Genomic DNA, 72,089 nt, shown 5'->3' on the forward strand with positions numbered 1-72,089 from the left:
GGGAAGCTCCGAGCCCGACAGCTCGGGATTCGGGGTATCGCCCAATTTCTTCGGCCCGATGCCCGATTCTAAGACCGAGACCTGGGTCATGTCTCCCTCTGAGAAAATTTTCGGCTCAAAGAGTTCGGTGATCCGAACATGATTCGTCCTCAAAGTCGAAGGACGATCCGTGTGAGGTCCCTCCACTATCGCTATCTCATGGGTGGCCGGCGGGGATCTAATGTCCCTCTGGTCGGGTTTAAGCCAGATCCGCTCATAGTATGTAGCGACTCCCAGAGCGGCGATGTGATCCAAGAGCTCATTGAGGGAGGAGAGCTCCATCGGATCCATCTGTTCGGCGAGTTCTGAACTAACGCGAAGGTTATGATTGATGACCCGAGAGGCCATCGTCGGCGCTACCACCGATGGGGAGGCCATGATAAAGCCGTCGAGGCGGAGAGTTTGGCCTACAACCAGAGCTCCTTCCGAGGAGATGTCGTCCTTGGTGACGAGACAAGCCATCGAGCCTTGCGGCGATGTCATAGAGGAACTCTCAATGAAAGCACCAATGTCGGTGTCAAAACCGGCGGATCTCGGGTAGGGGGTCCCGATCTGTGCGTCAAGGCTGATGGTAACAGGAAGCATGGGACACAGATGTTTACCTAGGTTCAGACCCTCTCGATGGAGGTAAAATCCTACTTCCTTCTTGATTAATATTGAAGATATGGGTAGTACAAGAGTAGATCTACCACGAGATCGTAGAGGCTAAACCCTAGAAGCTAGCCTATGATGGTATGATTGTAATTGTGATCAGCTTCTAAGGACCAACCTCTCCGGTTTATATAGACACCGGAGAGGGATAGGGTTTACATGGAGTCGGTTACACGGAAGGAAACACAATATCCAGATCACCAAGCTTGTCTTCCACGCAAAGGAGAGTCCCATCTGGACACGGGCCGAAGTCTTGAGTCTTGTATCTTCACGCTTCGATAGTCTGGACGTTGTATATAGTCGGGCTGTCCGGATACCCCCTAATCCAGGACTCCCTCACCCGCACATACCTCAACTGCCGTTGGGGCGTTCGGATCTCCAGGACGAGACCAAGGGGTGAGGGGCTACGTGACTAGTGAGGCCCCTGAGTCGCGATGCTTAGGGGTCCCCCTTGACGTACCCTCATGAAGGAAATGTGAGCAGCGTCTAAGCTAATCCGGAGACCTTCATACCTTTCCTCGCTAGCTTTTGCCTGGGAGGGACGCGAGAATACCAAGTGCCAGGGACCTGGTAAGGTGGGATGCGCCAGGCCTGGCCTGACCATAGCCCTCGTATCCAGCACCCTCGCGTGTGCCTCCTATGGGGGAAGCTGCGCGATAGGGCTGTTCAAAGAGCCGATAGGCTATCCTGAGGTTAGTGCGGCCAATAGGGCTCCCTCAGTTGTTTATTCACCAGCACGGAGGATGGTGCTTCCACTTTGGCATGGGCATAGTGTCGGTGGGAAACGACACCTATGGGATCACAAGAATCCCAGTTGCGGGGCTCGGGGTCGTGAGAAGAGAGGGATCAGCAGTCAGCACAAGCACACATGTCGTTTACCCAGGTTCAGGTCGCGAGGATGCATAATACCCTAGTCCTGATTTGATGTGTATATCTGTGTTCTTGGAGTTCTTGAGCTAGCTACAATGGGTGTAACTTGTCCAAGGGTCCGAATCCTTCTCCTGGATGCCTCGGGCCTCCTTTTATAGTCAAGAGGATCGCCACAGTGGCATACATGAGGTGGCATCGATGTACTATGGCTAAACTTATCGCTTAGCCATTACGGGACAAGACACATTTAATGCGCCTCTAATGTGTCCCCTTGCTTTACCGCTGCCTCGCCCTGCTTCGACACGCGCCCGGGCTAGAGCGGCGGTCAGCGCCATGTAGGCTGGCAGGCTGCTGAGGTGGCGCGGTGGTAGGGCCTTCATGAATATTTGCATGCCACCATGTAGGCACGCGCTGAGTTGGCTTGGAAGCCTCACGTCGACACGCAGGTGCCTGCATAGCTGGTGGGCTGGCAGCTGCATGGGAGCGGCGGTGGAAACTTGGCGGCGCGGGCCTGGCTGTGGCCCCATGGATGTCTTCGGCAAGGGCCTTGCCGGGGCCCCGGCAAGGGTCTTGCCGTGATCCTTGCCGGGGTCTTGTGGATTTCCTCGGCAAGGATCTCGCCGAGGTTCCTCGTCTTCTAATCCCGTTCTGATTTGGAGTGTTTTGTTGTCTTCACAAAGATCTGCATGCCATCATGGAGGCGCCTCTCGGGCCTTGGTCCCAACGTTGTTGGTGGTGTTGGAAAACCTGGGGCTCAAGGGTGGCGCGCTCTGCTGGTGTTGGGTAAGCTGCCCTGACAAGGTCCTTCCCGGGGCTGTGGAGGTCGCCCCGGCAAGGGTCTTGCCGGGGGAACCCACCTCGCCTTCTTGCTCTTTATGTCTCTGTCTTGGTGTTGCTTTGACCATGTTGCGGTTTTGATTCCCTATCCCTGCTCTGCTTAAGCGTGGCCACTGGCGCGACTCTGACTGCCCGTGCATAGGTAAAGGGGTACAAAGTAGCGCCCTTACTTCTTTACACCAACAGGAGCCCCCGGGTCTGGGCCACACATAAGCACAATGCGTTGTTGGGCCAGGCCCAGAACTGTGCGCGGGCAGGCGGGGTTGATTTTATTAAGGTGATTTTTCCGCCCGCTGCGCTTCCCCACGACCCGCGTCGAACGCGTGACGTGGGGATCGTGCGCGGGGGTGATTGAAGCATGCTTGCGTCATCTTGCGGTGAATAGTAAAGAGGCGGCTTGCATGTCCCTTCGAGATCGCAGGGCCGCTGCTCATTTACTCTCCATGCCTGGGAACCTTCGTTCCACGCATCCCATTACGCCCGCCCCTTGTGCCACATACGCCGCATGCATGACGCAGGGGGAATGACAGGTGCGCGGAATACAGGAAGACGTGTGTACGTGGGTCGATACCCATCTGCCTTCAATTGGACAGGGAGGGCGGTCGAAAGCCTCGCCCTCCGTCACCTCAATGTGCTGGATTGGCTGAGAGGGGCGGCCGGACCTTGGCCCCGCCCCTTTATAAGGAGGGGAGTAGGAGGGACGACACCTCTCAGTCCTTCGCCATCCGTGTCACGCCCAATATGCGACCCTATCCAAAAGGAACTCAAAGGTCCCACCAAGGATAGACCTGCATATTGAAACACTTATGCAAGGTGGATATCATTACATCAACATTACATAATAGATGGGGATACATACGGAAGGCATACAATGCCACACGAATACAACATCACAATACATCAGAGCATCATCCGACTATGGATGAAACACAAACAGAAACTCGAACGACATCCACCCTGCTAGCCCAGGCTGCCGACCTGGAACCTATCCCCTGATTGAAGAAGCAGAAGAAGAACTCAACGCAAGAAAGCATCGCTCTCGCGTCATGATCATCGCATAACCTGTACCTGCAACTGTTGTTGTAGTAATCTGTGAGCCACGAGGACTCAGCAATCCCATTACCATGGGTATCAAGACTAGCAAAGCTTAAAGGGTAAGGAAAGGATAAGTGGTGAGGCTGCAGCAGCGACTAAGCATGATATGGTGGCTAACATACGCAAATAAGAGCGAGAAGAGAGCAAAAGGAACGGTCGTGAAGCTAGCAATGATCAAGAAGTGATCCTGAACTCCTACTTACGTCAAACATAACCCAAAAACCGTGTTCACTTCCCGGACTCCGCCGAGAAGAGACCATCACGGCTACACACGCGGTTGATGCGTTTTAATTTGGATCTGGTGTCAAGTTAACTACAACCGGACAGTAACAAATTCCCATCTTCCTATAACCGTAGGCATGGCTTTCGAAAGATTATACCCTGCAGGAGTGTCCCAACTTAGCCCATGATAAGCTCTCGCAATCAACGAAGGATATACCTTCTCCCAGGAAGACCCGATCAGACTCGGAATCCCGGTTTACAAGACATTTCGGCAATGGTAAAACAAGACCAGCAAAGCCTCCCGCTGTGCCGACAATCCCGATAGGAGCTGCACATATCTCGTTCTCAAGGCACACCGGATAAGCTAGACGTCGGGTTGGCATAGACCCTGATTGCCCAGGGGGCACCGGACATCACTCAGTTTGGACCAACACTTAGACAAGCACTAGCCCGGGGGGGGGGGGAGGTAAAATAAAGATGACCCTCGAGAGCGCGACTCCCAAGGGAAAAAGGGCTAGGTGAGGAAAATGGTAAAACCAGTGTTGGGCCTTGCTGGAGGAGTTTTATTCAAAGCGAACTGTCAAGGGGGTCCCATAAATCACCCGACCGCGTAAGGAATGAAAAATCCGGGAACATAACACCGGTATGACGGAAACTAGGGCGGCAAGAGTGGAACAAAACACCAGGCAAAAGGCCGAGTCTTCCACCCTTTACCAAGTATATAGATGCATTAATAAAATAAGAGATATTGTGATATCCCAACCAAAATCCTGTCCACCATGGAGAAATCTTGAACTTCACCTGCAACTAACAACGCTATAAGAGGGGCTGAGCAAAAGCGGTAACATATCCAAGCAATGGTTTGCTAGGAAGGGTGTCAAAGGTTAGAGGTTCATGGCAATTTGGGAGGCTTGAGGAGCGAAAGATAGGTAACGCAGCAAAGCGATAGAACAAAGCAACTAGCATAGCAATGATAGTAGTGAGATCCAGGGTAGCGGTCATCTTTCCTGAAATCCCGCAAGGAAGAAGAACGAGTCCATGAAGAAGACGAAGCCACGAAGACGAACCAAGCGTAGACGAACGGATCCTCACGATCGCAACGACACGGGAACTATCGAGAAGAAGCACACAACATAGTAAACACACCACACATGAACAAGGCATGATGGACAACAAGCATGATGCATGACAAATCTAGATGAGGCTACTCATGGCAAGAGATGATGCAAACAAGAGCAACACATCAAGGCAAGTTTAAATGAGGCCGGGAACAACATATAACAATTCCGGTAAGTCCTCATATGCATATTGCGAAGTTGGTACAGATCTGAATAAAACTTATGTTGAAGTTGTTAAACAACAAGTTAAGATGCACAAAGATGATCTACACGAGATTCTAGTCAAGTTACATATAAAGTTCAATTAGTTCGGAGCTATGACCTAGAAGATATGAGCAAAACAAGTTAAACATGGCATTGATGCAAAATGCACCCAAACATCAAGCAAACACCTCAAAACAAGGATGCAACATGATAATATTAAGCTACATGCAAAATCAAGCAAGTTTCATATAGAGCACACTCAAAACGGAGCAACGGTTCAACACGCACACATGAAACAAGTTATAGCAACAATCTGTCCAAAACAGCAACTAGGCATATTGCAAGCATAAAAAACATGCTACAGCACCACAATATAATAACAAAAGGCATGGGCATGATGTACAGGTAAAGCATAACAAAACATGAACACTGAGCTATCTCTAGAAATCACTAGAACATGCTCAAACACACATGGTAAGATTGTAAATAATAACAGTTCAGACTTTGCAGAGAATAACATCAGGATGCAATGTTTAGAGCTATCAAACAACATGTTAAAGGAACTTATCATGGCAAACAAAGGCATGGCATGAATCTACTAAACCCATAGATCAAAAGTCTCTTACTAACCATGAGTCAAAAAGGATCAGAAGATATGATGGCACCCATGTAAACATGGCAAGTTATATTACAGATTCAAACATGGCAGGAACAATGATACGAAGGCATGTAGATGAGCTTGGACCACTCACCACAGAGAAATACATGGCATGGCAAGGCAACCAACAGTAAGAAGACATGTTTATGAAGCTAAGCATGGCAATAGCAAGTTCATAGGGTGCATGGAACACTAGGAAAACACATGGCAACAACTGAACTTAAAGTTAACAGGCTGACAGCAACATTATGAAGCAACTTTGGAGCAAGGAAACAACAAGCTACAGCAAGCTATAAATGCAACCAGGGGCATGGATGGATAGCGGATGACATGTAGAACAAAACATATTTAGTGAACATCTCCAGATTATGCATAGAATGACTTGTAGAAGCCGGTTTACATAGTATCACGAAATAACAGATTCAGCCTAGCAAAACAGTAACAGCAAGTACACTACTTAACAAGCTCGATTCACTCACCACAAGTCATTGCATGACAAGATAAGCATAGCATCATAAAGAAGACATGTTTTTGAAACAAACCAAGGCAAGAACAAGTTCATAGCATGCACGGATCAACTACAACAACCTTGGCAAAATTGAATAACATGTAAACAATCTGCCAAGAAACATTTTGAAGCAAACGTAGAGCACGAAAATGACATGCTAGACTACTCCATAATTGCAACCAGGGGCATGTATGGATAGACAATAACCATATGTTCAAAACATCCTTATTGAAGTATCTCAAAATATGCATGGATCTCTCTGTAGCAACATGTTTACATGGCATCAATATAACAGCAGCACAGGGACTAAAATCAGTAACATCACGATACCTAGTTTGCATGCTTGTGCTAGTCACCACATTGATCACAAAAATACATGGAAAGCACCTATGTAAAGAAGACATGGCATAGATCAAAACACATGTAGACATCAACCTCATAGGATGCACACATCAATCATGGCAAAAATGACAAAAGAGCATGTTCTGTTAACAAAGAGCAGATAACATTATGGAGCACTCTTGCAACGATGATTCAGGCATCAAGATGAGCTCAAATGAAAATGATGCAATGGAGTGAAATGAAGTACTCGTTGAGACGAACAATTTGACATATTACACGCACAAAATGGAGCTACATGCAAGAAGTTACATGTACCACAATATGCACACATAAAATGGGTTTTTAGGGACTTAGTAGAAAACGACCTCGCAGGGGGTGGACATGTCCGGGCCAAACCGGACACGTCCGACATGGGAGGCTGACAAGCGGGACCCACGTGGTCGCTGCAGTGGAGGCGGATGGGCGCGGTGTGTCGGCGCCATGGCGTCGGGCGGTGCGGGGAGGCGGGCGGCGAGGGGACACCAGGCGGAGGCGGGGTCGACGAGGCCGGGAACGGGGCGGATCCGGTCTGGGGTGACCGGATCTGGCCAGAGGGAGGCCGCCGGCGAGGTGCGGACTCCGGCGAGCTCTGAGCTCCGGCGGGGATCTGCGGGGGAGAGAGAGCGTGAGGTAGGGTGAGGGAAGAGGGAGAGAGATGGCGAGGGGCGGCGCGACCTGGCCTTGGGGGGTCGGCGACGGCGAAGCCCGGCAGGGTTCCGGTGGCGCGCGCCGGCACGAGGCAGCGGCGAGGCGGCGGAGGCGCTGGGCGGCGGGGCTGGCGAACGGGAGGAGGTGCGGGGCACATGGGCGGCGGTGATGCGGGCCTCGCGGGGCCCAGATCGGCCCGGGGCGGGCCGGTTGCGGGTTTCCGCGGGCTGCGGCGGCGGGGAGACGCGGAGTGTGGTGGCGATGCCACATGGCGGCGGGAGAGTGGCTGGCGGGCGCGAGGTGGCGAGGTGGCGCGCGCGGATTGGTCCGGGCGCGCCGGCGGCGGCGCCAAGTGGCGGGCGCGGGCTAGCGGCGCTGAAAGCGAGGAGACATGGGGGAGGTGGCGGCTGCGGGAGGTTAGGGGAGGCTAGGGGCTAGGGTTGCCCAAATTAGGAAGGAGGGGTGTTTAAATAGGGTAAGTGCTAGGGTTAGAGGGTGCTAAGGGTTTTTTTGGAGCCTCCGATCTTGATCGGACGGTTCCGGACGCGAGGGGGGGGGGGTAGGCTAGGCCTAGGAGGGTTTAGTGGGATGTGCTAGAAAGGCCAGGGGCTGAAGCAGAGAAGAGAGAGAGGCCCGACAACAGTTTTGGAGAACGAAACGTCCCACGAATGTACCGGCTATATCGCGGTTATATATTTAACGGTTGGGCTATCAAACGAGCTCCGAATGCGACAAAACTTGACAGGCGCTCTGTCTACACTATAGTAAGACCGCACGCCAAGTTGCATCGCATTCCGAGAACATTTTTCGGCCACTTATAAAATAATATTTCGGAGGTGCTGCGGGCGCGTGCGAGTGTGGTCGAGCTCAGAACGGACAACTGAGAGAACCAGGAGGACCTGAACAGATGCAAGTTTTGAAAAACATGCAGATGAAATGCAGATGATGACATGGCAAAATGCAACACGCAATCAAATGACATGGCAACGAAGGCGAATAACTGGCAGACACCTGGCGTATCGAATCCGGGGCGTTACAATCCGCCTCTCCCTATCCTTGCTCCTTCCACCCTTCTGCCATGGCAAGAGGGCGCGCTGACGCTTCGGCGGTGGCAGCGAGGGTCTCTACTCGACAACGCGCCGCTCCTCCCCAAGAGCCCGTGGCGGAGGAGCCGGCCGCGAGGGGAAGGGAAGGGGGCGAGGCCGAGGCCGCCGTGGTGCTGGGGGAAGAGGAGGACGGGGCGGCGAATTGGCCTCACCTCCGCCAGCGGTTCTTCCCCCAATGGAGGGCCATGTTGGGGACCAGCCCCATGAGTTCTTCATCAGGCTGCGTCGACCGGCGTGCCATCGTCTCCGTCTCCCTACTCCATTCTCTCGGGAGATGGAGCTCGACTTGCCGCAGGCGCTGAAGCTGCACATGAGGGGATGCGGGAACATCGACACATGGGCCGACGTTGATTTCCCAGCCCCTCACGTCATGTTCCTTTGCCGCGGATGGAAGACCTTCGCTCGCATCCATAGCCTGACGGCGGGTGTCACATCCCCAGCTGCTGGTAGTGCTCTAGGCTAGCTTCATGTGTGCTTCATGTCTATATTTTCGAAACTTGAACTGAGGAATTTTGGAAGCCTCAAAAACTTAAATAAAAGAGGGGCAAAAACCCTAGAAATCTCATTCATTGCTCCAAAAATGCCCTTTTAAATGTTTGATAATTTTTGGTAAGGGTTCTGGTCCCAACCAAAATATTGAACATTTTTAAGGATTTATTTTTGGGACTTTGGATTTAATTCATTAGCTATTTGAATTTGAATTATATTCATATAATTAGAATATAATTTCAAATACCCCCTGAAATATTTTATAAGCTTTTGGAAAAGTCCATCTAGCAATATAAAATATTCAGAGGAGCTTTGGCATTGTTTGAATTATTATTTTAATTCAAAACAGTGGCAAAAGAATTAAATAAAAGAAAAACAGAACAGAAATAAAAGAGAGAAGGACTTACTTGTGAAGCCCACCTGGTGGCCCAACAGGACCGGCCCAGCGCGGCCCAGCCCGCCACCGCTACTCCCCCCCTGTCGTCTTCCTCTTGCCAGTGGGAGCAGCTGCGTGCTCGCACGCGCGCGGCCGAGGAGGCCACCTCCTCCCTACCTGGCTGCCTCCCCCTCGCTCCTCTGTTTCCCTCCCGCGACGCCACGCAGCCCCGACCCCCTCTCACTTCTCCCTCGCTCTCTGGACCTCCCTTCCCCTCGCTCCTCTGTTTCCCCTCCCGCGACCGAACGGAGCCGCCGCCACCGACGAGAGCCACCGTGGCTACCGGCCACCCCACGGCTCACCGACGCCCCAGGAAGCTCCGCCGGTCCTCCCTCTACCTCCTCAACGAGCCACGAGGCCCCGGACGTGCCACAACACCGCCCTCGATGCCTTCTTCAACCTCGGGACCGCCGGCCATCTTCGCCAAATTCGCCGGCTCCGGACCGTCCCCGACCTCGCCGAGCGTCCCCTCGTCATCGCCGTGAGTCACTGACCCTCTCCCCTAACTCAGCATGCTCCCCTCCGTGCCGTAGCGCCGTTCCCCACGAGCACCGAAGCCACCGTCCGCCATTGCTGCTGCACGCATAGCCTCCGTGCTCCCCTGGCCTCATTGTGCTGCTCTTAGTGCTCCCCATGACTAGCAGGTGCTGCCCAGCCTCTCCATTTGCTCACTGATGCACCGTAGCGACGCGCCCGAGCACCACCGAACACCATCGCCGCCAAAGCTCGTCGCCGGCATGAGTTCCGGCGACCCCACGACCTCCCACTTGGTCCTCTGGATGCGCGAGAGCAAGGGCCATCCCCTGGTGCCCTCAGCGTGCCAAGCTGACGCCTCTAGCGCAAGTCCGGCGTGCCCCCGCCGTGTCCTGTGGTCGCCGCCGGCTGGTCTCCGGTGACGCCGACGTGGCGCACTTATTAGTCGCTAATGACCCTGCTAACAGCCCTATCTCTCACTGACATATGGGCCCCACGCCCTTAACTAACCACGGTTAACCCCTGTTTAGTTTAAGTTAACCACAGTGGCCCCACGCGTCAGTTTTGACCGCGCTGACGTGGCCGTTGACTGGGCCCACATGTCAGCGACACAAACCAGTCTGAGACACTGACGTGTGGACCCCACTGGCCAGGTTTGACCTGGACTAGCCACGTTGACCTACTGACGTCACTAATACGTCATGCTGACGCAATATTTGTTTCTGGAATTAAAATAAATCAAAAATGATTTATAAATTTCAGATAATAACCAAAACCTCTAAAATTCATAGAAAATTAACCATAACTCCAAATTAAATAAATTATATATGAAAAATTATCAGAAAAATTCAAGGAATCCATCTGTACCATTTTCATGCATGTTAGAACAACTTATAGCTGCTGTTTAGCACAAATCAATTAAATGGCATTTGAATAATCACATATGGAGTTTGAATTTGAATCTTGTATTCAAACCAACTTCATTTAATCTGTTGCTAGTTGCATTAGCTCAAAACACATTCATTTTGCCATGTCATGATCATGCATCATATTGTGCATTGCATTGATTGTGTTCCCTTCTGTGTTGCCGGTGTTGTTCCCCCTCGGTAGACGTTGTACCGATGATGTGATCGTTGACACTGATGAAGACTCAGTGTTATCTTCAGAAGTGCCAGGCAAGCAAAACCCCCTTATTCATTCCGATACAATCCTACTCTCTCACTCCTGCTCTCTTTTACTGCATTAGGACAACATCGATTCATCTGTTACTTGCTGCGGTAGCTGAACCCCTTTATCCTTTGCATGACCTGTCATTGCCACAGTAAATAGATGAAACCCACTAGCATGAGTAGGAGTTGTTTGAGCCCTGATGTGCCTACTCATTCATGCTTGTTTGTCATGCCTGCTACTGCTTAGAGTTGAGTCAGGTCTGATTCATCGAGGATGAATCAGAGGTGTGTGAACATGTCCTACTATGTGTGAGCTAAGTGTGTGAACACGATTTGGTAAAGGTGCGGTGAGAGGCCATGTAGGAGTACATGGTGGGTTGTCTCATTGAAGCCGTCCTCAGGAACTGAGTTCTGTGTTTGTGATCCATGATTCAGCTACTACCATGCATTGGGCCCTGAAATATGACCCCGCTCGACTTCTTATTCACCCTAGTCCTCTGTCCAGGAGTTGCAAGTAGTTTCTGGTGTTTGTAGCTTACTGGAGGCCGTGGACAGCGCTGACCGTAGGGGTGGGCTGTGATGCGGTAGGTACGTGGCACGGTGTACCGGATGCCCGTTTGGTATCTCGGGAACCCTGTTCACATTGTTTGGGGCTGTGAGCGAAACTCCGGCCGGATCTCCTCATGGATGGAACCCGAATAGGCGATAAACCTGGACTAGAGACTTGAGTGTTTAGGTAGGTCGTGGTCTACACCCACGTCGGCTTTCGCTTGAAGTCTGCCGAGCACATGTCGTGTGCAGACGCTAAGTGGTGGAAACATGTATGAAGAAGTACACCCCTGCAGGGTTAACATCATCTATTCGAATAGCCGTGTCCGCGGTAAAGGACTTCTGGGTTGCTTATATCAGTTCATAGACAAGTGAAAGTGGATACTCTAAAATACGCAAGATAAGCGTGAGTGCTATGGATGGCGTTCTCGTAGGGAGACGAGAGCGGATCCATAGTGGTGTATTGATATGGTGAATATGTGGACTCGTGTGCGCCACCTCAAAAGAGTTACTTGCAGTCGTAGTTTAGGATAGCCACCGAGTCAAAGCTGGCTTGCTGCAGTTAAACCCCACCATCCCCTTTGTTGATAATGATGCATATGTAGTTAGTTCTGATGTAAGTCTTGCTGGGTACATTTGTACTCACGTTGCCTATTTTATGTTTTTGCAGAGAGACTTCAGTCTCACTAGTAATTTCACGTGGACTTCGACGTTTAGCTTGTTACCTCAGCTACGATCTTGTGCCCTCAGCAGGATCTGGTAGATAGTCAGGCTTCTCAGCCTTTTTCATTTATAGATGTCTGTACCCAGACATGATAGCTTCCGCTTGTGCTTTGACTTGTATGCTCTGAGTGTTGGGTCATGAGACCCATGTTTGTAATATCTTGCTCCTCGGAGCCTATTGAATAAATACTTGAGTCGTAGAGTCATTTTGTGATGCCATGTTGTATTGCACATATCGAGCATATTGTGTGTATGTTATTGAAATGCTTGGTATGTGTGGGATCTGACTATCTAGTTGTTTATCTTTAGTAGCCTCTCTTACCGGGAAATGTCTCCTAGTGTTTCCATTGAGCCTTGGTAGCTTGCTACTGCTCCGGAACACTTAGGCTGGCCGGCATGTGTCCTTCTTCGTTCCTGTGTCTGTCCCTTCGGGGAAATGTCACGCGATGAATACCGGAGTCCTGTTAGCCCGCTACAGCCCGGTTCACCGGAGTCCTGCTAGCCCAGTGCTACAGCCTGGATTCACTCGCTGATGACCGACACGTTCGATGCTGGGTCATGGATGCCTGTCCCTGTAAGTCTGTGCCACTTTGGGTTTACGACTAGCCATGTCAGCCCGGGCTCCTTATCATATGGATGCTAGCGACACTGTCATATACGTGTGCCAAAAGGCGCAAACGGTCCCGGGCAAAGGTAAGGCGACACCCGTGGAAATACCGAGCGTGAGGCCGCAAAGTGATATGAGGTGTTACATGCTAGATCGATGTGGCATTGAGTCGGGGTCCTGACAGCGTTGGTATCAGAGCTTGACTGCCTGTAGGATTACCAAGCCAAACTGGTCGAAGTTGAGTCTAGAAATTCTTTAGTTATATAAGGGAATTGATTGTGGGATGGAACGTAAGGCTCTTTTTACTCCTTATACCTTATGCCTTCTGATCTGAGTCATCTTATCTTTCCTGCGGGGATTAAGAACTAGGCTATCTTTTCTTTCTATCAGGATCACGTGTTACTAATCCGTAGACTTATAGATTGTTGGACTTAAGCCTCGTTTCAGTTCCTAGTACTTCTGTATGTTAATTATTGTTCTCGAGACCTTGATATTGTGCTTCTGAGTGGTTATGCCACCATTTTTGTGAATGTCTCAAATCTTTTCTGAGCATTTACAGCCGTTATGCTGTCCGAGTCATTCCAGGTTTCTAAATAGTCTGATGCATTTGCAAAATCCTTTCCCTCTGGTTTCGATGTTCCTTTATGCCAGCTCAATCACACTAATTGTTGAGTTGAGGTATTCTATTGCCTTGACCTTATGTTGGAGTTACTATTATGACCCTAGGTGTCTCAGGGGATCATCTAGTAGTCTAGCCATGATTTATGTTCCAGTGTGATGACTCTGGCCGTCATTATCGAAAGCATCCCGTGATTCCATTTAGTAGTAGGTATTCTATCCCTGGGTTTTGAACCCGAGATTCACCCTACTTGCTTCATGTTGATAGCTTTGCTCGTTCCTTTAGGTTATTAGTAACCTTTGCATTAGTCCTCGATGTTCGTGGTATTCCTTTCTTCCAAATACTATGAACCGCTTATGGCAGATGTTCCTCGCTGATCGAAAGATCACAATCAGAGTGCTCTTGATGGGTTCTCGATTCTACATTGTGACTCTGCCAGTTCTACCTTTCTGCATGGGTTATCCGGAAGAGATATGTTGAACTTGGTTCGACATACTAATCTATGCATCCACAACTCAGAAAATTATATGTTCCTTTGAGTTGTTCTCTTTAGTTGCATTCCGACCCTCGTCTATCAATTGATAGTCAAGAGTATGCGTGCGTTCGTTTATCGATGCCTATTACTCTTGTGGTCCGTCAAGCCATTCTATCGCAGAATGACTAGGAGAAACAAACTCCAGTACCTCTTCCATATCTAGGATTGGGTCAAAGCAATTGTGCTCCGCAGATCAAAATGCCAGCCCAGCTTTTGATTCTGTTCTACCCTGAAGTATTACCGTCTTTATGACAGGATTTTCATGAGGATTGCACCGGCTCTTGTGAATTCTTGATGTAGTGATACTTCTCGCCATCATTATTCATCCCTCGGTTCCGTGTTGTCGCAACCGGAATGCCGACAAGTGAATCGTGATGTGTGAATTCAATACTCCTAGCAACCTTGTTGCTTGGTAGTTAATGGACAATAATTTCATTCTTAGCGTGTTGGTTTTGAATCATCATTCTAAGGTTGATCATGCTACCTAGTCCTTGTTCTTGGTGCACTCCTTGATCGATGAGTTAGGGTTATTTCAAATCTTCGCTCTATTGATCATATCGTCTTGCCCTGGAAATCAAGATTGTTCTCAAGCTTAGTAACATACCGGTGGTTTGTGATTTTCCGAAGATCTTCTCGGAAGTATTACCAGGTTGTCACCTGACCGCTGTGTTGAGCTTGTGATCAAGTTGGGTTCTTGTGAACCACCCTCTCTCCAAGATCGGTGTTAGATATCCCTGAGCTAGTTGGTTAAGCTAGACAACAACTTGGAGAATTGGAAGATAAAAGCTTGCCTGACTTAGTTCGTTCCAAAGGGATATTCTTGTGTAGTGTGTGTTGAAGAAAGATGATATCTTCATCGATTGGTCCTTGTGATCAGTTGCTGGACCTATTGTCTTATCAATCCTTTGATTTGAGTGTGGGCTATCGTCAAATCAAATCAGTACCAACGATGCTCGTAATGTTGTCTTATTTGTGGTTGATCCCTCGAGCATACACCATTACATCTTTGGTCTGACCAATGTTATCACCGTGTTCACTTAACTATGGAATTCCTTTTAAAAGGAAACCTAGATGAATTGTTGTTGAGCCCATTGACAACATCCTTATCTCCTCCATGATTTTGTTGAGCATTAAGTTAGTGTTGGAAACTTTTGAAGGCATTTGTTCATGCTAGCTCATGAAGCATATGTTTGGATGAAGGTAGTGACTTCCTCTAGTTCATGTGCATTTGATGCAAGTTGCCGCCGTGATTTTGAGAAAGTTAGTTTTGCTTCCTCTGGAATCATCCCAAGTCAGTCATGCATATGTGCGAAGTATTCTATGGTTTGGAGACTTGCAACCTTCATTCCATATGTGTTCCGAGCACACCAAGCCACTGATTGATTTGTTCAAGGAGAAGAAGTTCCTTCATAAGAGCTAATCCGGACTTATGTAAGGACTTCGATACCCTCGTTGATGGTTCCCCCTCCTGAACTCGGTAGTGTTTTATTATAAGACTACTTTGTGGTCATGCTTGTCTTGGACATCGTGTTCACAGGTTGTAGCAGAACCAACTCATGTTTTGGAGCTTACTATCGTAGTTCATTTCCTGAGAATCTCGCAACGTCATCTCGTCGATTTGTGTTGCAAACTTTCATTTTTCTTCCTAGACTCGATGAGTCTGGAATATCCTGACACCAACCAGATCTGAATCTCAGGCAGATATGATGGTTTGGAACATTTCCCAAGAACTATAATATTGGTCCCTCGATAACCGGTAAAGTGGATGTCGTGGCCAACACACCCAGCCGGAAGACCTATTATTGTAGTATCTTGTTTGAGGAAGTTGGCCACCTCCCCATAAGGACTTCATAGGATTTACCCCCTAGCTATGCCTTATGATTTTAGTGTTTCCGAAGTACGACCTTTACCTGATGTTCTAGATACTAGACCATTTCAAGGAATGGGATACGCTAGTACATCAAGGAGAACATTAGAAGCGGAGTGCTAAATGTCTCTCGGTCGATCATCCAGATTTTGTTTCCTTGGCCTCGCTAAGGTGAAATCTGAGAAGGTGTTATCTTCCTTTGCATCTGCATCATCCATCATTAGCCGTCATGGTAGTATGTTGTGTTGCCAGGATCCTTGACACGGATGTTGGTAAAACCTTGATGATTGTGGAAATGCTCAAGTTCTTGAGAGCACGCACAAGCGCTAGGTGTTATCATCGACACTAATTGGGATGCTCTCAGTTCCCTCGTCAATGCTATGACCTTTTCAAACAGTGAATTCACTCTCTATTGTTGGGTTCTTCCCCAGTTACCAGAATCATTCCCATCATTTGCATTCTGTTCCCAGCTTGCACCGCCATTGTGCCATTCTACCATGGGTCTCTTCCATTTCCGGTGGTAAGCAAATTCATCCATTACGTTGTCTTCAACAAGGTAATCCACATCATCCAAGTCCGAGTATGCCATTCTACCGACCCCCCCTCCAAACGATCGCTCGAGAATTGCCTTAGGCTGGTATAAAGAGTTTCAATGATCTTTGAATCATAGGTAATTCTTTTTGCCACTTAAGGAAATAATCTACGAATCACCCTCCTCCAGGATGTTTCGTCGTGGTATCATAGCAACTCAACTCCTCGCTACGTGGACAATCGTTTACCACCTTTTTAAGTGTGGAATTGTTGTCTACCTAGTGAACCTTCGTCATCCGTTTATTTCCACCCCTCTTGACGTGTATCTCGTGTCTCAACCCGAGAGATGGTACTATGTCTCATTCCGTGAGTTGTTCGATCTTCGAGAAGATCGACCCTTCTAGAGTCTCCTTCTTCCCTCCATGTCATGTTGACAGGATTTCTCAGAGCAGGACTTCAAGACAATAATGGTGTTCAAATCAACGTTCATTTGAAGTGCACCCTGGATCGTGAAGATTATACTAGTCTGCGTTACCCTTCACTTTACCCTACGCTTGAATCTTGAGACGAGATTCTTGTTTAGTGGGGGTGAGTTGTCACATCCCCAGCTGCTGGTAGTTCTCTAGGCTAGCTTCATGTGTGCTTCATGTCTATATTTTCGAAACTTGAACTGAGGAATTTTGGAAGCCTCAAAAACTTAAATAAAAGAGGGGCAAAAACCCTAGAAATCTCATTCATTGCTCCAAAAATGCCCTTTTAAATGTTTGATAATTTTTGGTAAGGATTCTGGTCCCAACCAAAATATTGAACATTTTTAAGGATTTATTTTTGGGACTTTGGATTTAATTCATTAGCTATTTGAATTTGAATTATATTCATATAATTAGAATATAATTTCAAATACCCCCTGAAATATTTTATAAGCTTTTGGAAAAGTCCATCTAGCAATATAAAATATTCAAAGGAGCTTTGGCATTGTTTGAATTATTATTTTAATTCAAAACAGTGGCAAAAGAATTAAATAAAAGAAAAACAGAACAGAAATAAAAGAGAGAAGGACTTACCTGTGAAGCCCACCTGGTGGCCCAACAGGACCGGCCCAGCGCGGCCCAGCCCGCCACCGCTACTCCCCCCCTGTCGTCTTCCTCTTGCCAGTGGGAGCAGCTGCGTGCTCGCACGCGCGCGGCCGAGGAGGCCACCTCCTCCCTGCCTGGCTGCCTCCCCCTCGCTCCTCTGTTTCCCTCCCGCGACGCCACGCAGCCCCGACCCCCTCTCACTTCTCCCTCGCTCTCTGGACCTCCCTTCCCCTCGCTCCTCTGTTTCCCCTCCCGCGACCGAACGAAGCCGCCGCCACCGACGAGAGCCACCGTGGCTACCGGCCACCCCACGGCTCACCGACGCCCCAGGAAGCTCCGCCGGTCCTCCCTCTACCTCCTCAACGAGCCACGAGGCCCCGGACGTGCCACAACACCGCCCTCGATGCCTTCTTCAACCTCGGGACCGCCGGCCATCTTCGCCAAATTCGCCGGCTCCGGACCGTCCCCGACCTCGCCGAGCGTCCCCTCGTCATCGCCGTGAGTCACTGACCCTCTCCCCTAACTCAGCATGCTCCCCTCCGTGCCGTAGCGCCGTTCCCCACGAGCACCGAAGCCACCGTCCGCCATTGCTGCTGCACGCATAGCCTCCGTGCTCCCCTGGCCTCATTGTGCTGCTCTTAGTGCTCCCCATGACTAGCAGGTGCTGCCCAGCCTCTCCATTTGCTCACTGATGCACCGTAGCGACGCGCCCGAGCACCACCGAACACCATCGCCGCCAAAGCTCGTCGCCGGCATGAGTTCCGGCGACCCCACGACCTCCCACTTGGTCCTCTGGATGCGCGAGAGCAAGGGCCATCCCCTGGTGCCCTCAGCGCGCCAAGCTGACGCCTCTAGCGCAAGTCCGGCGTGCCCCCGCCGTGTCCTGTGGTCGCCGCCGGCTGGTCTCCGGTGACGCCGACGTGGCGCACTTATTTAGTCGCTAATGACCCTGCTAACAGCCCTATCTCTCACTGACATATGGGCCCCACGCCCTTAACTAACCACGGTTAACCCCTGTTTAGTTTAAGTTAACCACAGTGGCCCCACGCGTCAGTTTTGACCGCGCTGACGTGGCCGTTGACTGGGCCCACATGTCAGCGACACAAACCAGTCTGAGACACTGACGTGTGGACCCCACTGGCCAGGTTTGACCTGGACCAGCAACGTTGACCTGCTGACGTCACTAATACGTCATGCTGACGCAGTATTTGTTTCTGGAATTAAAATAAATCAAAAATGATTTATAAATTTCAGATAATAACCAAAACTTCTAAAATTCATAGAAAATTAACCGTAACTCCAAATTAAATAAATTATATATGAAAAATTATCAGGAAAATTCAAGGAATCCATCTGTACCATTTTCATGCATGTTAGAACAACTTATAGCTGCTGTTTAGCACAAATCAATTAAATGGCATTTGAATAATCACATATGGAGTTTGAATTTGAATCTTGTATTCAAACTAACTTCATTTAATCTGTTGCTAGTTGCATAGCTCAAAACACATTCATTTTGCCATGTCATGATCATGCATCATATTGTGCATTGCATTGATTGTGTTCCCTTCTGTGTTGCCGGTGTTGTTCCCCCTCGGTAGACGTTGTACCGATGATGTGATCGTTGACACTGATGAAGACTCAGTGTTATCTTCAGAAGTGCCAGGCAAGCAAAACCCCCTTGTTCATTCCGATACAATCCTACTCTCTCGCTCCTGCTCTCTTTTACTGCATTAGGACAACATCGATTCATCTGTTACTTGCTGCGGTAGCTGAACCCCTTTATCCTTTGCATGACCTGTCATTGCCACAGTAAATAGATGAAACCCACTAGCATGAGTAGGAGTTGTTTGAGCCCTGATGTGCCTACTCATTCATGCTTGTTTGTCATGCCTGCTACTGCTTAGAGTTGAGTCAGGTCTGATTCATCGAGGATGAATCAGAGGTGTGTGAACATGTCCTACTATGTGTGACCTAAGTGTGTGAACATGATTTGGTAAAAGGTGTCGCTGAGAGGCCATGTAGGAGTACATGGTGGGTTGTCTCATTGAAGCCGTCCTTAGGAACTGAGTTCTGTGTTTGTGATCCATGATTCAGCTACTACCATGCATTGGGCCCTGAAATATGACCCCGCTCGACTTCTTATTCACCCTAGTCCTCTGTCCAGGAGTTGCAAGTAGTTTCTGGTGTTTGTAGCTTACTGGAGGCCGTGGACAGCGCTGACCGTAGGGGTGGGCTGTGATGCGGTAGGTACGTGGCACGGTGTACCGGATGCCCGTTTGGTATCTCGGGAACCCTGTTCACATCGTTTGGGGCTGTGAGCGAAACTCCGGCCGGATCTCCTCATCGATGGAACCCGAATAGGCGATAAACCTGGACTAGAGACTTGAGTGTTTAGGTAGGTCGTGGTCTACACCCACGTCGGCTTTCGCTTGAAGTCTGCCGAGCACATGTCGTGTGCAGACGCTAAGTGGTGGAAACATGTATGAAGAAGTACACCCCTGCAGGGTTAACATCATCTATTCGAATAGCCGTGTCCGCGGTAAAGGACTTCTGGGTTGCTTATATCAGTTCATAGACAAGTGAAAGTGGATACTCTAAAATACGCAAGATAAGCGTGAGTGCTATGGATGGCGTTCTCGTAGGGAGACGAGAGCGGATCCATAGTGGTGTATTGATATGGTGAATATGTGGACTCGTGTGCGCCACCTCAAAAGAGTTACTTGCAGTCGTAGTTTAGGATAGCCACCGAGTCAAAGCTAGCTTGCTGCAGTTAAACCCCACCATCCCCTTTGTTGATAATGATGCATATGTAGTTAGTTCTGATGTAAGTCTTGCTGGGTACATTTGTACTCACGTTGCCTATTTTATGTTTTTGCAGAGAGACTTCAGTCTCACTAGTAATTCCGCGTGGACTTCGACGTTTAGCTTGTTACCTCAGCTACGATCTTGTGCCCTCGGCAGGATCTGGTAGATAGTCAGGCTTCTCAGCCTTTTTCATTTATAGATGTCTGTACCCAGACATGATAGCTTCCGCTTGTGCTTTGACTTGTATGCTCTGAGTGTTGGGTCATGAGACCCATGTTTGTAATATCTTGCTCCTCGGAGCCTATTGAATAAATACTTGAGTCGTAGAGTCATTTTGTGATGCCATGTTGTATTGCACATATCGAGCATATTGTGTGTATGTTATTGAAATGCTTGGTATGTGTGGGATCTGACTATCTAGTTGTTTATCTTTAGTAGCCTCTCTTACCGGGAAATGTCTCCTAGTGTTTCCATTGAGCCTTGGTAGCTTGCTACTGCTCCGGAACACTTAGGCTGGCCGGCATGTGTCCTTCTTCGTTCCTGTGTCTGTCCCTTCGGGGAAATGTCACGCGATGAATACCGGAGTCCTGTTAGCCCGCTACAGCCCGGTTCACCGGAGTCCTGCTAGCCCAGTGCTACAGCCTGGATTCACTCGCTGATGACCGACACGTTCGATGCTGGGTCATGGATGCCTGTCCCTGTAAGTCTGTGCCACTTTGGGTTTACGACTAGCCATGTCAGCCCGGGCTCCTTATCATATGGATGCTAGCGACACTGTCATATACGTGTGCCTAAAGGCGCAAACGGTCCCGGGCAAAGGTAAGGCGACACCCGTGGAAATACCGAGCGTGAGGCCGCAAAGTGATATGAGGTGTTACATGCTAGATCGATGTGGCATTGAGTCGGGGTCCTGACAGCGGGACTCATTCTCTACTTCAAGTTAATGGAGAATGGCCTCCTCTCCGTCAAGGTCTTTGGCGATTTTGGAACTCGCTTGAAGTGCTGCGTGGAGAGCTCCTCGGGTGACGAAGACTCGTCCTCAAGCGAGAGCAACGAGGAGGACAGCGGCAGCGACGACAAGGGTAGTAGGCAAGAGGATGACGGGTCCGACTAGGTGTCGAACCCGCCGCTCTGGGGCGGTGCCGGCAGCAACATCATCTGCACCAGGCCCCTTCCCCCGATGGAGCCGTCACCTTGAACTTCTTGGGGTCGCCTCCTTGGGCGGCTGGCGTGGGAAGGCCGGAGAAGGTGAAGAAGGTGGGTGGCGGGCCATCAAGTCGGAGTACGATGGCACCAACGCCTTCGTAGTGTATTGATGGACCGCTGCGTCATCTTCCAGCTCTTCCTCCGGCACCAGCACCACCAGCCCTCTCCTAGGCGGCCGTCGACATGTTCTCTTGGTACCTTCTTCTGCTCGTACCTCGCTTAGGCGCTCCTTCTGCCGTTTTGCCTTCTTGTTCCATTCCTCGAGGAGAGGGACAAGAAAGGGATTACAGGCACCTTATCTTTTTTTCAGCTTGCAAGCCTACGGGCCTTAGTTAGATTTAAAACTTGTAATCTTCCTGTTCGTGTTTGCATTCCATACAAACTTGTACCTATATGGAACATATTAATGAAAAAGGGGCTTGCCAGGTCTTGTGTGTGTGAGCAAAGCCCATACCAAGGAAAGAATCCTTGTTATTTTTAACATAAACACCATTGCCCAGCAACAGGCCTTGCCGCTCCCCTATTCCGTTCGACCATACTCACGCCTTTGGCGGAGGCAGGGGTGAAGTAGGGGAAGGCCCTACGCTTGCTTCCTTGCCGCCGCGGCTACAACCAGATTCCAAACCAAGAAGAAGTTCTTGGGTGGTAGGAATGAAGGGAGCACGGTGGTCTTGCCGCCGCGGCTACAAACAAGGTTCATACGTCCCAATCTTTATACGAAAATGCATAACAGGGGATAAGAAAACTTATCTGGATCTGCAACCCCCGGCAACCCTAGATTTCCGTGGGTGGACCTTTGTGTCTTCAGCCCCCGGCAAGCTTGGCTTGTTCTCTTCCTTCCACTTAGCTTGGCGGAAACATTTATGTACCCTGCGAACCAAAGAGGATGGACAGGAACAAAGAGACGCAAAGTCGACCTCTATGCTAGGGGTTAGTCGCCGCTAAGCACTATCAACCCTAGCCGAGGGAGAGACTCAATCTAGCATGCATGCTATGACTTAGGGCGCTAGCTGATACGTCCATTTTGCATCATGCTTTTATATCAATATTTATTGCATTATGGGCTGTTATTACACTTTATATCTCAATACTTATGGCTATTCTCTCTTATTTTACAAGGTTTACCATGAAGTGGGGGAATGCCGACAGCTGGAATTCTGGCTGGAAAAGGAGCAAACGTTGGAAACCTATTCTGCACAGCTCCAAAAGTCCTGAAACTCCACGAAACAACCTTTTGGATTTAATAAGAATTTTTGAGCGAAAGAAATACACCAGGGGGCCCACACCCTGACCAGGAGACAGCAGGGCGCCCCCCCTATAGGGCGCGCCCCTATCTCCTGGGCCCCCTGGTGGGCCTCCGGTGTCCATCTTCTGCTATATCTTCGCTTTTACCCTGGAAAAAAAATCATGGGAAAGCTTACGGGACAAAACTCCGCCGCCACGAGGCGGAACCTTGGCGGAATCAATCTAGGGCTCCGGCGGAGCTGTTCTGCCGGGGACACTTCCCTCCGGGAGGGGGAAATCATCACCAACGTCATCACCAACGATCCTCTCATCGGGAGGGGGTCAATCTCCATCAACATCTTCACGAGCACCATCTCCTCTCAAAACCCTAGTTCATCTCTTGTATCCAATCTTGTATCAAATCCACAAATTGGTACCTGTGGGTTGCTAGTAGTGTTGATTACTCCTTGTAGTTGATGCTAATTGGTTTACTTGGTGGAAGATCATATGTTCAGATCCTTTATGCATATTATTACCCCTCTGATTATGAACATGAATATTCTTTGTGAGTAGTTACGTTTGTTCCTGAGGACATGGGTGAAGTCTTGCTATTAGTAGTCATGTGAATTTGGTATTCGTTCAATATTTTGATGAGATGTATGTTGTCTTTTCCTCTAGTGGTGTTATGTGAACGTCGACTACATGACACTTCACCATTATGTGGGCCTAGAGGAAGGCACGGGGAAGTAATAAGTAGATGATGGGTTGCTAGAGTGACAGAAGCTTAAACCCTAGTTTATGCGTTGCTTCGTTAGGGGCTGATATGGATCCATATGTTTAATGCTGTGGTTAGGTTTACCTTAATACTTCTTTTGTAGTTGCGGATGCTTGCAATAGGGGTTAATCATAAGTGGGATGCTTGTCCAAGTAAGGGCAGTACCCAAGTATCGGTCCACCCACATATCAAATTATCAAAGTACCGAACGCGAATCATATGAACGTGATGAAAACTAGCTTGACGATAATTCCCATGTGTCCTCGGGAGCTCCTTTATCATTATTAGAAATTGTCCATGCTTATCCTTTGCTACATAAAGGATTGGGCCAACTTGCTGCACTTTATTTAGTTTATTTACTTGTTACTCGTTACTATTTATCTTATCACAAAACTATCTATCACCTACAATTTCAGTGCTTGCAGAGAAAACCTTACTGAAAACCGCTTATCATTTCCTTCTGCTCCTTGTTGGGTTCGACACTCTTACTTATCGAAAGGACTACGATTGATCCCCTACACTTGTGGGTCATCACTAGCGCGTCATTTATTTATGCTCAGGGTCTGCGCCTGGCTTTGTACAAAGAGTTACATGCCTTCCCGGCAAGGCTTGTACAAAAGGTGGCTTGCCGGGGGGCCCGGCAGCAGCTCCTTATGGGTAAAACTTGCAAAGATGCTTGATGTTCCAGGAGTTGCTCGCTGGAATGGCATCTTCAGTCTCCAGGTGGACTGCACCAGGCCTGGTGACTCGTGTTACCCGATAAGGGCCTTCCCACTTCGGCATCAACTTGTTGGAATTCTTGGCCGACTGAACGCGCCGAAGAACAAGGTCGCCTTCCTCAAAGCTTCGGGCATGAACCTTGCGGATATGGTAGCGGTGCAAGGCTTGCTGATAGCATGCTGCTCTCACAGCCGCCCGAAGACGATTTTCCTCGAGGAGCATCGCGTCATCTTGCCGCAATCGCTCTTGCTCAAGCTCATCATAAGCGAGCAGTCGAGGTGACCCATATATGAGTTCCATGGGGATAACTGCTTCGGCTCTGTATACCATGGCAAAGGGTGTCTGGCCGGTGGCTCGATTTGGCGTTGTTCTGATCGACCAAAGAACCGCCGGCAACTCATCAATCTAGCGACTTCTGCTCTTGTGCAGCCTGTCAAAAGTCTTCATCCTCAGGCCACGCAACACTTTAGCATTTGCCCTCTCCGCTTGGCCGTTGCTCCGTGGGTGTGCCACGGAAGCAAAACAAACCTTGCTGCCAAGGTCTTCAATATACTGCATGAAGGTGTGGCTTGTAAACTACGTGCCATTGTCGGTGATGACTCTGTTCGGCACACCAAAACGACAAACTAGGCCCTTAAAGAATTTGATGGCTGACTGTGTGGTCAACTTCCTCACTGCTTCCACTTCCGGCCACTTTGTGAACTTGTCGACTGCAACGTACAAGTACTCAAAGCCCCCGACGGCGCGGGGAAAAGGGCCCAGTATGTCGAGCCCCCAGACCAAGAATGGCCAGGAGAGAGGGATTGTCTGCAAGGCTTGGGCTGGCTGATGATGCTTCTTCAAATGGAACTGGCACGCTTCACACTTGGTTACTAGTGCCGTCGCATCCTGGAGGGCAGTGGGCCAGACGAAACCTTGCCGGAAAGCCTTGCCGGCAAGGGCCCTCGACCCTATGTGGGAACCACATATGCCTCCATGTATCTCCGCCAATAGCTCTAGTCTTTCCTCTCGGGGGATGCACTTCAGCTTCACTTCATTTGGTCTTTTTCTGTACAGTACGTTGTCAACAAACTGGTATAGGTCAGACCGACGAGAAACTTTCTCTGCTTCTTCCTGCTCCTCAGGAAGCTCCCCTGTTTGGAGGAATCAGATGGTATGCTGCGCCCACGCTGGAGCCTGTGGCTCGACGGCGAGGACCAAAGGCATTTCCTCCACCGTGGGAACGGTTGCCTCCACGGCAAGGGCTTGGCGCCACGCCGGAGCCGGTTGTCCCATGGCAGGCTCGGCATCCATGGCAGCATCTTTGTCGGCGGCTCCAGGGAGCTCGGTGGGGAAGTACTTGCCGGGGCCTGACTTTCTCCGCTTGTTCTGTTCTGTTGATGGTTCAATGAATGGTTGAGTTAACCAAAGCTAAAAAGTACCTGGTTCCACAGGTAGCTTGAGGGCAGCACGCTTGGACAAGTAGTCGGCAATGTCGTTCTCCACTCGGGGGACATGTTCTGCCTGTATACCGTCAAAGCGCTCCTACAGTTTCCTCATTTCATCTACGTAGGCCTCCATCAATGGGCTTTGATAATACTTGTTGATTTACCGGATGACAAGCTGTGAATCGCCCCTGACAATGAGCTTCTTAACCCCGAGGTCTGCCACGATCCTGAGACCGGCAAAGCAGCCCCTCGTATTCAGCAGTGTTGTTCTTGGACATCTCCCTAGGAAAGTGCATCTAGATCACGTACTTGAGGTGCTCTCCGGTGGGTGTGACGAGCAGCACACCAGCACCGGCACCTTGTAGCGAAAAAGCCCCGTCAAAGTACATCATCCAGTTGTGACTCGTTTCCTTGTCGGGGAGAGTGGTCTCCTGGATCTCTTCATTGGGCGTCGAGGTTCATACGGCAACGAACTCCGCCAAGACTCTGCTCTGAATCGTCGAGGTGCTTTCAAACTTCAAACCGAAACTTGATAGTTCCAAGGCCCATTCTACAATCCTCCCCGTTGTGTCTGGCTTGTGCAGTATCCGTTGCAACAGCAGGCGGGTGATGACGATGATCTCGTGTGCTTGGAAGTAATGATGCAGCTTCCTCGAGGCCATAAGGAGGCCGAAGAGAAATTTCTGCACACCGGAGTACCTCGACCTAGCCCCCTGCAAGAGGGAGCTGATGAAGTAAATCGGGTGCTGCATCATCTTCTTCTTTTGCACCACTTCACCTAGTAGCGTGGGCCCTGCCGCACCAGTGTCAGACCTTGCCGGGGGCCGGGCCTTGCTGGGACCAGGCCCTGCTGGGGAGAGTTCTGGTTTGCCATCCGTCGACTCTGCTGTTGCTGTTGCCTCTTCATCGACCTCCCTCTGCGCCACCAGTGCGGCGCTAACCACTTGATTCATTGCCGCTAGGTACAACAGCAACGGTTCTTGTGGTTTGGGTGTAACCATCACTAGGGTAGAGGAGAGGTATTTCTTCAAATCTTGCAGCGTTGCCTCAGCCTCCGGGGTCCATTCCATTTGGCCCGCCTTCTTCAAGATCTTGAAAAAGGGAAGGGCACGCTCAGCGGACTTGGAGATGAATCTGCTCATGGCCACAACGCAGCCAATGAGGCGACGCACATCCTTGATCCGCTTAGGTGCCTCAATCTGCTCGATGGCCTTGATCTTGTTTGGGTTTGCTTCAACCCCACGCTGCGGCACAAAAACCCGAGAATCTTGCCGGACGGGACACCGAAGACACACTTCTCAGGGTTCAGCTTGAGGTTGATCTTGCACAAGTTTGCAAACGTCTCCTCCAGATCTTGCACAAGTGTTGCTTTGTCCTTGGTTTTGACCACTATGTCATCCATATAAGCTTCCATATTTCTATGTAGCTGAGGCTCAAAACCAATTTGGCTGCTCTTGCAAAGGTCGAGCCAGCACTCTTCAACCCGAAAGGCATCCGTAAAAAGCAATACGTACCACATGCGGTGATGAATGCTGTTTTCTCTTCATCTTCTTTCGTCATGAAAATTTGGTGGTAGCTTGAGTAGGCGTCAAGGAATGATAACAGGTCGCACCCGGACGTGGATTCAACAATCTGTTCGATGCGTGGCAACAGGAAAGGATCTTTTGGACAAGCCTTATTGATATCTGTGTAATCAATACACATCCTCCACTTCCCATTTGCCTTGCGCACCACTACCGGATTGGCCACCCACGTCGGATGGAGCACCCTTCTCACCAGGCCTGCCACTTCCAGCTTTCTGATCTCCTCTGCGATGAACTCTTGTCTCTCCAAAGCATGCTTTCTGACCTTCTGCTTGACGGGCTGCGCATGAGGACAGACAACAAGATGGTGTTCAATCACCACCCTGGGAACGCCGGGGATGTCAGATGCTTGCCATGCAAACACATCGACATTCGCCCACAGGAAAGTGACGAGCTCGCTTTCCTATTGGCCATCGAGGGTGGAGCTTATGGTAAAAGCTCCACCCGTACCGTCCTCCTAGACAGACACCTTCTTGGTCTTTGGTGGTGCAGCTCTAGATCTCTTGCTCTTGCCGGTGGAGCTCTCTGGCACGTCCTCGATGGGAGCGCAACACCCCGAAGAGGTGCGCTTGCCAGAGTGGGTGCGAGAGGTCTCGCCGGTCTTCTTCCCTCCTGGGTCTTCAATGGGAGGAGCAAGTGCCTTGGCGACAGCTGCTGCAACTGCTTCCCGGTAGAGTTGGTCAGCGCAAATCAGCTCATCGTTCTTGTCGGAAGGGACGGTGATGATGTTCATCGACGCGGGCATCTTCAGCATGTTGTAGGCAAAATGGGAAGCTGCCATAAACTTGGCCAGTGCCAGGCGGCTGAGGATCTCGTTGTAGGGCAAGGGGATCTCGGCCACATTGAAGACAATTCTCTCCGTCCTGTAGTTCAACTTGCCTCCAAACATCACGGGCAGCATGTCCGTTCCGTTCGGCTGACTCCTCCCCGGGTTGACCCCTTGAAACGTGCCCGTATCCTTGAGGTCTCCATCAGGGATCTGCAGCCTCTTGATCACAACAGGTGAGATCAAGTTTAGACCGGCCCCGCCGTCAACTAGCATCTTTGTCACCTTGACGTCGCGGATTGTTGGTGAAACCAGCAACGGCAAGCACCCAACCATAGTAGTGCGGTCAGGGTGGTCCTCGGTGTCAAAGATGATAGGTGTGCTGGACCACTTTAGTGGCTTCCGTGCGTCGAGTGATGGCTCCACTGCTGGGATCTCATGCGCCCACTACTTGAGCTGGCGCTGAGATGCCTGCAGTGAGGTGCCACCGTCGATGCACATGGCCTCTGTAGCTTTCTGTAACTTGTGGTCGCCAAACTCATCGTCCTTGTCATGATCATCATCTTCCTACTTCTTGTCGCGGCCCCGGGCGGGCCTCTCTTGCTGGTTGTCTTTGCCGCGGCGGCCTCCCTGGCCGCTACGCTTCTTGCCGGACCCTTCAGCACTGTCTTGACCCTTCTCCTAGTCCCGCCTCTCATATTCAGCTTTCTGTTTCTCAGCGAGCAGCTCAACTTGTCGGCAGTTCTGGAGGTCGTGGCCTTTGGTGCGGTGGATCTTGCAGTACTACTTGTCGGAGCCTCCTGGCTTGTCGGCAGCCGCCAAGGCCCGACAAGCGGCACACCTGGCAACCTCCTTGCCGGAGTCGCTTGCCTTGGCCTTTTTGGCAGTGCCGGTGTCGTCGGTTCCCTCGATGGCAAGCACAGTCTTTCCCTTGCACTTTGTATTACGGCCCCGACCCTTCCTTGCCGGGGCGGCGCTGTCATCTATGGAGTCGGTTTCTGCGCCGGCGTCCTCACCGGGGTACTTCCTCCCCTCTTCAGCCCGAGCACACCGATCGTCCAGAACATAAAGCTCGGCCACATCCTTGACCTTGTTCATTGCCAGTTCCTCACGCATCTTGCGGTTGCGCACATTCTGATGGAATGCACTAATCACAACGGCGGGATGAACGTCTGGGATGTTGTACTGTACTCGGCTGAACCTTTGGATGTACTTGCGTAGATTTTCTCCTTCCTTCTGGGGGATGATATGCAGATCGCTTGCCTGGCCATGAGCTTGATGGCCTCCAGTGAAGGCGCTAACAAACTCATAACACAGATCTGACCAAGAAGAAATGGAGTCCACCGGCAAGTGCATCAACCATGACATAACATTGGGCTTGAGCGCCAATGGGAAGTAATTGGCAAGCACCTTATCATCGCGGGCTCCAGTAGCTTGCATCACGATGGTGTAGAAGCTGAGGAACTCCGACGAGTGAGTCTTGCCGTTGTACTTCTCGCCAATGTCGGGCTTGAACGTGCGGTGGGAGGGCCACTGGAACTGCCGTAGCTCATGGGTGAAAGCCGGACAACCCACCTCGTAGGGTAGGCCACCGTAACCTCCCGGTGCTGGGTGGTCCATAGTGGGCCCTGCCCGCCTGTCTGATTGATGGCGTGCATCACGCCGGCGCTCTATGGTGGTTTGAGCGTCTTCAAGGGCTCACTCCCAAAGAACGTGACGCTGGTCGCGGTGGGTCCGCGGATCGGATGACGCTATGGAAATATCATCACGAGCGTCATCATGATGGATCGCTACCCATGGTGGCTGGCGTGGGGGAAGAGAATGCACCGTGGCTGCATCGCCCCCGGCCCTTCCACCGCCGGCATGCGGTAGCTCGACGGAGCAACGGCCTATGAGCCCCGCTGGTCGCGGATCATCTTTGTTGGCGATGCCGACGAGACTCTGGATAGTGGCTCTCCATTCGTCGAGCCTCTCCACAGCAGGAGGAAAGTCGAGGAGCAGCTGCGCGCGCGCCAGAGCTTCTGCTGGTGTGGGCGGCGACGGAAGCTGCATGGACCGTGATGCACTTCGACTTCTAAGTACGTTAGAAGGAGCTCTATCACGGCCCTGCGGCTGTCCGCCATTTCCACCAACACCTCGGCATGCATGCTGGCCTTCTTCGTCCCGTGAAGGACGCGTGACACTCTTCCCGGGGCGGCGCTCAGGGTCACCAGTGGGGTGGCGCTGCTCATCGTGCACAACTTGGGAGGAGCGCGCCGTGGGTGCCGGTATTGGTGTCTTGGAGGCCGTGGCGCCTCCTTCGAGCGGCATGGCGACGCCCCTGGACGGCCCCGCGCCGCCTGCGGGGGCCTGACTCCGTCTCTGTAGTTTATGACGTGCGACCCATCGCCTGACGCACGAACGACGCCGCTCGCCCGGTCCGGACTGCCAGGGTGATGTGGGTGTTTGCGGATCGCGCCACAGGTTCTATCCGCGACCGACCCGCTACCAGTCCGCACCGGTACAGGCAGCCCGGTTCCAGATGAACCGATCATCGTGGTTGTCTTCCTCTTGGGAACCATGGCGACAAAGAACTGTTCGACTAGCTGCTAAACCAGATTCTCACTACTGTGCCCCCGACCTGGCACGCCAAAGATGTCGATGGGAAACGGCACCTATGGGATCACAAGAATCCCTACTACGATTGCGGGGCGCGGGGTCGTGAGAAGAGCGGGATTAGCAGTCAGCACAAGCACACGGGTCGTTTACCCAGGTTCGGGCCGCAAGGATGTGTAGTACCCTAGTCCTGCTTTGATGTGTATATCTGTGTTCTTGGAGTTCTTGAGCTAGCTACAATGGGTGTAACTTGTCCAAGGGTCCGAATCCTTCTCCTGGATGCCTCGGGCCTCCTTTTGTAGTCAAGGGGATCGCCACAGTGGCATACAGGAGGTGGCATCGGTGTACTGTGGCTAAGCTTATCGCTTAGCCATTACGGGACAAGACGCATTTAATGCGCCTCTGATGTGTCCCCTTGCTTTACCGCCGCCTCACCCTGCTTCGACACGCACCCGGGCTAGCGAGGCGGTTAGCGCCATGTAGGCTGGCAGGCTGCTGAGGTGGCGCGGTGGTAGGGCCTTCAGAAAGATTTGCATGCCACCACATAGGCACGCGCTGAGTTGTCTTGGAAGCCTCACGTGGACATGCAGGTGCCTGCCTAGCTGGTGGGCTGGCAGCTGCATGGGAGCGGCGGTGGAAACTTGGCGGGCGCGGGCCTGGCTGTGGCCCCGTGGATGTCTTTGGCAAGGGCCTTGGCGGGGCCCCGACAAGGTTCTTGCCATGTCGTTGCGGTCGTCCCCGGCAAGGATCTTGCCTGGGGTCTTGTGGATTTCCTCGGCAAGGATCTCGCCGAGGTTCATCATCTTCTAATCCCCTTCTGATTTGGAGTGTTTTCTTGTCTTCACAAAGATCTGCATGCCATCATGGAGGCGCCTCCCGGGCCTTGGTCCCAGCGTGGTTGGTGGTGTTGGAAAACCTGGGGCTCAAGGGTGGCGCACTCTGCTGGCGTTGGGTAAGCTGCCCCGGCAAGGTCCTTGCCGGGGCCGTGGAGGTCGCCCCGGCAAAGGTCTTGCCGGGGGAACCCACCTCGCCTTCTTGCTCTTTATGTCTCTATCTTGGCGTTGCTTTGACCACCCTGTGGTTTTGATTCCCTGTCCCTACTCCGCTTAAGCGTGGCCACTGGCGCGGCTCTGACTGCCCGTGCACAGGTAAAGGGGTACAAAGTAGCGCCCTTACTTCTGTACACCAACACATAGTCGCTCCTCGACCGTGTTGTCTGCCAGCGTGGAGCATGGGGCTTCCGCTGGTGCATGGGCATAGTCCCTCCTCGACTGTGTCGTCGTCCAGCGCAGAGCATGGGGCTTCCACTGGTGCGTGGGCGGGAGTTCCCTCGGGGAGAGACTCTGGGGCTTGTACATCCCCGTTCATACGCGTGGCTAGCACGACAGAACTGGAGGAGCTGTATCTGGGCACGCGTGAGCCAGCACGGGACTCACGAGGCCCTACCTCAAGGTGGGTTGCACCTGATTTTTATGGCGTAGGGTGCGCTTATGACACCTGTGGGGCGATGGCGGGGGGGGGGGGGGGTCCCGTGCCGAATGCCCCTCCATGGGTTATCGCTTGAGGAGGCCGGTACCAATGACCCTAGGAGGTGACGTGAATGGGGACGGCCTACCAGACAAAGCTCAACCATTGGTTTTATCGACGCTGCAGGGACGGACCCGAGCATAGATGCCGTGCCAAGTCTTCTGATGCAACGATCCCACGGGAAAACACCCGACGCGCGATTCCCGCTACGACGAAGTGCCGAACTGCGGTCGTATGAAACATTCCGTGCACCCATACTCGCCCACACACGATTAGCTCATGAGAGAAAAAGGCACCAAGGACCCCGAGAGGTGATGCGCACGGGAGCTGGCCCACGGGACAGAGCTCGGAAGCTTGGATATGACAACACTTCAGGGACGGACCCGAGCATAGATGTCGTGCCAGTCCTTAATCACGAGGCGGTCGTGGGCGAGTTTGCGAGGGCATAGCGACATCATGGTGACGAAGCACCGGGCATGCAGTTGAAATAGTTGGAAAATTCATAAAGGCAAGGCCAGTTTTGATACATGCGCAAAAAAGATACAGCTGCGGGACTGGGCCCTAGCAGCTTGAGGATGATGCAGCCCGAGGGGCGCCCTCTGTTGAACTAACCAAAAAGTCACCTAGCACCATTGTTGTAGTTGCGTCGGGGTAGCTGAAGAAACATGTCGCAGAAGCTGCTCCTCATGAGCTGGGCGGCTCTTGAGGCTCTTGGAGCTTGCGAGGTCCGGCGGGACCGCGAGGGTCCGGAACCTCCTCAGACAGGACCGCCTGGCGCCTGGCCTCTTGAGCTGCCATAGCACTTTGCATGAGGCCTTGGTACGAGGCGACCACATTCAGCAGGCCGAACATCATGCAGACGTAGCTATAGGGGTAGCCCCCACTCCGGCCGACACGGAACGACCAAAAGAGGTCCTACGAAGTGGCCCTATTAAGGCCTGGTATGGTGACGCAGACACGTAGCCCACTACCCATGTCAGGGGCCGTGGCTGTACTGGGAGGCTGTGCGGGGCGATGCTCGCCGCGAATGGCCCTCCCCTCCTGAAGCTCCTAGATCGCCTTGGTGATGAACTCTCACACACCTGGAGCCTCGCGCCGTGTGCCTTGCTCGCGATGGCGCGTATCGAAACACACCTCCAAATGTTGCCTGAGCACCTCCCTCGTCGCCTTGGTCAGGTCAGAGGCTCTCCAGACAGGAGCCCCCAAGCCCGTCCCGAGGGTGGCGCCGGACGCACCTTCCTATATGGGAGGACGGGGCGCCCCGGTAGCAGTCACGGGGCCCAAAGTATCTACAGGTGTACCAGCCCCCTGGTGACTCTTGAGGAGGAGTTGCTTCTTCTCCTTGGGGGTGGTCTTAGGAGGCAGGATGGTGCCCTCATCGTTTGGGTTGTCAGCTACCGCAGCTTGGTAGGCGCGCTCGAGGGAGCACACCGCATCCTTCTCATTGCAGGCAATCGTGATGATACCACTGCTCCCTGACGTCTTGAGGACATTGTAGCCATGGTGAGTTGCTGCCATGAACTTGGCGAGGGACGGATACCCTACGATGGCGTTGTATGGGTGGCTCATGTGGGTGCCGTCAAAGTCGATGAGCTGGATGTGGTAGTTGTTGCGGTTGCCTAAGGTGACTGGGAGGCGTATCTATCCCATGGGGATGGTGGAGCTGTCGGTCACCCCTGAGAAAGGCTTGTTTGGAAGGAGCTGATCATAGGGCACTTGGAGTGTCTCGAACGTCTCGACAGAGAGAACATTGAGCCTCGCGCCACCATTGATGAGGGTCTTGGTGACGAGGACGTTGCTGATGGTGGGCGTGCAAAGCTTGGGGAGCGGGCCTAGATAGGTCTCCAACGTATCTATACTTTTTGATTGTTCCATGCTATTATACTATCTATTTTGGATGTTTTATATGCATCAATATGCTATTTTATATTATTTTTGGGACTAACATGTTAACCTAGAGCCCAGTGCTAGTTCCCGTTTTTTCCCTGTTTTTGAGTTTTGCAGAGAAGGAATACCAAGAAGAATGAAACCTTCGCGATGATTTTTCTTGGGCCAGAAGACAACCAATAGACTTGGAGATGAAGTCGCAGGATCCATGAGGCGGCCATAAGGATGGAGGGCGCGCCTAGGGGGTAGGGCGCGCCCCCACCCTTATGGGCCCCCATGACCGTCCGACCAAATTCTTTCGCCTATATATTCCCATATATCGCCAAACCAACAGAGGCATCCACGAAAACACTTTTTCGCCGCCGCAACCTTCTGTACCCGTGAGATCCCATCTAGGGGCCTTTTCTGGCATCATGCCGGAGGGGGAGCTATAACGGAGGGTTTCTACATCAACTCTATTGCCCTTCTGATGAAGCGTGAGTAGTTTACCACAGACCTTCGGGTCCATAGCTAGTAGCTAGATGGATTCTTCTCTCTCTTTGATTCTCAATACCATGTTCTCCTCGATGTTCTTGGAGATCTATTTGATGTAATAATTTTTTGCGGTGTGTTTGCCGACATCCGATGAATTGTGGATTTATGATAAGCTTATCTATGAATATTATTGTATCTTCTCTGAATTCTTATATGCATGATTTGATATCTTTGTAATTCTGTTCGAACTATTGGTTTGGTTTGGCCAACTAGATTGGTTTTTCTTGCAATGGAAGAAGTGCTTAGCTTTGGTTTCAATCTCGCGATGTCCTTTCCCAATGACAGTAGGGGTAGCAAGTCACATATTGTATTTGTTGCCATCGAGGATAAAAAGATGGGGTTTTAATCATATTGCTTGATTTAATTCCTCTACATCATGTCATCTTACTTAATGCATTACTTCGTTCTTTATGAACTTAATACTCTAGATGTATGCTGGATAGCCGTCGATGTGTGGAGTAATAGTAGTAGATGCAAAATTGTTTCGGTCTAGTTGACACGGACATGATGCCTATATTCATGATCATTGCCTTAGATATCGTCATAACTTCGTACTTTTCTATCAATTGCTCGGTAGTAATTTGTTCACCCACCATATTATTTGCTATCTTGAGGGAAGCCTTTAGTGAAACCTATGGCCCCTGGATCTATTTTCCATCATACAAGTTTCCGATCTACTACTCTTGCAATCTTTTACTTCCCGATCTATAAACCAAAAATACCAAAAATATTTACTTTATCATTTATCTATCTCTATCACATCTCACTTTTGCAAGTAACCAAGAAGGGATTGACAACCCCTTTATCGCGTTGGGTGCAAGTTTGTTTGATTGTTTGTGCAGGTATTCTGTGATTTTTGCATTGTCTCCTACTAGATTGATACCTTGGTCCTCAAAATGAGGGAAATACTTATCTCTACTTTGCTGCATCACCCTTTCATCTTCAAGGGAAAAATGAACGCAAGCTAAAGAAGTAGCACGCCTCCGACGGCCGAACACTTGAGGTGATCGTTGGAGTCAAAGGTGATAGCGTACTGCAACCACTTGAGGGGATGCACAACTTCGAGCCCCGGGAGGGTTGCGTTCACCTAACGAGTGAACTGCTTGAAGATGTGCTGCGAGGCTGGGGCCTACGCACCACCCGGGATGCAGGCGATATCACGAGGTTCATGCAAGCCCTCAGCCCCATCGTCCTGCAGGTTGTCGCCGTTCCTCCTTGGTGGCGGCGGAAGCGAAGGGAGGCAAGCATTGCCCTGGGGATGGGCCTCACGAGGCTGATCACACCAAAACCCGTCGCGAGGTTCGTCGCGCCAACGGTCCTCATGAGGCTGATCGCGCCAGTCCTGATGGGGGTCACGGTTGTTGTCACGCCCAATATGCGACCCTATCCTAAAGGAACTCGAAGGTCCCACCAAGGATAGAAGCGCATATTGGAGACGCTTTTGCAAGGTGGATATCATTACATCGTACCATTACATAATAGTTGGGGATAGATACAAGAGGCATACAATGCCACACAAATACAACATCATCATACATAGGAGCAACATCTGACTACGGATGAAACACAAACAAAAACTCAAACGACATCCACCCTGCTAGCCCAGGCTGCCGACCTAGAACCTATCCCCTGAACGACGAAGCAGAAGAACTCAAGACAAGCAAGCAACACTCTCACGTCATGATCATCGCATAACCTCTACCTGCAACTGTTGTTGTAGTAATCTATGAGCCACGAGGACTCAGCAATCCCATTACCATGGGTATAAAGACTAGCAAAGCTTAACTGGGTAAGGAATGGATAGTGGTGAGGTTGCAACAGCGACTAAGCATATATGGTGGCTAACATACGCAAATAAGAGCGAGAAGAGAAGCAAACGGAATGGTCAAGAAGCTAGAAGTGATCAAGAAGTGATCCTGAAACTACTTACGTTCAAACATAACACAAACCGTGTTCAGTTCTCGACCCACTCGAAAAGAGACCATCACGGTTACATACACGGTTGGGTATTTTAATCCGAATCTAGTGTCAAGTTCTCCACAACCATACATTGACAAATTCCCATTTGCCACATAACCGCGGGCACGGCTTTCGAAAGATCAAACCTGCAGGGGTGTCCCAACTTAGCCCATCACAAGCTCTCACGACAAATGAAGGATATTCCTTCTCCCAGGAAGACCCGATCAGTCTCGGAATCCCGGTTACAAGACATTTCGACAATGGTAAAACAAGACCAACAAGACCGCCCGAATGTGCCGACAAATCCCGATAGGAGCTTCACATATCTCGTTCTCAGGGCACACTAGATGAGTCAAGCTACGAGTAAAACCAACCCTCAAGTTTCCCCGAGGTGGCCCCATAGGTTGCTCGGTTCGAACCAACACTCAGAGGAGCACTGGCCCGGGGGGGGGTTTAAAATAAAGATGACCCTTGGGTTTGCAACCCCAAGGGAAAGTTATAGTTTGTTAGGCAAATGGAAAAATCAATGTTGGGCCTTGCTGGAGGAGTTTTATTCAAAGTGAACTATCAAGGGGTTCCCATACACCCGACCGCATAAGGAACACAAAATCAAGGAACATAACACCGGTATGACGGAAACTAAGGCGGCAAGAGTGGAACAAAACACCAGGCATAAGGCCGAGCCTTCCACCCTTTACCAAGTATATAGATACATTAATTAAATAAGAGATATTGTGATATCTCAACATAATCCTGTCCATCATGGAGAAATATTCGACTTCACCTGCAACTAACAACGCTATAAGAGGGGCTGAGCAAAGTGGTAACATAGCCAAGCAACAGTTTGCTAGTAAGGGTGAAAAAGGTTAGAGGACGACATGACAATTTGGAAGGCTTGATGAATAAAAGATAGGTAGCGCAGCATAGCGATAGAACGAAGCAACTAGCATAGCAATGATAGTAGTGAGATCTAGGGTGACGGTCATCTTGCCTGAAATCCCGCTAGGAAGAAGAACGAGTCCATGAAGAACACGAACGGGCGAAGACGAACCAAGCGTAGACGAACGAATCCTCACGATCGCAATGAAACAGGAACTATCGAGAAGAAGCACAATCGGAAAGGAGCAAACCACAAGGTAAACACACAACACATAAACATGACATGATGCACAACCAAGCACAATGCATGACAAGGCTATATGATGCTACTCATGGCAAGAGATGATGCATACAAGAACAACACAACAAAGCAAGTTTAAATGAGGCCGGAAGCAACATATAATAAATCCGGTAAGTCCTCATATGCAAATTTCGAAATTAGTCTAGAACTGAATAAACATTAAGTTTAATTTGTTAAAGAGCAAGTTAAAGAGCACCATGAAGATCTACACGAAATTCTAGTCAAGTTACATATAAAGGTCATTTAATTCGGAGCTACGACCTAGAAGATATGAGCAAAACAAGTTAAACATGGCATTGATGCAAAATGCATTCAAACATCAAACAAACACTCTCAAAACATGGATGCAACTTGATAAGGTTAAATTACATGCAATTCTAAGAAAGTTTCATATAGAGCATGCTCAAAACGGAGCAACGGTGCAACACATACACTCCAAACAAGATATAACCACAATCTGCCTAAAACAGCAAGTAGGCACTTCGCAAACATCAGAACAACATGCTACAGGAATCGTATGAGCACAAACTTGGCATGCACTTCATTCACAGATAATATACTTCAAATACCATTAAAGGTTCAGGTTCATAGGCATCAAGATTAAACCAATATGATCAATGCAAAATGCAACTTTATAACACAACAGCATATGCATGAGCAGAGTTAATATGTTGGCAACTTGAGAGCAACAAAGAGACAAGCTACATCAAGTATACATAGTAACCAATGGCATGGAATCAAATTACACATAACAAAGAGCAAATCACATCATGGCATCATAACCATATGGCTCATGGATTAGTGGGAACCAACATGACAAGATTGAAAGTTGAAACAATTTCAGCAAGTGTAAAACAGCAACATTATGATGGCTTGTTTGCAAGCATGAAACAGAGGCATATGACATCCAAAATTAGCAAACACGGCATGTGAACAAAAGCACTCATAACATACTACCAAACATGTAATTGGAGCATCTCCAGAAGAGGCATGTATCACTCAATAACAAGCTCACAACAAGGCATCATGAAGTTAACAGGAATCTGGAACATTATATAGGCATGTTCATGGGGATGAAAACATATGCCACAAGATATTTATGAGGCGTCAAAAGGCATGGCATGATAGATCGTAGCATAGACAACAAAACATCTCAACTAAGCATCTCCAGATTATGCATGGATTAATTGGTAGCATCAAGCAAACATGACAACATGATATAGCAGTTTCAACATTGACAGGAAGTTAACAGCAAGTGGCCCACTTCACAAGCTTTATGCACTCACTACAGGGCATATAAAAATACATGGATTGCACCCATGTAAAGATGGCATAAAAATGCCCCTAAAACACGTAGACATGATGCCCATAAGATGCATACAGAAAATGTAACAAAAATGTCAAATTAGCAAGTTACAGCAGTTTTCAGCAATTAACAGCAACATGCACTTTTGCAGCAGGGATTAAGATACCAAGATGCACCCTAGCAAGAATGCAAGCACACCAACATGTATATCATGAAGTGTAGAACATGTGCATATCAAGATCATCATCATAGCATCAATAGGGACAAAGTTGTGGCACTCACAAGATGCACAAATGATGTTGACAATCAACAGATTTCAGCAGTTTACATCATATAGCACTCTTGCAACGATGATTAGGGCATCAGGATGGACTCAAACAAGCATGGCACAATGTAATGAAATGAAGATCATCTCACAGTGAACATTCTGATATATCATACATTCGGAATGGAGCTACGAGTAGAAAGTTATGCCCTCACTAACATGCACACATATCATGAGTTTTCTGGGGACTTGGCCAAAATTCATCTCGCAGAAACGGGACGGAGAGATCCCGGGACGAAGCGGAGCGGGACGGGGCGTTTGGTTCGGTGGTCGGGGAAGAACCCGGACGGGGCTGTCCCGGCGGCGGGGCACCGACGAGGCAGAGGAAGGCGAGGGGGAGCTCCCTCCGTCTGGATCTCTCCGGATCCGGACCAGAGCGGACACGGGGCGGCGCGGCAGGGCAGCGAGGCGGGGTCCGGTGAGGAGGCGTGCCGCGGCGGAGGCGGGCGATCGGCAGCGGAGCAAGGGCATCGCGGCGCAGGGGCAGCGCCCGCAGGTGGCGGCGCTGGAGAGGCGGGGCGCGGCCCCTGGTCGCCGGCGGGAGGAGCAGGGCGGCGCAGCCCTCCAATGGCCGGCGACGAGGTTGCCGGAGGCGCTGGCGGCTAGGATGACAAGGTGCGGGACAGGTGGCGGCGTGATCCGGGCCCGCGTGGGTCCGGGATGGGCTCCGCTGGCCGGTGGCGCGGAGGAGAGAGAGGGGACCGGTGGCGGTGATGTGGCGCTGTGTGATTCACTGGGGGCGGTGGCTGGACATGTCCGGCCGTCGGAGGACATTTCTGGCGGCGCGGAGGAAGGTGGACTAGGGTTAGGGTAGGATTTGATCCGAAATTTCGGGGGAGGGGGTGTTTATGTAGGTAGAGGGAGCTAGGAGACTCCAAATGAGGTGCGGTTTTCGCCCACACGATCGTGATCGAACAACGGAGAGCATGGAGGGGAAGTAGATGGGCTAGGTGGGCTGTGTGAAGGGGTGCTGGGATGCAAGAGAAAAGGTTTTTTTTGGTTAACTCGGTTAACCGTTGGGGCATCAAACGACCTCCAAATGGAACGAAATTTGACGGGCGGTCTACCGGTGATATACCAAGGCCACTCGGCAAATCTCAGCCCATTCTAAGAACATTTTTCTCCCGCTCACGAAACAAGGTCCGAGAGGGGCGACGGGCGCATGTGAGTATGCTTGGGCTCAAAACGGACAACAGAGAGAACCGGGGGAACCCAAACAGATGCAAGTTTTCAAAAACATGCAGATGAAATGCAGATGATGACATGGAAAAATACAACACGCAAGCAAATGACATGGCAACTACGGAGAATAACTGGAAGAAACCTGGCGCATCGGATTTGGGGCGTTACAATTGTGCCAGCGGCCTCCTCCGCGGCCGTAGCCCAGGTCACCACGCTTGGGATGGCTACCAAGGTGCCCATCACAAATGGCCCTGAGCTCTTGGCAGTCGTTGGCGTTGTGGTTGTGTATGTTGTGGAAGATGCAGAACAGGCGGTTGCCCCTGGGGGTTCATCGTGGTCACGATCGCGCTTCATCTCAGGTTCAGTCGCAAGTACGGTGGGACCCTTGCGCTTCGCCTACTTAGCCTTGGCCTTCTTGTCCTCGGGCGGCTCAGGAAGCTCTAGGAGGGAGAGGTGGCCCTCCTCAGCCCTTGTGCATTTTTTCGCCAGATTGAACATCTCCAGGGCCGAGAATAGGTCCTCGTTGATGGCGAGCTCCTCCTTCATCTTGACATACCGGACGCTTTTGGAGAACGCTGAGATGATGGCCTCGTCAGATGCCTTCAGGATCCTGAGGCGGATGTTCATGAAGCGCTGTATGTACTTGTGCAAGGTCTCGCCCAGCTACTATACGTGTCGTAGGTTGCCCACTGCAGGAGCGTGGTCACGGGTACCCTGAAAGTTGGCAATGAAACGCTCGTGAAACTCGTCCTAGGACGAGATCGACCCCACCAGGAGGTTTAGGAGCCAAGAGCACGCGCCGCCCTTGAGGGCCATGGGGAACCAGTTCGCCATGACCTTGTCATTGCCGTTTGCTTCTTCGATCCTTAACGCGTAGAGCTGGAGAAACTCCGCGGGGTCAGGGGTGCCGTCATAACGTGGAGGCTGATCCGGCTTGAACTTGCCGGGCTAGAGGACGCAGCACAGCTCTGGGGTGAAGGCACGACAGCCTGCCACGCTCACAGGTACCAGCCAACGGTTGGAACTTGGTCTTGGGGCCCACACACCACCGCCTCCGGTGGCACGCGGTCTTGACACGATGGTGCAAGAAGCGCGTGCGCATCTCCTTGGGGCTGCTGCACCACCTGGCAGCTTGCTTCATTGCACGGCGGGTCGCGTGGGGGCACAGCGCGCCCAGGCTCTGGGTCTGCGCCGCTCAGAGGATGAGGAGGAGGGGTGCCGTGCGCCATGTCGCCCGCCTAGGACGGCAGGGGATGGAGAGAATGGGAAGGCACAGGGGGCTCGCCCGCGGCGCTGACGAGCTCAGCAATGCGGCCAAGCCAGTCATAGTAGTAGTAGTCGTCGGGGCGGTAGTGCAGCAGCTTGCTCCATGAGCAACGAAGCCCACGCGTTCGCTGGCCCTCGGCGAGCATCGGAGGACGACGCCGTGGCTGGAGTGGGTGATGGAGTCGCGATGCGGCCATCACGCTGCACGGAAGGTGGCAGCGATGAATCCTGCTGCTCGTGGACGGCAGGATCGGTGGCAGCGTTGGCCACATGGGAAGCGGACTGGCGCGGGGTGCCACGGCCCACGGGCGCCGTTGTAGCGACGTGAGCGGCCCGACGCTCGGCCCGGACTCGACGGGCATCGGCCATGGAGGCGATGAAGTGGGATGGAGTGGAACTCGGTGGAGAATCTCTACACGCCCCTACCTGGCGTGCCATATGTCGGATTCAGGGCTCTGCAGACCCAAGAAGGTTCGAAATCTAGGGCGTGTGTGAAGATCAACCCCTCAAGCCTTAAGCTCGATGCCCCATAGCCTAGCCTAGCCGGATTCGCGTGAACAAGGAAGAATATGAACATGATAGTTTACCCAGGTTCAGGCCACCTTGCGGTGTAAAATCCTACTCCTGCTTTGTGGTGGATTGGCCTTACGAGGGGCTGAGGATGAACTAGTACAGGGGATGAACAACCTTGCGAGGGCTGCTCTGGTGTGGGTGGAAAGGATTCGGATCCCCGTCTACGATGGTGGCTAGCCTATATTTATAGTGGCCTCGGTCCTCTTCCCCCAAAATTTAGGCAGGAAGGGATCCCACAATGACCAATTTGAAAGGGGACAAGTAGTACAACTAATCCTGACGAAAGGTGGTCTTCGCCTGCAAAGCTTCTGGTCGTGACGAAGTGGTGGGCTCAGTGATGACCTCCGTCCTGCCAAGCCTGTGGTCTTGGTCTTGTAGCACCGAAATGGAAACCTTTGGGAGATTCCTTGGGAACCCACATCTATCCTTGCGTCCTTAGCACCGAAGAGGAAACTGCCTCCTCTACGCCCGCTGGTGCCCGCCTGGCCTTGGTCGTCATGGCTCACGTCATCGCAGCCTCATAAAGGCTGGGTACCCGCATAGAAATCTCTGCTCCTCGGGAGGCCGCCTTGGGAGGCCGCTCCCTCGGGAGGTCTTGGTGTCGTCCACCTCGTGAGGCCTGGCCCCTCGCGAGGGTCTTGTCTTGGCGGTCTTGCAGATGGGCTGTATTAGGCCGTCGATGGAGCCATGCCGTGGGCCGCAGGCAGCCAAGTCTGGGTACCCTGGTTCCCAGAAACATCAACATCAGCCCACCCTCACAGGGGGCAACAAAGTCGCCACGCCTCTGTTCAGCACCAATAGAAAGGGCGCCGTGGGCAGCAGCTCCTCCACGACCATCGCGGCGGTCGTCGTTTCCATGACGATGTTGGTTGTCGGTAGCCAGCGAGGCAGTGGGGCTGTGCTAATGTAGATCCCCATTAGCCGCGATAAGAAGCCAGTCTCCAAACAACCTTTGCATCACCGCAATCACCTTGTCTTCAATCTCAGCACCAAGCACCGCATGAGGCTTTGGGAAGTCATCTTGCACATTTTTATGTCCATGTACACTCGAGTTGGATCCTATCATGTTATGTCTCAAAAATAGTGGACAAAGGAACAAAATATGTGAAAAACACTCAGCTCACCTTCTTGCTTACCCAAATTCTAATGAGTCCTTGGTGGCTATGTAGTGGTAGAAATTTAGGAGTGGTCGGGCGAATGAAAGGAAGGAATCTCACGGTTTCTAGGTGGATCTGGGTGGGGTAAAAATGAGGAGGGCTAGTGCTGAGATCCAATCGATGCAAACCAAATGAACAAGAATTTTTTTTGTAGATCCTTGCACCATGTTTGAGCTGTAACACTTGCTAGTACAACTTCTGAAATTTCTCACGAAACTGAATATGATTGCACACTTACTCAACACTTCCTCTTCTCCATTTTCTCTCTCCTTTTGCTCTCTTTTTCTCTAACTCTCTCTTTTTGCTCTTTTTTATGTTTTCCTCTGTTTTTTTGCCTTTTTGCATGACTCAAAGAAAAACATCAGCAACTTCAGATAAAACTTGGTGCAAACACAAAGAGGAAAGCAAATAACTAGATCTCAACAAACAAAGGCTCGGATTTTTGTGTGTGGCTTTTTGGCTTTAGACCCTAGGACGGGGAAAACCAAACGAAAAAGGATAGATCTATCTACAAGGATACAGATCCTATAGAGTAAACCTTTCTCTGAATACCAGATGATGCGACACCGTCTTCAGAGAAAACGGTATACAAGGGGAGGTCCGATCTTCATGACATACGATCGATAATGGATGGGGTAATTAGCTGCAAGCAACCGAAAAGGAAAAAAAAAGATTATGACCCAACGAGGTGGATGCTCACCGAAGCCTGCAATCCAAAAATTCGCCGATCGACAACCTGCAATACTACCCCACACAACCACACTCAAGTCATGGAGCACGAGATAGGTGCAATCCACAAGGGAAAGCACAAACTCTAACCCACACAACATGATCTAGTCGTGGATCACAAATTAGGAGCAATTTCTCAAGGAATCAAAAGAATAAGGGTAACAAGATCTCCCCAATCTCAGGAGGATTCGATGTCTTTGGTCTTTAATAGAAATGGCAAAAGTCCCCAACAAAGGGAAGAACAAGCCTATTTATAATAGGGACAACCCCCTGGATAGGTGTGAAATCAAACTAGCTTTGGAAACCAACTTAGGTGTGAAAGAGAACCAAATTTGGTTTGACTAAATGGCTTCGAGACTTAATTACGTAGCTTCTGGAAATCTCTCGTTGAAGGTGGTTGATGGTTCCCGACCAAACATTGTTTACTAGTCAAACGATGTTTCCTTTAGCAGCAAACTCGAGTTCTGGAAACCTTTCGCAAGTTGGGATATCCAAAGTCGTGCAAAACATTTTTTCTGTTGGAAATCATCGCATGGAAAATAGAAAGAATTCTGCGCACACGCAATGATCTATCCATGGAGAAGCATAGCAATGAGGGGGAGAGTGTGTCTACGTACCCTTGTAGACCATGAGCGGAAGCCTTTCACAACGCGGTTGATGTAGTCGAACTTCTTCGTGCTTCAACGATCAAGTACCGAATGCACGACACCTCCGCATTCTGCACACGTTCAGCTCAGTGACGTCCCTCAAGTTCTTGATCCAGCAAGACGTCGAGGTAGTAGATGAGTTTCGTCAACATGATGGCATGGTGACAGTGATGGTGAAGTGATCTCCGCAGGGCTTCGCCTAAGCACTACGAAAATATGACCGGGGGTGTAAACGGTGGAGGGGGGCGCCGCACACGGCTAAGCAATTGTCTGGGGTGTCCTAGGTGCCCCCCTCCTCATATATATAGGTGGGAGGGAGAGGGGAGAGGCCAAGGGGCGCCCCAAGTGGGTCCGAATCCTACTTTGGCTGCTGCCCTTCGCCGCGCCCCCTGCCATATTTGTCGGAGGGGGAAGGAAAGAGGGGGAAGAGGGAAGGAAGGGGGAATCCTATTCCACTCTTTTTCTTCCCTTCCCCTCTTTCCTTCTCCTCCCATGCCGGCCCATATGGGGGGTGCACCAGCTCCTTGTGGCTGGTACGTCTCCCCTCTTGGCCCATAAGGCCCATATCTTTTGCTGGGGGTGCCGGGAACCCCTTCCGGTGACCCGATAAGTACTCGGTACCCCCGAAACACTTCCGTGTAGAAACACCCTCGTCATATATATCAATATTTACCTCTCAACCATTTAGAGACTCCTCGTCATGTCCGTGATCTCATCCGAGACTCCGAACAACATTCGGTCACCAAATTAAATAACTCATATAATACTATATCGTCATCAAACGTTAAGCGTGCGGACCCTACGGGTTCGACAACCATGTAGACATGACCGAGACATCTCTCCGGTCAATACAAAATAGCAGAACCTAGATGCCCATATTGGCTCCTACGCATTCTACATAGATATTTATCGGTCGAACCATTATAACAACATACGTAATTCCCTTTGTCCATCGATATGTTACTTTCCCGAGATTTGATCATCGGTATCTTCATACCTCGTTCAATCTCGTTACTGGCAAGTCTCTTTACTCGTTCCGTAATACATCACCTCGTGACTAACTTCTTAGTCGTTTGCTTGCAAGCTTATGATGTGTATTACCGAGAGGGCCTAGAGATACCTCTGCGATACTCGGAGTGACAAATCCTAATCTTGATCTATGCCAACTCAACAAACACCTTCAGAGATACCTGTAGAGCATATTTATAATCACCCAGTTACGTCATGATGTTTGATAGCACACAAGGCATTCCTCCGGTATCCGGGAGTTGCATAATCTCATAGTCAAAGGAATATGTATTTGACATGAAGAAAGCAATAACAATAAAACTAAACGATCATTATGCTAAGCTAACGGATGGGTCTTGTTGTAACAGCTTGGATTTGGGCCCTTTTCTTTTTCTTCTGATTTATTTGGTTTTGCCCTGTTTTTCTTTTGGAGTGGTTTTGTGGCCTTGTCACCTAGGAAATCATCCTTATTTCCTCTTCCCAAATGGCTCATCATTCTCAAAACCTTGCCAAGATCATGTCACTTCACTCCCTGACCAAACCCTAAACTCTTTTTCTAGGGAATATTCCTTTTTCATTAAAGGAATAACCCTATCTGCCCTAGGTTGTGAAGCAACCTATATTTCTCTCCATCCAAAAATTACCAAATAATTCTCATAATTCATTTGGGTCATATATAGCTCAAATATTCCCAAACATTGCCTTGGCTAGTTCAAAAATAATTCCCCAGTAATTATTCTTCCTTTCTGCCCTAAATGGCACTTTGTGAAGGAAGTGTCATCTATATTTTCCCTAGTGGCTCCCAACATTTTTGGACATGTTTATATGTCCAAATAATTGCCCCATGCACAAGTTCAAATTTATTTGCCTAGCCAATCTTCCTCAATGAATTTTCAAAGTTTCTGTCAGATAGAAGGCTTTGTGAAGGAAGTACTAGCTAAGAGTACCCAAATGAGTTGATCTTTTGCACACTCCTTAATGTGCTCATATTAACCCCCTCCACCCATTTGCAGCCCCATCCAATCATCTATGTGAGAACAGGAGCAAATCTTTGATTCTGGAAATATTTTCAGGTTGTGAAGCAAGTGTATGTTATACTGCTTCAAAAATCCTGATAAATTACCAGATCATTCTTATACCTATAAAGCCTCTCTCCACCCAATTTGGCATTATTTCATTGATCCATTTGATCACCAAAATTATTCCAAGTTTCTGGACAGAAATGATGTTTGTGAAGCAAGTGCCATTTTGGCTTGTCCATTTGGCATGATCTTTTTACAACATCTTTAGATGTCCATATCATGAGGATTTGCCAAGTTGCATCCCATTACCCAACTCTATGTGAGAGCATCATCATGATCTTCATTTTTGACCAGATTATGTGGTTGTTAAGAAACTACATTAAATATTTATCCATTTCTCCTCAAACTTACCAGGATGAAAGTCCTTCTTTACCTAAACCTCGCAGACAAGTCCATTGCTCCCAAAACCCTTCCTGTTGATCACTAGTGCTCACCCAAGTTTACTGCAGTAAACTTCAGAGGGTGATTCCCATTTAACCGCAATAGTTTTAACCAAACAACCATCGCAGTTGAAACCACCCTTCGGAGGACTTACCACTAGACAACATTTGCCAGCCATTTGGCTCTTATTGATGGCAGTATGCGCGGTCACCACCACTTTGGCATGCAATTGCCGCGCGAAGAATTGTTTCTTGCTCGGGCCCCTCCTCCTCTCGTCGTCTTCGCGCGTGTGAGCATGTCTAGTGGCTTCCCCGCGTCGTTGCCATTCCCCTGGACCCCTCTCCCCCTCTGGCAGCTTGCTCACCGACGCAAACCGCTATGTGCCCACAGGCGTACAGTGGCGTTTGGTTCAGTTCGTCACCGTCGTCTTCCTCCCTGCGTCCCTCAACCTCTTCTACCCAGTAAGCTTCTGCCCTGTTCCACCCCTATCGCCTTCCTCGAGCTCATGCGCGAGCACACGCATCCGCAGCGCCGGACACGCGTCCACGGTGGTGCCAGCTTGGCCTCCCTCACCCCGCCTATATATAGCCCTTCCCCGAGCCGTCCGAGCACTCCAGCAACCTTGCCTCTCTCCCTGGACCTCGCCTAGCCTCTCAGTTAAGCTCGAGGAGCTCTTGTGGCCGTCCATTGCCGCCATGGCCGCCGCACGGCCTCGGCTAAATTAGTCCAAGCCGAGCCCTTCCCCTCCTTTCTGTAGCCACCAGCGGACTCCCCGAGACCCTGCGCTCCTCCCCATCCTCTCGCCTTGTCGCTGGAGCTAGTGTGGCCGCGCACCTCGTAGATCGCCGCTGCCGGAGCCGCTTCTGTTCCCCTCTCCTCGCGGTCGTCCCGCCCCTCCCCGGTGGTGGCCGACCCTGGAGACGGGTGCGACCGGTCCTTCCCGAGCCCGCCGGTGGCCTCCATTTGTCCGGAGGTGGCCGGAGTCACCGGGGCCGGTGCCGGCAGTGCCTGAGCCTCGCCTTTGTTGAGCCCGCGTCGGGGGAAGAAGAAGGAGACCAGGAGGAGGGAATTGACCTCACGTGGGTCCCGCGGGCCCCGCGCGTCATCCACACACGCATCGGCCCCGCCCCTGCCATGTGGATAAGTGGCGGACCCACCAGTAAGCCACACGCGTTGACCAGCCCTCGCCACATCAGATAAGTGAAAGCGTATTTTCATTTTATGTTTTCACTGAACGAAAGTGTATTCCTAACTTTGCGTTTCTGCCTTATCCACTCAGGGACTTGTTTGTGATGAAATTTTTACAAAAAAGTCCCTGAACTTCAACCCGCCATAACTTTTTACCCGTAACTCCAAATGAGGTGATTCCAAAGCCTACTTCTTCATTTCGTCGAGCCCGTTCTATTAGTCATGCTTTCACTATGGTCTGACACTATGAAAATGACCATTTTGCCCCTGCCCTAATTCAGCCCCCTCCGAGAGAGACCGATTTCCGGCGATTCGTTCCGCGAGTTTGTCGCACTTCTCCCCGGTGATTTCTTCCACCCCAGGCAAGCCACAATACCCACTTGCATGATAGTCATGCAGTAGCCATGGTTTTCAACTTGAATCTTTGTTAAATGTTTGCTTGTTGAAAAGATGGTTATCATTGTTCCGGTGACGTTTAGATTTGCATGTTCACTTTTGTGCTATGTCATCATGTTATACCTGCTAGTATTTCCTTTCATATGTTTATGCTTGCTAGTAGTACATGTTCATGTACTGGTGATGTTCATGCTAGTCAGTATGCCATGCTTAGTGGATATGATTCATTGTTGATATGGTGGATAGTAATGTGATACCCTCATGATGATGTTGATATCATGTTCATGCATTGTAATTGGCATCATGTTATTTTATCATGGCTTAGCATATTTGTATTCAAGTTTAATCAGATTAAATTGAACTTGAACAACTATTGGCTGAGTCATGGTGCTGCTGAATCGAGCTGACCATCGCAACCACGCTTGCCGGTATGGGATGGCCCTAACTGGGTCTATTGTTGTTCCTCTCGCCGGTGCCTCCAACTAGGGAAGGTTATGGGCGTGCTGTACCCTGGCCTGGTAAGCAGGCATTACCTTGTGAGCCCATTGTTAAGTTTTTGCGTGCGTGTCCCCGTGTGGGCCGGCCACGACGGTGGTCATTGTGTCTTGAGGTAGACACGGGGCCACCCATGAATTAGCCCAAATGGGAGTGAGTCTTAGTGGCCGGGAGAGTGTCATGGCAGTAGATCGGTTTTGTCGGAATGCCATTGGTCCACCCGAGTGGGAGTGCAAGGCCATGGGTTCCAGAGTGTGGGTACAGTGTACTAACCTCTACAGAGTGTATATTGAATCTATCGATAGCCACGCCCGCGGATAAGGGCCCACTCGAAAGTAGGTCACACCATGAGTCAACAGTAATAAGAATAACTTGATTAATGATAACCTGTGGTTGTGATCGCCATAAGGATAACAGGCCAAGTATTGGTCGTGGTTGTGATCGCCGTAATGATCACGGGCCAAGTATTGGTCGTGGTTGTGATCGCCGTAAGGATCACGGGCCAAGTATTGGTCGTGGTTGTGATTGTCGTAAGGATCACGGGCCAAGTATTGGTCGTGGTTGTGATCGCCGTAAGGATCACAGGCCAAGTATTGGTCGTGGTTGTGATTGTCGTAAGGATCACGGGCCAAGTATTGGTCGTGGTTGTGATCGCCGTAAGGATCACGGGTCAAGTGTTGGTCGTGGTTGTGGTCACCGTAAAGATCACCGTGGTATCGAGGATACCAAGTTGTGTATATTTGTGATGTTGTGCGAGAATCATGGGTAAAGATCAAGCTCCTTGTGGTCATTTAATGATTACTACGATATTGTTTATACCAAGATTGATTTGATCCTGAGATGATCGTGTGACATCCAAGGTTGGTAAGTGATGCATGTGTTGGTTACGAGGTAGCCCGAGCAGAATAAGTGGTGCATATAGTGTCATCATGTTGCATGCTAGTATTGTTGGATTAATATGCTCATATTGTTCTAGCTGTATCATGTTTATGTTGGTCATGCCATGTTATTCTGATGATCTCATGTTAATTCCTGTTTAACCTGTAATTGCCATGCTGTTGTCTGTCTTGAATGCTTCTGGTTATTGTGAGCTTGCTAGTACATTCAATGTACTGACCTGGCGTGTCAGGCCATTTTGCAAGTCCTGCCGGATTTGATTGCTTGCTTGTCATGGTTTCCGTTCGTGCGAGCTAGGATAATCGTTCCAGCCAGAGTCCCCACGGAGTGGAGTTCACCACCGTTGTCGTTGTTCCACTGCTAGAGTTATTCCGCTGCTTCAAGTTGTTCTGCTGCTTGCATAGAGCAGCCGAGGATGGCGTAGTGTCGCCGTGCCGATGTTATTCATTGTAATATCGGAGACCTTGTATTCATATTCGTGTAATAATAGAAAGCTTGTTGGTTCTATGCTAAGAAGTGCCTTATTCTAGAAGACTTCCCCTCGATCTCTGGGCTGGAATATGGGGCGTTCCGGTTTCTCTAAGCCAGGGTGCCACACTTGTCCATCACATCATTCTCCTAATGATGTGATCCCATTATAAAATGACAACTCATGTCCATGGTTAGGAAACCTTGACCATCTTTGATCAACGAGCTAGTCTAGTAGAGGCTCACTAGGGACATGTTGTTTGTTTATGTATTCACATATGTATTAAGGTTTCCGATCATACAATTCTAGCATGAATAATAAACCTTTATCATGAATAAGTAAATATAAAATAACAACTTTATTATTGACTCTAGGGCATATTTCCTTCAGTCTCCCACTTGCACTATAGTCAATAATCTTGATTACATTGTAATGAATCTAACACCCATGGAGTCTTGGTGCCGATCATGTTTTGCTCGCGGAAGATGCTTAGTCAATGGGTCTGCCACATTCAGATCCATATGTATCTTGTAAATTTCTATGTCTCCATCCTTGACTTGTTCACGAATGGAGTTGAAGCGTCTCTTGATGTGTTTGGTTCTCTTGTGAAATCTGGATTTCTTCGCTAAGGCAATTTATCCATTGTTGTGACAAAAGATTTTCATTAGACCCGATGCACTCGGTATTACACCTACAATTTATATGAACTCCTACATCCAGACTCCTTCATGCTTCTTCCAAAGCAGCTATGTACTCCGCTTCACACGTAGATCCTGCCGCCACGCTCTTCTTGGAACTGCACCAACTGACCGCTCCACGATTCAATATAAATACATATCAGGTTTGTGACTTAGAGTCATCTGGATCAGTGTCAAAGCTAGCATCAACATAACCATTTATGACGAGCTCTTTGTCACCTCCGTAAACGAGAAACATATCCTTGGTCCTTTTTAGGTACTTCAGGATGTTCTTGACCGCTGTCCAGTGATCCACTCCTGGATTACTGTGGTACCTGCCTGCCAAACTTATGGCAAGGCACACATCAGGTCTGGTACACATCATAGCATACATGATAGATCCTATGGCTGAGGCATAGGGAATGAATTTAATTTTATGAAAGGATTGAGAAGAGGTGTCTAGAGGGGGGGGGGGTGATTGGACACTCAACACACGAAGTTGGCAGTTTTTAAGTTTTTCAAGTTTGGGTGGAGTTTAAGCATAAGTTTAACCATTCACAATACAAATTAAGCAAACATGCAAAGAGTATATGAGCAGCGGAAAGTAAAGCATGCAACTTGCAAGAAAGTAAAGGGATGGGATTGGAGTGTGCAAACGCAATTGGAGACACATATGTTTTTGTTGTGGTTCCGATAGGTGGTGCTATCGTACATCCATGTTGATGGAGACTTCAACCCATGAAGGGTAACGGCTGGGCGAGTCCATAGAGGGCTCCACCCATGAAGGGTCCACGAAGAAGCAACCTTGTCTATCCCACCATGGCCATCGCCCACGAAGGACTTGCCTCACTGGGGTAGATCTTCATGAAGTAGGCGATCTCCTTGCCCTTACAAACTCCTTGGTTGAAGTCCACAATCTTGTCGGAGGGTCCCAAGTGACACCTAACCAATCTAGGAGACACCACTCTCCAAAAGGTAATAGATGGTGTGTTGATGATGAACTCCTTGCTATTGTGCTTCAAATTATAGTCTCCCCAACACCCAACTCACTCTCATAGGATTGGATTTGGTGGAAAGATGATTTGAGTGGAAATCAATTTGGGGAAGGCTAGAGATCAAGATTCATATGGTTGGATTGGAATATCTTGGTCTCAACACAAGAGTAGGTGGCTCTCTCTCAGAAAATGGGTAATGGAAGTGTAGGCACGTTCTGATGGCTTACCTCACGAATGAGGAGAGGATGGAGGGGTATATATAGCCTCCACACAAAATCTAACCGTTACACACATTATACCAAATTTGGTGGGACCGAATCAGAAAACTTGGTCAGACCGACTCAGTGCATATGTGACCGTTAGACAATTTCGGTCGGACTGACATGTCATCTCGGTGGGACCGATATCAATAGGGTTAGGGCATAATGTAATCTCAGTTGGACCGATTACTCAAAATCGGTTGTACCGACTTTGGTAATAAGCTAACCAGAGAGTTGGTCAGGCAAACTCGGTGGGACCGATTCACTCGTCTCAGTGGGACCGAAGTGTTACAAAAAGGAAACAGAGGTTTGCATTGCAGACTCGGTGGGACCGATCGCTTATCTCGGTTAGACTGAAAAGTTACGAAGGGAAACAGAGAGTTTGCAACCCCATCTCAGTGAGACCGAAAAGACTAGGGTTTCTGGCAGTGGCTATGTCAAATGAACTCGGTGGCGCCGGATAGATCAAATCGGTGGGGCCGAGTTTGACTTTTTGTTTTGGGGCATATGTGGATATGAGAAAGTGGTTGAGGATTTGGAGCATATCACTAAGCACTTTTGAGCAAGCAAGCCATTAAGCAACACCTCATCCCCTTTTAATAGTATTGGCTTTCCTATAGACTCAATGTGATCTTGGATCACTAAAATAGAAAATGCATAGTTGTGAGCTTTGAAGCTTGAGCCAATCTTTTGTCCTTAGCATCTTGAAGGGATTCCACATCCTCCTGTCCATGCCACTACATTGTTGGACTTATCTGAAATATAATAGATGAAAGTATTAGTCCAACAAGAGATATGTTGACATTAATTACCAAAATCACCCAGGGAGCACTTGTGCTTTCAATCTCCCCCTTTTTGGTAATTGATGACAACATACATTAAAGCTTTAGATAAAGATATAGAGAAAGGCAAGTAAAGCTTTTGAAGGACATGTAACATGCATAGGCTCCCCCTACATGTATGCAATCATGTAAATATGGAACATAGGATCATGTGAGTGCATAATCATGACAGAGCAAGCAATGAGTTACATGTATCTTGGCTATATGCATCAGAGCAAATGGTGTGAACACGGGAAATGTACCTTTATGCTTATGAGTCCTTCTTGCAAACAATATGTACATCAGCAAGAGATCCTCATGCACATGAATGTGATGCATATACTTACCTTGTGATCTTGAACTGGCTTTGGAAGAGATGAACCTGAGTAAACAAGGTTAGATAACACAGAAACATCTACTAAGCATAGCAATAACAGTAAACCACAAGAGTACCAAGATTGGGATGACATGTATAGAGTGAGTACTAGGTACTCCAATTGAGTGTAGACATGTCCCCAAAGGTAAAGATATGCAATGAATTTGAATATTTCCTTCCCTTAGATATCTTGCTCCCCCTGAATCTTATAATGGATATTGGGAGAAGATAGGGAATATAAAATCAGAGCAAAGAAAACACAAAAACCATATGAACTTGTCTTTCCCCTCTAAATACATGTAACTTCTCTCCTCTTTGAATACCAAGCAACTGAGGTCTTTCTTTTGAAAAGAAAAAGGAGTATCTCTCTCCCCCTGTTGCTCTCTCCCCCTGTTGGAGTGATTTAGCTTTGATGTGAACTCTCTCTCTCCCCTTTGACATCAATTTCCAAGAAGGGTCTTCTGGAGTGTGAGTCAAAATAGGTTTGTTCCTTGAGTCACAGAGCAAAGTAGCACATAGAATATGATGCTGGTAGAGGATAAGAATCATCGAGTTGAGCTGGAACAAAATGTGCAGAATGCAAATGACAGTGTGATTTCTCAGAGTTGAAGTCAGCTGCACTGAGTTGATTCCTTCGGTGGCACCGAGAAGTTTCAGTTCGACCGAAAGAAGAAAGTCGATTTGTCCAAGTTTATTTCAGAGAAAATGCACTAGTCACCTCAGCTCACTAAGCAAATAAGATCTCACAAGGATTTTCAATGAATTAACTAAAGGATTTGCAATGAATTGGATGCAGAGAAATGCAGAACAAAAATAAAAGAGAATAAGTCTAGATGAAGTTTTTTTGAAAGGGGAACACATATGCATGAGACAAAATGCAATAACAAGGAGAAACACTAGAGAACTTCATCTAGAGTAGGTCGGCGACAAAGTCACCTATGTTAGAGTATATTGACTTAGGAGTCAAGTGAGGACACTTGATCATAGTTCATACTCATTTTTTAAGCTCAAAATGGGGTTGCCATTTTTCATTTAAGGATCTTGATGTATTCTCATCTTGTTGAGTTGCTTTGACCCATGTCTTGGGGTAAAGCTTCTCTAAGATGGAATATCATACCTTGGGTGGTGGTGTTTGAACTTGATCATGTAGTTGAACTTGTGTGGGATGCTCAATGTTGATGTAGTTAATTTGGAGCACCACTTGTGATTGGAGTTCATCTACCTACATGGATTAGATTTGCAAGGAAAAGCACTTGTGTATCCAAAATGACAATCATGAAATTTGATATAGGATTTTGTCAAAGGATATAATTGAAGGGTTTCATGCTTCCTTGCCTTCAACCACCGTGAAGTAGAGACTTGGTGATGTAGAGATTGCTCAAGATGTGAGAAAGTTGCAGTCTCATAGATTTAGATCCATCCAAGTACCTACATGGGTTAGATGACATGCAAGGGTGCAAATGTATCCAAGACATATGATTATCGTCATAAGAGAAATATAAAGGATTAGTCATAGTCTCATGTCTTGCATGTATTCACATGGAGTTCCTACTCCAAGTTTGAGGCATTAATGATGTTCAATTCACCTCTGAACCTGCAAAACATTTTCTCATCAAGTGGTTTAGTAAATATATTCACCAATTGCTTGTCGGTGCGAACATGCTTAAGATTAATATCACCCTTAGCAACATGATCTCGAATGAAATGATGAAGAACTTCAATGTTCTTAGTTCGAGAGTGTTGCACGTGATTATGAGCAATCTTAATAGCACTTTCGTTGTCACAAAGCAAAGGAACATGTTTCACATATATCCCATAGTGTCGTGGAATTGTCACGGCAGATGTCCTAGTGAAAGGACTTAGTCGTGGAGCCATCGCAACTAGGAAGCTTGAAGGGGTTAATCGAGACAAAGGACATGAGGTTTATACTGGTTCGGCCCCTTACGGTGAAGGTAAAAGCATACGGTCCAGTTTTGAGTGGGATTGCTTATGTCTCGATAACAAGGGAGCGAATCGCTGACCTAGCTCTCGAGTTGATGTTACTTGCCCTGAACCGCCGCCGGGTCGTCCCTTTATTTACAGAGGCCGACGCCCAGCCGCTCTACAGAGTCCCGACCAGCTCATAAATCAGTGTCCGGCTCGGTCTCTTAATATTTCTTGTCTTACAATACAAGTCACGCATACATGGCGGTTTATCACTACAGGCCTTAAGCCGCCTCTGGGCCATGGTCCTTAAACTAAACCGCCACCTATAACCTAGGTCTTGGGCTTCAAGAATATTTGCAAGTATGACTCGGCCCCTCCTGGGCGAGTCATACCAATAGCTATATCCCCAACATTAGGCCCTAGATTGATTTGAACTGGTTTCATGTCAATCTTTGACACTTAAGGAAAAAGTCTTCTGCCTTTATGAAATTTTTGTAACCCGCCATGACATCATCTTTTGGATTTGTGGTAACCCGCCATGATGTCATCTATCATAAAAGCGCATTTTATCCAATGTATCCCAATGGATATTTGTCTTTATAACCATCCCAAAAATCGAGGCATCTTTGTAGTTGGATAACTCATGTTTTTTGGCCTCCTTGTTTTTCGCGCTCTTTAGTAGCCCTTCCTTATAAATAGACCCGATTAGGTCTTCTTTCATTCTTCCTGTTCCACATCTTCTTCCTCTCACCCCCATCTGTCACTGGAGCTCTGTTGCCGTCGCCACATCGCACTTCGTCTTCGTCGAGCTTGGTCACTGCATCGACCTGACCTTGATCAGAGAACGGCAGCATCCCTCCTCCGTAGATCTTCCACAGTAAGTGTTTCCCCTTTCTGCGCCATAGATTTGCGCTAGGGCTAGCATGTTCTTCAGTACCGCGCGTAGTTCATCTGAGTTCTTGTGTTCCACCTGCTATGACTTCTTTCGATCCAAAAAACCCCATAGATGTTATGCGGTATGTATTCCGCATCCATTTTGGGTACCAGTAGATCTCCTTTCCATGCAAGAAAACCCCATTATAGCACATGAACTCCTCTGCGCCCTGTTTTAGGTCTAGTAAATTTTTTTGAACATCTGTTTGATCCAAAATAACAACTACAAATTGTGAAACCTGTTTGTACAACACTTAGGCAAAATCTGCACTTTGTTAGATTTATCTAGTCGTGGCGACTCTGATCGCCGGCTTTAAGGAGGCAATGCCCAATTAATAACTTGAACCACACTTGGCGGTTTAAATAGTCTTGACGGCTTATAAAGCTTATGACGGCTTAACTAACCAGGACATAATTACCCTTATACCATTAGGCCCCTTCGTAAGGCGCCATTTTGAATATGCACAGTAATATTTTTGCCCTGTCCGGCTTAAATTTGAACCGACACTTTTACTTTGTCTTAGGCTTTCAATCAGAATGGCACCCAAGGCACCTACCTCCTGCAACTGGGTTAAATCCATTGTCACTGACAGCACCTTGGATGACTTTGTGAAGACCGGCTATCTGCAAAAAAAAAGTCATGCCTTATCATGCACCTAACACGGATGAAGAATTTCCTCAACCCAAAGACGGAGAGGTTGTTGTTTTCACAGATCATATGAACCGGGGATTTACTCCTCCTGGCTCAAAATTCTTTAGGGATGTGCTGAATTTCTTTGATCTTCACCCACAAGACATCGGACCCAATTCCGTGTCTAATATCTGCAACTTCCAAGTATTCAGCGAAGTTTACCTTGGTGAAGAACCCAATTTGCTGCTTTTCAGAGAATTGTTCAATTTGAACCGCCAGACTGAATGTGCCAGTGGCCAGAGCTTAGAACTTTGCGGAGTCTCGATCCAGCACCGCAGGGATGTGATCTTTCCTTACGCTAACCCGCCAAGCCACCCCAAAGATTGGAATATGACATGGTTTTACTGCAAAGATACCTCTCCGGCTGATGAAAACCCTCTGCCCGGCTTTCGTGCCCTTCGTCTTGAGACCAACCATCCTCTACCTAACAAGATTACAGCCACGAAACGTAAATCACTTGCTCCTACTTTGGCCAAGATCAAGGCTCTGCTGGGGAACGGGCTGACATGCATTGACCTGGTCCGGGTTTGGCTCGCCTGGCGGGTTATTCCATTGAGCCATCGCATCAGCCTGATGTGGAATACACTAGCGCCAAGAATGATCCTCTACGTCACAGCCCTGACGACTTACCTTCCCATGTCATTGATGACATGATCAAGTCTCTTCTAAATGAGAGTCTGGCGGATTGCGGCAAGGTGGGCCTAGCCCCTTCTGCAAAGCTAACCTGGCTCCAAAGGTAAACCACCCATATGAATGACTACCTTAATTTCTTAATATTTCACCCATACTCATGCATATGCTAATCTTTGCAGGCGGGTGATAAATTTTGGAAAGTTAAATATGATCAAGAAGCTGCCAAGAAAGCTAGAAAAGAAAAGAAAGCCGCCAGGAAAGAAGCTGTCAAAAAGAAGGGCAAGAAAGCCACCGCTTCTGACCTGCTTTGGCTAGCGGACTCTTCTGAGTCGGAGGTAGCCCTTGATTCCCTTGGCTCATTTTTTAACCATCTTATTGACACTGATTATCAGCAGGAGGACACAGGAGCAAGCCGTAACAAGGCTGATGAGGTAACTATCCTTTCCTCTGACTCCGAGCCTTTTCCAAGACGGAAAATCCGCAGAGTGACTTGGAAAGTAAGGTTTTCTCATCCTTTAGCCCATCACGATCCTCAATTTCTTTTGAAGCGGCAAATTTGTGAGAGCCGGAGGCAGACCCGGACCAGCAAGGATGCGGAGCTCTCCTCCAGCTTACCAAACACTCCAAGGAAGCGTCGGAATGAGGTCACTTCTGTTTTAAGTAGATTTTACCCCTTGGCGGGTCTCTTTCGTCAACCACTCAATTCTTCTGACTCGGATTATCAGGATACTTCCCCTTCCTTCAGCGAGTCACTACAGTCCAACCTGCCGGCTTTCAAGACTACACCAGGGTATGACGACCCGCTCATCTTGCATTTATTTTAGCCCCTTGCATCCGTATTAACCTTTATTTTGACGTCGTGGTCAAGCAAAACCCAGCAAACGGGTTAGGAAAAATAAACCAGCCGAAGATACAGTTGCGACTGAGCCAACTTTTGAAATAGCCGTGCTGGATGCGACCACTCATGAGTCGCCATCTGAGCCAACTCAAGATTTACCAACTCCTGCTACTGACCTGCCAACTAATCAAGCTGCCGACGAGTCAGAGAATCCAAAGGTTCCTAGCCCGGTCCGCACTGATGACCCTTCAAATGCTGATGTAGATATCACCAGAACTGGCTATGTTGAGCCGGGAAGGCCGACTGTATTGGCCAAGTGCCCTGCCAAGGAAGAACTTCTGGACCAACGCCGGGTCAAGATGGATGTTGCCAACTATGCTCATATGAGTATTGGAGACATCTTTTATGCCTATATGAGCCAAGTGCACAGCAGCCGGAACCTCGAGATTGATATGGTGAAGCAGATGAACCATAAATTCGAGGTATAACCCGTTCTCTTTTATTCATTAATCTTTACAATGCTAGCCCCCAAGTCTACTGCTTATGATGCTTATGCTGTAGACTTTGAAACACACTTAGCAACATAAATGAAAGAAACATATAAAAGTTCCGGCTTACCATGTAGTCCCCGAGGGGCGGCTTAACCAATATGGTTGAGCCGGTCCTTATATAAAAAATTCTTATGGGTCCTTGAACAACAATATGCATTATCCCCCAAGTGCCAAGTATTATTGCTTGCAAAATTCTTGGGACTTACTCTGATAAATCACCATCTTATGAACCGCCACTTGAAAATAAAACTCTTTGGTAACATTAGCCCCCAAGTGCCAAGTGTTGTTGCTGGCAAAATGCTTGGGACTTTAATATTGCATAAACAATTGGCTTGATTTTGACTCTGCACTTGTATAGGCCACCACGAGCCAACTCGAATCCGAGGTGACTAATCTAAAGAGCCGCCTTGAGACCCAAGAGACGGAAATTGAAAAGGCCGACACCAAGTTCAAATTCAGCGTTTCTGAACAAGAAAAACTGAAGAAAGAATTTGAAGCTGAAAAGAAAGCCTGGGCTGATGAAAAGACTGCACTGATTAACCGAGCTGAAAAAGCAGAGGCGGCTCTGGAAGAAGTCACAGGTGAATTAGCCGGTTTAAAGCGCCATGTCTCTCAAATGGTCTCAGCCATCTTTGGTAAGTCACCCTGCAAGTGTTTAAATATCTAAGCCTTTCAATTGACCATAAGACTGGAATTAACTCACCTGATCACGTTTATGCAGGCCCCAGAAGCTCAAACTTGAACCAAGACATGCTGATCAAACTGAAGGCAGTGTACACTTTGGTGGAACAATTGTACACCGGGTCTCAACGTGCATTAGCCACGGTGGCTCTATCGAATGAAGTGCCAACCCTCCTGGTAGAGGTCTTGAAGAAGCTTTCCGTTCTCCCTCAACGGTTCAATGAACTGAGGCGGTCAGCTGCAAGAGCCGGAGCGGTAAACGCTTTAAGCCGGGCCAAGGCTTGGTTACCAGAATTAGACCCGGCTGACATTGCCACCGGCTACCCAAGCCTGAAGGAAGATGGCACTCCTTTTGAAGAAGCAGACTTTCTCGCCTGTGTCAAAGAGATAAGCCCCGTGGCTACTCTGATAGAAAATGAAGTGGATCTTACCAAGTACCAGGCGGGTTATGATGAAGAGAACCGGAGAATTCCAACGCCTCACTATGAAGTGACCAGTCTGATTCCCCCACTCCGTAAGCACACCTTTGCTCCTGAAGTTGACCCGGCCGGCCTTGTTGATGCTGAAGCTGAATTTGAAGCCTTGAACAACATTGACTGGTCATCGTCAACCTTCCAGGAAAGGGAGCAGGGAGAAGGCGCGAAGAGGGCTAACCCGGACGCTTCAGGCCAATCATGAAGGTGAACCTGCCGTGGCAGCTCATACCTGGGATGTACTTAAAAACAATGTGAATTATTTGGACTCAGGGAGTCCTGTAATTGGATAGAAATAACTTTATTTTGGCTGTGCCATCATGCATGTTTTAATGCTTAACGCCATTAAACCGCCGTGTTGTATCCATCCGTGTTATTGTTCATCTGCTTACCGTATGCTTGATCAGACTTTGCAAACTGTCCTTCATGTGAAAACAGAATGCAAAATCCCTTGACAGCTTAACCCTAGGCGGCTAAAAATGATTTAAAAAGAATCATAGATTAGCTTGTTGTAAAAAACACAATTATGATCCTATGCTTATGACTTCTTAGATTTGCACCGCCGGTTTACATGACCTGGTTGGTAAGGGTCATAACCAAGACTTTGGATACCCAAAATTTCAAAGGTATAATGATGCTTATGTATCAACGACTCATCAGTCGATATTGAGACGGGTTAAAAGAAACCATACTTAAACTTGCAAGCCTTAGAAAAAGTCAAAAGTCAAATAAAGGGTGTTTCCAAAGGAAACTTTAAACCAAAATAGAATAAAAAAATTCAAGGCTGCTGATTCGAATACGATCAGTAAACCATTCTAGAGGGGTTTAAGCTAGGATTCAAATACGATCATGTAGCCCCCAATGGCTTTGGCGTTGCGCCAATCAAGAGGGTACCGACAACTGTGTTCTCTTTGGTTCGAATATGACTTATGTTTGAACAGGAAGCCCCCTAATGACCTTGAGAGTTTTTTAACGACTCTGATTCAAATACGATCAAAGTCGGTTCCCAAAAGGGGTTAAGCTATTATTCGAATATGATCAAGAAGCCTCCTAGTGAGCTCGGCAGTGTGCCAATCAAAAGGGTACTGACAGCTGTCTTCTCTTTGGCTCGAATATGACCTATGTTTGAACAGGAAGCCCCCTAGTGATCATAATTTTCAATGGCTAGATTCGAATACGATCATAAGCCGGATCAAACGAGTTAAGCCGGATCAAATGTGATCAGCCCCCAAGTTATCATGTGAGAAAATAATGACAATAATAATGACAACTTTACCTTGGGGGAAGGGAAAAAGGATAGAGGTCCTGCTTTCTTATTTATCATAATATATACATTGGCAAAATATGTACATCAAGAGAGCTTATGGCTCAAGTGTGGTAGGGCTGAAGATGAGCAATATTCCACGGCCGGCGGGTCTCTTCCTCCGACTTATGTGAGTCTTTGCCCTCTCAAACATCGATAAGGTAATATGACCCATTGTTCAAGTTCTTGCTAACCACAAAGGGCCCTTCCCAAGGTGGGGATAGCTTGTGCGCATCACTTTGATCCTGGATGAGCCCGAGCACCAAATCACCTTCCTGAAAGGCTCTGGACTTAACTCGGCGGCTCTGATATCGGCGCAAGTCTTGCTGGTAAATCGCCGAGCGAGCTGCTGCCAAGTCCCGTTGTTCATCTAACAGGTCCAGAGCATCCTGACGCACCTGTTCATTGTTTGCTTGAACATAAGCCGCCACGCGAGGCGAGTCATGACGGATGTCGCTAGGGAGAACTGCCTCAGCTCCATAGACCATGAAGAAAGGTGTATAACCCATAGATCTATTAGGAGTAGTGTTAATGCTCCATAACACGGAGGGTAACACCTCAACCCAGCAACCCGGCGTCCGCTGCAAAGGGACCAAAAGCCGGGGCTTGATACCTTTCAAGATCTCCTGATGGGTTCTCTCGGCTTGACCGTTGGATTGGGGTGGGCCACTGATGAAACATCAAGCCGAATATGCTCCCGTTGACAAAATTCTTCCATGGCGCCTTTAGACAGATTAGTGCCATTGTCAGTTATAATGCTGTGTGGAAAGCCGAAGCAAAATATCACCTTCTTAATGAATTGAACTGCCATAGCTGCATCACACTTACTGTCTGGCTCTGCCTCAACCCACTTTGTAAACTTATCAACCGCCACCAAGAGGTGGGTCTTTTTATCTTTGGACCTTTTAAAAGGCCCAACCATGTCAAGCCCCCAGACTGAGAACGACCATGTAATTGGAATCATCCTCAATTCTTGAGCCGGCACATGATCCCGTCTTGAGAACTTCTGACAACCATCACATTTACTGACCAAGTCCTCTGCATCAGCATGAGCCGTCAGCCAATAGAATCCATGATGGAAATCCTTAGCCACGAGGGATTTTGACCCGGCGTGGTGACCACAATCCCCTTCATGAATCTCACGAAGAATTTCTTGGCCTTCTTCAGGAGAGATGCAACGCTGAAATGCCCCTGTAACACTGCGATGATGCAACTCGCCATTGACAATCGTCATAGACTTAGACCGCCGGGTTATCTGCCTGGCCAAGGTTTCATCCTCAGGCAACTCGCCGCGAGTCATATAAGCCAGGTATGGCACCGTCCAATCTGAAATGACATGAAGAGCTGCCACCAATTGTGCTTCCGGGTCAGGAACAACCAAGTCTTCCTATGTGGGTAGCTTGACAGAAGGGTTATGTAGAATATCCAAGAAAGTATTAGGCGGCACCGGCTTACGCTGAGATCCCAGCCGGCTTAAAGCATCAGCCGCCTCGTTCTTTCTGCGGTCAATGTGCTCCACCTGATAACCCTTGAAGTGTCCCGCAATTGAATCGACTTCACGGCGATAAGCCGCCATGAGAGGATCCTTTGAATCCCACTTGCCTGATACCTGCTGAGCCACCAGATCTGAGTCGCCGAAGCACCTTACCCGGCTTAAGCTCATCTCCTTAGCCATCCGGAGACCATGGAGTAAGGCTTCATACTCAGCTGCATTGTTAGTACTGGGAAACATCAACCGGAGCACATAACAAAATTGGTCACCTCGAGGGGAAGCCAAAAAAACTCCAACCCCCGAGCCTTCCAATTGCCTGGACCCGTCAAAATGAATTGTCCAATACGTGTTGTCCGGCTTTTCTTCATGCATCTGCAGCTCTGTCCAATCATTGATGAAATCCACTAGTGCTTGAGATTTAATAGCTGTGCATGGCACATACTTTAGGCCATGAGGCCCAAGCTCAATGGCCCATTTGGTGACTCATCCTGTGGACTCTCTGTTTTGAATGATATCCCCCAAAGGAGCAAAACTAACCACAATGATGGGGTGGCCCAAGAAGTATTGCTTAAGCTTCCGGCTTGCCATGAACACCCCATAAACGAGCTTCTGCCAATGCGGATATCGTTGATTGGACTCAATAAGCACCTCCCTGATGTAGTAAACCGGCCGTTGAACCGGGTGCTCCTTGCCAGCCTCCTTGCGCTCCACCACGATGGCCACGCTGACGGCACGCATGTTAGCAGCCACATATAATAATAAGGGCCCCTTATCAATGGGAGCAGCAAGAACTGGCGGCTTAGCCAGCTGTCTCTTCAGATCTTCAAAAGCAGCATTGGCAGCATCACTCCAGGTGAAGTTATCTGTCTTCTTCATCATTTGATACAGTGGTATGGCCTTCTCACCTAACCGGATGATGAACCGGCTTAGAGCAGCGATACGACCCGCCAAACGCTGAACATCATTGATACACACTGGTTTGGCCAGAGAGGTGAAGGCCTTGATCTTCTCCGGGTTAGCCTCGATGCCCCTGTTAGAATCCAGAAAACCCAAAAGCTTGCCTGCAGGCACACCAAAAACGCACTTGGCCGGGTTAAGCATCATCTTGTTAACCCGAAGATTGTCAAAGGTTTCCTTAAGATCATCAATCAAGGTGTCCTTCTCTCTGGATTTCACCACTATGTCATCCACATAAGCATGAACATTGCGCCCAATTTGATTATGAAGACAATTCTGCACACATCGCTGGTAAGTCGCCTGGGCACTCTTGATCCCAAAAGGCATTGATACATAGCAGAAGGCTCCAAACAGAGTAATGAACGCCATGTTCTCCTGGTCCTTAACTGCCATCTTGATCTGATGATAACCAGAGTAAGCGTCCAAAAAACTCAAACGTTCACAACCCGCCGTAGCATCAATGATTTGATCAATACGAGGGAGAGCAAAAGGATCAGCTGGACAAGCCTTGTTTAAGTCCGTGTAATCCACACACACACGCCAAGTGCCGTTTTTCTTAAGCACAAGCACCGGGTTAGCCAACCACTATGGATGAAACACTTCGATGATGAACCCAGCTGCTAAGAGACGGTCTACCTCCTCACTAATGGCCTTCCGCCTCTACTCATTAAACCGCTGAAGAAACTGCTTGACCAGCTTAAACTTTGGATCAATATTAAGAGTGTGCTCAACGAGTTCTCTCGGTAAACCTGGCATGTCAGAAGGTTTCCATGCGAAGATGTCCCGGTTCTCACGGATGAACTCGATGAGCGCGCTTTCCTAGGGATCCAAGTTAACACTGATACTAAACTGTTTGGACGAGTCGCCTGGAACAAAATCAACAAGCTTAGTATCATCAGCCGACTTATACTTCATGACCGGCTCATGTTCTGTGGTTGGCTTCTTTAAAGATGACATATCCGCCGGGTCAACATTGTCCTTGTAGAATTTTAACTCTTCTGTCGCACAGACCGACTCAGCATAAGACGCATTACCTTCTTCACATTCCAAGGCTACCTTCCGGCTCCTGTGCACCATAATGGTTCCCTTATGACCCGACATCTTGAGCTGCAAGTACACATAACACAGCCGTGCCATGAATTTGGCATAAGCCGGCCGTCCGAACAGAGCATGATACAGGCTCTTGATCTTGACTACTTCAAACGTCAATTTCTCGGCTCTGGAGTCATATTCATCCCCAAAAGCTACCTTCAATTCGATCTTACGGACTGGATACGCTGATTTACTGGGTACGACTCTATGGAAGACAGTGTTGGACTACTTAAGGCTCTTATCAGTTAGCCCCATGCGATGGAAGGTCTCATAATAGAGGATATTGATGCTGCTGCCTCCATCCATGAGTACCTTGGTGAATTTATATCCACCCACCTGAGGGGCCACCATCAGGGCTAAGTGACCCGGATTATCAACCCAGGGAGGGTGATCCTCCCTACTCCATAGAATAGGCTGCTCAGACCATCTCAAGTAACGAGGAACTGCCAGCATTCACAGCCCTCTTATGAAGCTTCTGGTCTCATTTACATAAACTGGTGGTAAACACATGATATTGCCCACTATTTAGCTGCTTTGGATTGCTCTGATATCCACCTTGCTGTTGTTGCTGACCGCCCTGGCCAGATTGTTGATTATACCCACCTTGGTTGCCTTGAGAATTTTGAAAATTGGGATTTGACCCGCCGCTCGGGCCATGAAAGCCGCCGCCACTTGAGCCGCCGCCCTGCCCATTGTTACCATCAAACATGTTAGAATTTTTGAAGGCCTTCATGATCGTATAGTCCTTCCATAAATGGGTAGCTGGCTTCTGCTAAGTGTCGTGTCTCGGACAAGGCTCGTTCAACAATTGCTCAAGTGTGGGGCCTGACCCGCCAGACCGGGGAGGCGGCCTCCCTTTGCGTCGTTGGTTGTTACCCTGCGCACTAGTGTTAGCCACAAAATCCAAACTACCGTCAACCTTACGTTTATTACCTCCTTGATTTGCCGGGTTGTGCTGAGGGCCCTTGCCATTGCCATTCTTCTTTCCCTTCCCTGCCTTGTCATCATCAGACTCGGGATCCTTGGTACTATCAGAGTCGGCATACTTGACGAGAGCCGCCATCAGCGTGCCCATATCATTACAATCGCACTTGAGCTGCCCCAGCTTTTGTATCAGAGGCAAGAAACGACAATTTTTCTCCAACATTAAGACTGCAGAGCCAACATCCATCTTATCAGTTGAATGTATTATGGCTTTAACCCGGCGCACCCAATGGGTTGTGGACTCGCCCGCCTCTTGCTTGCAATTCGTCAGATCCACAATCGACATGAGCTCCTTGCATGTATCTTTGAAATTCTGGATGAACCGGGCCTTCTGTTCCGCCCATGAACTGATTGAATTAGGTGGCATGCCTTTCAACTAAGTGCTGGCTGTCCCATCCAACATCATGGTAAAGTACTTAGCCATTGCAGCATCATTGACCTCCAATAACTCCATAGCCATCTTTGTAGCTCTCGATCCATGCCCCGGGCTATAAGTCAGCCGTCTAATTCGGTACCTTCCTAGGCCCCTTAAAATCTTTGGGCAAACGCTCGTTGCGTAGAGCTGACACCATACAGGGGACTCCTCCGGTCCTGGTGGCCACACCTGCCTCGATAGAAGTCATCAGATAAGCTGGATACGGCTGGTAAGCCGTCAACTGAGCCGAGTTAAAGGCCTCATGGAGCGCTGGGTCATGCCCACCTGGCTGGTTACGGCACCGGACGTTGCTTGAAACGGCCACTGAATCCATGTGCCTGCTATAACTCGGGCTTCGACATGGGCGAGGGGTCGAATGGATCCTATCCCGGCTGTATGAGTATGCCTCCTGCTGCGCTAAGGCCATCTGAAGAAGTTCTCTGACCCGATGGGTTTCAACTGCCGCCGGAGAGTTACCATCAATTGGGAGAGCCGCCAACCGTGCCGCTGCCGCTATCATGTTCTCCAACGGGTTAGAATAGTGACCCGGAGGTGTTGGTACATACTGAGGTGGAGCCGTGTTTACGTGGGGAGGTCCCATCACCTGCGGTTGAACCGGCGCGCCGTCCCCGGGTGTTGCAACACGGTTCGCTCCTGTACGCGAGGAGAGCCACGGCGGGTTACTTGTACGCGGGGAGAGCCACGTCGGGTTACTGAGCCCTGCCCCCGGCGTGTGAAAGAGGTTTCAAGGATCATAAATCGGGGAGAGTCGAGACTGAGTCTTCTGATGCCTTCTCCTCATGACCTCATTAGACGCGTTCTGGTCTTGCATAAGCCGGAAAGTCTGTGCCAGAATCTACCAAGCCTAAACATCCAGAGCTGCCCGCTCTGCTGTTATCCTGACATCCTCCGCTGCTAGGATTTCCTTAGCCTGCACCATATCCAATTTTAACTGTTCCACCTCCGCGTCATGATGAGCTTGGTCCACCAGGTTGACCACGGCGGTTAACAGAGTGGTCAGCTTATCGGTTGGATCCATCAACACCTGAGCCGACGAGCGCACAGGGCCTCCCGCCCCGGCTGCTGCTAACCCGGATGTCATGGCTGCCACAGTTGTGGAGTCTTGGATAGGTTGTGTGCCGGCCATGAAGATCCCAACTCTGCTCGGCGGCTCGAAGCAATCCGGAATACTGCCGCCATCGGAACAGCCCCTGAGCTCGCCATCTTGCAGTTGATACAACGAATCTGTCTCACCTGTGGATGACCCGCCATCAGAGTAGATGGCCGTCTTGCTGCCAGATGCAGATCCTTCAGAGAGCCCTTCATGGATGCATCCCACGATGGCATGCTTCACAGCAGGCAGAGCCGGGGCGGGTTTCATGCGCTGAGCCGTTTCGACGAGGTCGGTGCACATGTCCGGCTCTGGTCCCGGCTCGCCAATCTTGCCGATGAAGACATGAATTCTGCCAAAGGGGACCCGATATCTGTACTCAATTGAGCTGGCCTCGGGGCCCCAGCCTGCGTTGTTAATGTAGAGCTTGCCACGACGACTCTTGGTCATTCGGCCCACAACGTATCCCTTGAGCCCTTCAAAGCTGCCCTTCAAGAACTCGAATCCACCGTGTGCTGGCCCCATGGTGGGTGCCAACTGTCATGGAATTGTCACGACAGATGTCGTAGTGAAAGGACTTAGTCATGGAGCCATCACAACTAGGAAGCTTGAAGGGGTTAATCGGGACAAAGGACACGAGGTTTATACTGGTTCGGCCCCTTACGGTGAAGGTAAAAGCCTATGGTCCATTTTTGAGTGGGATTGCTTATGTCTCGATAACCAAGGAGTGAATCGCTGACCTAGCTCTTGAGTTGATGTTACTTCCCCTGAACCGCCGTCGGGTCGTCCCTTTATATACAGAGGCCGATGCCCAACGGCTCTACAGAGTGTTGGCCGGCTCATAAATCAGTGTCCGGCTCGGTCTCTTAATATTTCTTGTCTTACAATACAAGTCACGCATACATGGGGGTTTATCACTACATGCCTTAAGTCGTCTCTGGGCCATGGGCCTTAAACTAAACCGCCACTTATAACCTGGGTCTTGGGCTTCAAGAATATTTGCAAGTATGACCCGGACCCTCCTGGGCAGGTCATACCAATAGCTATATCCCCAACACATAGTCTTTATGAGTTTGTGTCATCCAAAGTAATTGAGCACAACATGAACTAGCGGCAATGTATTCCGCTTCGGCGGTGGATAAGGATACCGAGTTTTGTTTCTTGGAGGACCAAGACAAAAGAGATCTACCAAGAAATTGACAAGTACCCAAAGTGGACTTTCTATCAACCTTGTCTCCGGCATAATCCGAATCGGAGTAGCCAACAAGATTAAAAGAGGCCCTCTTTGGATACCAAATGCCAAAGTTTGGTGTATGAATTAAGTATCTCACTATCCTTTTCATGGCCTTAAGACATCATTCTTTAGGGGCCGCTTGCTATCGTGCACACATGCACACACTTAGCATGATATCGGGACGAGAGGCACATATATACAATAATGAACCAATCATAGAGCGATAAACCTTTTGATCAACGGGTTCACCATCTTTGGTCAAGTCAAGATGTCCACTAGTAGGCATGGGTGTACTCATACCTTTGCATTCTTGCATATTGAACTTCTTGAACAAGTCTTTGGTGTATTTTGTTTGAGAGACGAAGGTGCCTTCCTTAGTTTGCTTAATTTGCAAACCAAGAAAGAACTTGAGTTCACTCATCATAGACATCTCAAAATTCTTCGACATAAGCTTCCCAAACTTCTCAACAAATGAGGGTTAGTTGATCCAAATATAATATCATCAACATAACTTTGGCACACAAATAATTCTCATTAACCCTTTTAGTGAAAAGAGTAGACTCAATTTTTCCAATCTCAAAGCCTTTTTGAATAAGGAACTTGGTCAAGCATTTATACCATGCTCTAGGAGCTTGTTTAAGACCATAAAGAGCTTTGTGAAGCTTGTAAACATGATTGGGTTCCTTAGGATTAACAAAGTCGGGAGGTTGCTTAACATAAAATTCCTCCTCAATTTCACCATAGAAAAGCACTTCTAATGTCCATTTGGTATAAGGTGATATCATGGTGATTAGCATAGGCAAGTAAGATGCGAATGGACTCAAGTCTAGCAATGGGGTCATATGTCTCACCAGAGTCCATACCTTTGACTTGACTGTAGCCTTGGGCGATGAGACATGCTTTGTTGAGAACCACTTGTCCATCTTCATCTTGCTTGTTGCGAAACACCCATTTTGTACTGATGATGTTGTGGTTGTTGTCGGGCTTCTCGACCAATGTCCACACGTGGTTTCTCTCAAAGTTGTGTAGTTCTTCGTGCATGGCGTTTATCCAATCCGGATCTTCCAATGCTTTTTCAACCTTCATGGGTTCAATGCTAGAGATGAATGAATAATGTTCACAAAAGTTAGCCAAACGAGATTTAGAGCGAGTGATTCTCCTGGTTTAGATATCATTGTAGATTTTCTCGATGGATGGTCTCTAGCAACTCTTGCTTGAACTCGTGAGAGCTTTTGTTTTGGTTGGGGTGGAACATCTTCTTCATCATCTCGTTCTTCTCCTTGGCCTTCATAGTTGTTGACATTGTCGTTCTCTCGTCCTGTTGGAGAAGGTGGTTGATGAGGTTCATCTTGGTGTACTTCCTCGTTTTCTTCATCTTGCTGTGTCCTACTTGTGGATGCCTCCATATGAACTCTTGGTTCACCTTGTCGTGAGGTAGAAGCTTCCACTTGGACGGACGAGCACTACAAAAAAAGACACATCCATGACATTTTGGGCTGAACGAATTTTTTCTGTCATACTTATGACACTTCTATGGCGATAATTGTGATAAAACCCGGTATTATCATAGATGTGGTGGGCTCCTACTTCTATGACAAAAAATCGTGACAGAAAATGGGCTTTTCGTCCTAGGTGGGCCGGAGATGCAGCTGCATGACATTCTTTGGGCCGCCCATGACGGAAAAACCATGGTAGAAGTGAGGGCGAGGAAATTTTGGGGAGTTTCCGGTTACGGCGGGTGGTCGGGGGCCGAGGGATGCACGTTTCTCTCGTACACGTACGCGCATGTGTGCGAGGCGTTGGCTCTAACTGAACCCGAGCGAGGCGTTGGGCTCTAACTGAACCTGAGTGATTACACTGTAGGCTACGCGTTACTGAACCTGAGCGATCAATCGATGGCTGTTAACTGAACCCGATCGAGTGATTCCTTTGGTACTGCTACTAACTGAAGCCGATCGATGCTGCCTCTGGATGAACAGTGAGCGTTGCGTGGGAGGGGGGGCGTTGGATGAACAGTGAGCGATGGGGGTAGATGAATAGGACCCCGTGGCGTTGCCTCAGGATGAACAGGACCCCGATCGATCGAGCCGGTTGGGGCTGGATGAACAAGATCCCGTGGAGGGCTGGATGAACAGTAGATGGTGGAGGGGTGGATGAACTGTAGCCCGTGGATGGGTGGTTGAACAGGAGCCCGTGGAGAGGGGTGGTTGAACAGTAGTCGGTGGAGTAGCACGCGGTGGAGGCTGGATGAACAGGAGCCCGTGGAGGCTGGAGGAGGTCGATGGTGGATGAACAGTAGCCCGTGGAGGCTGGGGAAGGTCGACGGTGGAGATGAACAGTATCCCGTGGAGTCCCGTTTTGCGCTAAGCCACACCCCTCCCGATGAGCAGGACCCCGTTTCGACCGTAGCGCTCCAACACAAGTCATTTCGTCCGTTTTGCGGTACGCCACACCCCTCCCGATCAACAGGACCCCCGTTATGACCGTAGGAGGTCCGTTTACTCCATTTTGCGGTATGCCAGACCCCTCCCGATGAACAAGATCCTGTTTCGAACGTGGCCGGTCGAACACAAGGACGTTTCCTCCGTTCTGCGGTATGCCAGGCCTTGTTTCCATCGCCTATTCCGTCCAAGCCGGTTGGCTCCCACGCGTTCCGTTGCCTCCCGATGAACACGACACATTTCGTTGCCTCCCCATGAACATGACGCATTCCGTTGCCTCCCCATGAACACGACGACGACGCAGTTTCTCCATTCCGACCCAGCCATGTACATGAGCCCTGGCCGTATGTATGCGTGAGTAGGCGTTCGAGAACCCGCCCGTATGTACGTACGTGGCCGTATTTTCTTTCTTGCACCTTGGCCGTTGTACCTACGTGTACATGCTACATGTCCGCCTCTACTACGCCACGTGCGCGCCTCTACTACGACAAGTGCACGCCC

The sequence above is a fragment of the Triticum aestivum genome, chromosome 3B, assembly GCF_018294505.1.
Source record: "Triticum aestivum cultivar Chinese Spring chromosome 3B, IWGSC CS RefSeq v2.1, whole genome shotgun sequence".
In the NCBI taxonomy this organism is placed as follows: domain Eukaryota; kingdom Viridiplantae; phylum Streptophyta; class Magnoliopsida; order Poales; family Poaceae; genus Triticum; species Triticum aestivum.